At 43.1% G+C, this 72089-nt stretch overlaps 2 protein-coding genes across 6 annotated transcripts in view; both read left to right on the top strand.

The window, feature by feature from the left end:
- LOC123764954 (uncharacterized) overlaps positions 1-18831 on the top strand; it is a 196835-nt gene extending 178004 nt beyond the window's left edge. For 3 of the 4 annotated variants that reach the window (XM_069333276.1, XM_069333278.1, XM_069333275.1), the window contains exons 6-8: positions 3874-4792; positions 15379-15408; positions 16319-18831. In XM_069333276.1, the coding sequence (XP_069189377.1) occupies positions 3874-4792; positions 15379-15408; positions 16319-18184 (2815 nt within the window). In that variant the 3' untranslated portion in view covers positions 18185-18831. The remainder of the gene's footprint in view (positions 1-3873; positions 4793-15378; positions 15409-16318) is intronic. The other variant, XM_069333279.1, reaches the window with a different exon arrangement.
- A 17862-nt stretch (positions 18832-36693) lies between these two features.
- On the top strand, positions 36694-50979 carry TpnC25D (Troponin C at 25D). 2 transcript variants are annotated; one of them, XM_045753191.2, is made up of 6 exons: positions 36694-36842; positions 39610-39634; positions 47616-47759; positions 48637-48756; positions 49505-49636; positions 50431-50979. In XM_045753191.2, exons 2-6 carry the CDS (start codon positions 39613-39615, stop codon positions 50457-50459), a joined length of 447 nt encoding a protein of 148 aa, XP_045609147.1. In that variant the 5' UTR covers positions 36694-36842; positions 39610-39612; the 3' UTR covers positions 50460-50979. The 2 variants fall into 2 exon arrangements, with proteins under 2 accessions (XP_045609147.1, XP_069189375.1); XM_069333274.1 differs by lacking the exons at positions 36694-36842; positions 39610-39634 and adding an exon at positions 43088-43288.
- Positions 50980-72089: the final 21110 nt, after the last annotated feature.

Raw genomic sequence — 72089 nt, 5'->3', positions numbered from 1 at the left:
TTCCGCTTCTTGTTTGTCACTTCTGGTTTTGACTTCCAAACACACTTCCTTGATTGTCTCTTTGTCTTTTACAACTTGGGCATACGTCCCTTTTATTTCTTATTTATACTTTTCTAGTTCTTTATTAGCCTCCTCTATTTGGGTTGCCTATGAAGTTTCTCGTTGCATCTCCTTGCCTAACTCCATGTTAGCCCTCAGGCAGCCTTGGACTTGTACTCACCTATTTGTACTCACCTATTTGTGCTTGCGGGGGTTGAGCTTTGGCTCTTTGGTCCCGCGTCTCAACTGTCAATCAGCTGGCGTACAGATTCCTGAGCCTACTGGGCTCTATCATATCTACATTTGAAACTGTGAATGGAGTCAGCCTCCACCACATCACTTCCTAGTGCATTCCATCTGTTAACTACTCTGACAGTGTGTGTGTGTGTGTGTGTGTATTTATTTACTATTTATATCTGCAGAATGGAGCTATTAGCTCTTGGACCCCGCCTTTCTAATTTATTTTTCCTCTATTATGTCTACTACAAATATTTTTCTCTATCACACACACATCCCCAAGTAGCAGCCCGTAGAAGCTGTTTAACTACCAGGTACCTATTTACTGCTAAGTGAACATAGCATCAGGATGAAAGAAACTCTGCCCATTTGTTTCTGCCTCTGCTGGGGATCGAACCCGGACCCTTAGGACAACGACCCCAGAACACTGTCCACTCAGCCGCGAGGTCCCTGTGCGTGTGTGTGTGTGTGTGGGGAGGGGGAGGGGGAGGGGGGGGAGGGGGAGGGGGGATGGCACACACACGCGCCTCCACCTTTCGCCTTTAAGTTCACACTTCTTATTTTTTTTTGCATCAGCAGAATCGAACTCCAGCTCTTGTTCGCCGCCTTTTTTTTTTTTAGCATACTGTCGTTCAATGGAAAGTATGCAAAGTGGTATATATTCAGCCCGGCCTCCTAAGGTTTCCCAACGTCAAGAAACTGTCGTACTAAAATGCTCTTATCTTATACCAGAGGAAATTGAATTGAAATAAGTTTATTGAGGTAAAATACACACAAAGGGATGAGGTAGCTCAAGCTATTCTCACCCCGTTCAGTACATCGTGTTAATACATACGTAGACACACATCACAACCAATAAACATATTACCGAACATTCTGAGAGATAAACATATACATTTCCTTATACCAGAGGATGCAAAACAGAAAATGGGATATTATGTCAATTTCGATGGTATTATTGTTTTAGATTTAGCTACTCAGAACGAAATGTCCATGTAGCACGGGCTATGGTGAGCCCCGTGAGTGAGTTCGGGTTGCAGACGAGGAGTCTCAATGAGTTCGGTTATTCGCGATAATCTTGTTACTCTGATATTTGGGTCAAAGTTTCAGATGGAGGTGGGGTTTCCTCCTTTTTCTCTCTTTCTTTTTCGCTTCTGTTTTAGCGCACTGGTTTTTAGTCTTGTTTTAATAACATTATCTTGGTGGCGGGTCAATTTTCTGGGCTGTTACCATTTTCTAGTACGACGATTGTTGGCCTTAGGTAGAGTATACGTCAAAATGCGACGTGCTATTAGGAGGACGGGTTGATTTAAATGAACAAATCCACAAGGGCCGTGACGAGAATTCGAACCTGCGTCCGGGAGCATCTAAGACAATGCCTTAATCGACTGAGCTACGACAGGGTTAAAAAGAGTTGAAACCGAAGTTCTACTGAACTTACTGGATAAACTTCGGTTTCAACTCTTTTACCCTGTCGTAGCTCAGTCGGTTAAGGCAGTGTCTGGGATGCTCCCTGACGCAGGTTCGAATCCTCGTCATGGCCCTTGTGGATTTGTTCATTTGATACATCACGTTAGTGTGATCTCTGTGTGTAACGGGTTGATTTATTTGCACAGTCAACACTCTTGACAGATCTGAGATGAGGTGCTACCTTCCAATCCCCAGTCCTCCAGTCCCCAGTCCTCCAGTCCTCCAGTCCTCCTTCTGGGTCCTTCCTACCAAACATTTGCCTAAAACTTCCACATGACATCAGGCCGAGATTCGGCGCTCCGTAAAGTATCTTGCCTCCCAACCTACCCACAAGCGTACGAACCCAAACAACCCACTTACCCTAACGAGTCCGATGCATGGAAAACGTAGATATTTGTGAGCCGTTACTTTTTTACAGTTGGTTAAATTTTTAACGTTAGTTACCATAAAGTAAAAAAAAAAAAGCACGAACTATTGGTCGATAGGCCTATGGTTGTTTCTGTGGCTCTGGCTCCCGGGCGCCATGACCACGTCATAGTTATCGTGAAGGATCCTTTTTCAGATATCTTCTCGAGTTATCTTGAGAGGATTTCGTGGCTTAGCGTCCCCGCGGCCCGGTCCTTGACCAGGGCCTTATTTTTCTTACACCATCCCCCCCCCGCCCAGGAAGTAGCCCGCAGCAGCTTTTTAACTACCAGGTACCTATTTACTACTAGGTGAACAGATGCATCAGGGTGAAAGAAACTCTGCCCATTTGTTTCCGCCTCCACAGGGGGATCTAACCCGGAACCTTAGGACTACGAGGAGGAGTCACAATAACGTGGCTGAAATATGTTGACCAAACCACACACTAGAAACTGAAGGGACGACGACGACGTTTCGGTCCGTCCTGGACCATTCTCATGTCGATTCTCAAGTCGAAAAATCGACTTGAGAATGGTTCAGGACGGACCGAAACGTCGACGCCCCTTCACTTTCTAGTGTGTGGTTTGGTCAACACTTAGGACTACGAATCCCGAGCGCTGTCCACTCGGCTGTCAGGCCCCTTATTATTATTTATTATTATATATATTATGTATATATATATGTATATATATATATATATATATATATATATATATATATATATATATATATATATATATATATAAAATAATAATAATAATAATAATAATAATAATAATCTTTAAACGATATCCATTTTTAAATTTTATTTTCGTCTGACTTTGCACCACTGAGAGGGCCTCAGTGTTGCTCCTAACGGGACTCCTGTTAAAGTATATAATCAGTAGAAGGTGGCTGGGAGCTTGCAATGGCTGTCTTTGACGCGTATGTGATCAGTAATTATATATACACTTTCATTGCCTATAAATTTTGAAAATATATATTTTCGTTGTGAAAACAAAGCCAGCTATGTGGAGAAAGACTAAGCCAGTATGACTGTATAGTCATACTGGCTTTGGGATTTTATGACTTTAAGGTCTTACGCCATAAAAACTATTAAAATATGATATATTTTTTATAAAGATTTTGGCTTAGTTGTGTGGCTGAGCCGTGTAGCAGAGCCGTGTAGCAGAGCCGTGCGGCAGAGCCGTGCGGCAGAGCCGTGCGGCAGAGCCGTGCGGCAGAGCCGTGCGGCAGAGCCGTGCAGCAGAGCTTTGCGGCAGAGCCGTGTGGCAAAGCCGTGAGCCTTTTTTAATGCAATTGTTTGCTTACAGATGTCGCGATGGTTTAATGCCACAGCCAACCAGTGACATCTTTGAGTCATGCCTGTCATATACAGCCAATTATCTGTCATGTCACCGAGTAACTCAATAGTTTTAATTATAAATTACATTATCAATTTTGCACATGCTTTATTATGCTCGAGAATCAAACATTGTTAAAAAAAAAAATACAGAGGTAAGTTTTCCAGGCTAGTTTCCACAATGTCAGTATGACATGCGCCTTAAGAGACCCGGTGTATAAAACACGTGTATCCACTGAGAGGTGATGGAATATATTCCATCAAAACTGACCCATAAAGCTGTTATTTATATATTATGGAGTTAGCATAAATATTCACGTGTCTGTCGTCTACTGCAGCCGTAGTTTAAGCGTGCCATCTAATGTTTATTTACATTTCAGCGAGGAGCCTTGGCTAAACCGCTCACTGGACGTGCTGGAAGACGGCGGAGCTGGCGGGAATGAAGCCCCCAGCGGGACGGGGTCAAGGCCCACCCTCCCCTACAAGGCCTACAACTACTCCTCAGACGACGACAACATCGACGACGATGGCGACATCTCCCACTCTGATTCCTTCCCCAACTCGGCCTCGGGGATGCTGCCGCCGCCTCCGCCACCTCCGCGTTCCGCCTCCTTCGGTCTGGAGCTGCGCCAGAACCCGCCCCTGGGGTCGGCAGAACTCCGGTCTCTACACAATTCTCTGGGGGACGCACGGGGCTCGCAGGGGGATTTAGGAGGACCTAAACGTTCGTTGAGTAACGGTCGGATTTACGGTATGGTGGGAGAGTGGCAGCAGGCGTCATGGGGCGGCTCCAGGAGTTCTCTCAGACACAATGGAGATGTGACCGGTAGAGCCTCGCCTGTCATGGACGACTTGGACAACATGCTGATGAATCAGAGTATCCAGCATACCAGCGGCATCATGGACTCGAGTGATGCCGGCAGTGAGGGCAGCACTTGCCGTGCAGTCGATCAGCCTTACCAGCAGCATCAGCACCGCCGCTACCAGCAGCACCAGCGGCCGCAGCAGCAGCAGCAGCAGCAGCAACAGAAGCAGCAACAGCAGCACCTAGAACGGAAAAAGTCCCATGATCTCAGCCGATTTGCTACCGCTGTTCGCCACCTGCAGCGACACGTCGTTGAAGTCGATCGTGCCGTGTTCAACATTACAAGCGACATTGCAGACACGCGGCAGGAAGTGACAGCACTGAAGGAGGCCGTGCTGGCGTTACAGGTCGACACCGACACCATCACAACGACGCTCTCCAACCTAACACAAGAGGCAATCACAGCCCAGGAAAAAATCACCTTCGCCACTCAGGTAACGTCTCCTAATCAGTACTTGAGGTGTGGGCAAGTTCTCCTCTTGGATGCTCTGCCACCCGAACAACTAACACCTGTAGTGTCCCAACTAACACTATCATGTTACTAAATTGTGTACTAACACCTTACCAGTCATCACACTCCGAATGACCTCTTACACAAAGTCAACTAAGCAGTTTCATGCTCTAGCTTAACACGTGGACAAGATGATCTCCAGTGCTATCTTGTGCTATAAGGGTTCATCTACCATAATGGTCGATGTTGAGAAGACAATGCAACTGAACCTACATACTCACTACTGATAAAGACAAGAGCTAATCTTTCCACCCACCATTAGTCCTCTGCATCCCGAGGGGATAAAGTATTAATAACAATGTCCCCGTCACTACTCGAATGCAAGAATTACAACTACCATCAGTGGGTACAAAACAGATCAGCATTATGTAGTGTGGGGATAAGAACAGCTGTACCACAAGTTTACAGTGAGGGGTTGAAGCTAGACCAGCAACACCGTTCTCAGTGTTGAAAAGGGACATCTTTCTGCCAGTGGGAGACAGGGCGGACCAGATACCTCAGTCAGTGGTAAAGTATAGTACGAGGACCAGGCTACAAGTCTGCCGTGGAGGACATGAATGGATTAACACCATCATGGTGCGACTCAAACCCACCGGGCTAACCTCACCGTTCATTAGAGCATTAAGACCACGAAAAATTTCTTTTTTTTTTTTACAAAATAGCACATCCACGAGATCACCTGAAGACGAGAACCCTTCAACATTTTACCAAATATTTTATGCAATATACGAAGCTATCCTATATTTCACTACATTACAAGATATCAACAGACGTTTCTCGTGTAGTATCGCTGGCTAAAGACGCTCTCAAAATTCCTGGTCACTTTGTGGTAAAATCGGACGCAAAGTATTAAATCCGTATTTATGACAATTATACTGACTGTAGCGCTAGTTTAAAGGGATTTGATGATACAGCTAAATCAGATACAGCAAGTACAGTCGCAGATTTGATACTAATTTGGTAGTAAATAGAAGTTTATCAGTGTTGATTCGCTTGTAATGCAAGGAGGCCATGAGGTAATGTGAAAAATACGTTGACTCGTTATTACAAGCATTTGACATTCCGAGAAGCTGTATTGCAGTACCAACTCCAGTACACAACAACGTTGTTTATTAGCACTTGGATAAAAAATTGAGGTCGTCGCAGAAAATTTTGTGATCACTTAATTTATTCTGAAAACATTATTGTTTAGAACCTTAAAAACACATTTGGAATATTTGGTAAGATCTTCAACAGGAAAACACAGGGTGGCCACAGTGTATACAGAGCTTTGTATCACGCAAGCCGGCGACACCCATCAGCGCTGCCTGTGTTTCGCCCGTGCCAAAACCATCGCAAAGAATTTTTTTTTTAGGTAGCTTCTTGACTGAATCGCTGCTCGAATCCGTCACGCACCTCTTTCATTGTCTTCCATATTTGTGGATGTGTGTGTGTGGAAGCGGACATCTGACAGCAATCCCTTGTTCAGTTGTGTAAGTGCTTGTATCTCACACGATTCATCACGTGTGTGGGCAAACAAGACCAGGGGCCAGATTCACGAAGCAGTTATACAAGTACTTACGAACATGAACATCTTTCCTCAATCTTTGACGGCTTTATTTATAATTATTAAACAGTTAATGAGCTCCGAAGCAGCAGGAGGCTGTTTACAACAATAACAACAGTTGATTGGGAAGTTTTCATGCTTGTAAAGTGTTTAATAAATGTAACCAAAGCCGTCATAGATTGAGGAAAGATGTACACGTTCGTAAGTACTTGCGTAACTGGTACGTGAATCTGGCCCCTGGTGGCCACCCTGTTGTATCTTATGCCTCAGCTGCCGGCACGTGACTACCCCCCCTCCATCCCCAGTTCACACCTCCGACACCTGTCCTCTTACAAATTACGTCTAAGTTTGGCCGGTTGCCCGTATGGCCGACAAAGGACGTAATTTGAAAATGAAAAATAATTGAAAATTAATTTTGGATTTTTTTTTTCCAAAACAGCAAGTTAAGGGTCTGCTGGTAGGTTAAGAGGGCAGGAAGTTCTCCTATGGTTTCAAAACGTTGTGAAAAACGTTAATTGAAAGTTTCCTCTCCTAACCTTACCGAGTAAGCTAGAGGACTCAAACAGATTACGGGACAGTACGTCACTTTCGTGAGCCGATTTCATTTCAAATTACATCCATTTTTGGTCATAGCAGCGCACATACGGGCAAAAAAGCGACGTTATTTTAATAGGACGGGTTGCCCACAGAAGGTCAATGATTTGAGTAAAACAACACTCCCGAGCGCTCGGGTTCCTCTCTCATTAAATAGAACAAATCATCAATGACTCACTCAGCAACCATTCTTTCATGTACCACACACAGAGAACACCAAATTCCGTACACCGTTCTCCCGCCCACCTTACATTATCAACAAACGCTAGTTGTGATATATAAACCCTACCATCACCACCAGGTAACGCAGCATCACCACTAAATAACAACATTCTTATATGCATTACATAAGAAAAACAGCAAGGCCAGTTATATCAAGAGAAACCCAGATCAGGGCGGTAGCCTCAAACCTGACTAGTCCCACAACCGGTACTACGATTCACCTGCCTACCTACCCACTCATGCTATTATAATTCTGCAAATTCGGCAGCCACTCAAAACACGGATGAGCGAGATCAGAAGGATCAGGATCAGAAGCTTGACTGACTCATTCATCAGTCATTTATATTATATATATATATATATATATATATATATATATATATATATATATATATATATATATATATATATATATATATATATATATATACCATTCTGTATTGAACAGTATGTGTGTTTTGTAACTGCGTTTGCCTACGTAGTGTGTACTATAGTGTACAGTAGAACGGATCTCTTGTTGAACACTTTGTACATTTGAAACGTTGTTGTAGCACACTTTTCTCCCTTTCGTGAATATATTAGTAAACTCGCAAACGTAAATCAAAAGGCGCGAGAGAGAGAGAGAGAGAGAGAGAGAGAGAGAGAGAGAGAGAGAGAGAGAGAGAGAGAGAGAGAGAGAGAGAGAGAGAGAGAGAGAGAGAGAGAGAGAGAGAGTCATTCCCAATGTATTCGGAGCCTATGTTCATTCCTTCTCTACGTGGAGCCGGATGTTGTTCAGTGCTCTCAGGGTTGTTATTTTGAGCGATATAGAGCAGGTCTGAGTGAAGTGAAAAAACGAGTTTTGAATTATAAATGTTGACTGTAAATTAAAACGAAGGGAGTGGTGGCATTAGAGGCCTTGTGAACTCTAGCCTAGCGAGTTTTATTTTATTGTAGTTATCCCTCCTCGCTTATCTGGGGTCATGGTGTCGTCCTCGCTTATCCGGTGTCACCCTCACTTATTCAGCCTACACGACAATTATTCGCCTACCTTTTGGAACTGTATGAGGTTCGTGCTATTCATTTAACAAAAACATCACAATTTAGTTTCTTAGGGGGCCATCTCGCCCCGTCCTGTGTACTGTTCTTGGAAAGAGCTGCAGCTATGGATTCTCTTTAATACTTCAAAAAGTATTAAATATATGGATTAACATTCTTACTATAATCGATATATATATATATATTATATATATATTATATATATATTATATATATATTATATATATATATTTGTCATTTGATATTTGATGTATATTAAACCTGTTGACACAGTTTTAGTGTGTGTGTGTGTGTGTGTGTGTGTGTACTCACCTAGTTCTCACCTAGTTGTGTTTGCGGGGGTTGAGCTCTGGCTCTTTGGTCCCGCCTCTCAACCGTCAATCAACAGGTGTACAGATTCATGAGCCTATCGGGCTCTGTCATATCTACACTTGAAACTGTGTATGGAGTCAGCCTCCACCACATCACTTCCTAATGCATTCCATTTGTCAACCACTCTGACACTAAAAAAGTTCTTTCTAATATCTCTGTGGCTCATTTGGGCACTCAGTTTCCACCTGTGTCCCCTTGTGCGTGTTCCCCTTGTGTTAAATAGACTGTCTTTATCTACCCTATCAATCCCCTTCAGAATCTTAAATGTGGTGATCATGTCCCCCCTAACTCTTCTGTCTTCCAGCGAAGTGAGGTTTAATTCCCGTAGTCTCTCCTCGTAGCTCATACCTCTCAGCTCGGGTACTAGTCTGGTGGCAAACCTTTGAACCTTTTCCAGTTTAGTCTTATCCTTGACTAGATATGGACTCCATGCTGGGGCTGCATACTCCAGGATTGGCCTGACATATGTGGTATACAAAGTTCTGAATGATTCTTTACACAAGTTTCTGAATGCCGTTCGTATGTTGGCCAGCCTGGCATATGCCGCTGATGTTATCCGCTTGATATGTGCTGCAGGAGATAGGTCTGGTGTGTGTGTGTGTGTGTGTGTGTGTGTGTGTGTGTGTGTGTACTTACCTAGTTGTGCTTGCGGGGTTTGAACTTTGGCTCTTTGGTCCCACCTCTCAACTGTAATCAACTGGTGTACAGATTCTGTAGCCTATTGGGCTCTATCATATCTAAATTTGAAACTGTGTATGGAGTCAGCCTCCACCACATCACTGCCTAATGCATTCCATCTGTTACCTGCTCTGACACTGAAAAAATTCTTTCTAAATGTCTCTGTGGCTCATCTGGGTACTAAGCTTCCACCTGTGTACCCTTGTTCGTGTTCCACCCATGTTAAAGAGTTTGTCTTTGTCCACCCTGTTCCCCTGAGAATTTTGTCGGCGATTATCATGTCTCCCCTTACTCTTCTGTCTTCCAGGGACGTGAGGTTTAGCTCCCGTAGCTCATACCTCTCGGCTCTGGGACGAGCCTGGTGGCATACCTCTGAATCTTCTCTAACTTTGTCTTATGTTTAACTAGGTATGGACTCCAGGCTGGAGCTGCATTCTCCAGAATTGGTCTTACATATGTGATATACAAGGTCCTGAACGATGTGTGTGTGTGTGTCTTAGTCATTCAGGGACTTAACTTGGTCAGTACCTACACAGGTGACTATCTTTCGATTACCTTGCGATGGTTCCGAGGATCAACATCCCCGCGACCCGGTCTCTGACTAAGAAGCAAAATAAAACTAAAAACGAAAGGCAAACGTAAAAAAAGGAGCCTACAAAAGCATAGAATGCGATATATAAACTTTGCGAATTGGCGCGTATCGAGGCAATTTAAAATTACACTTGGAGGCTAACAACTAATGCGCACCTTAATGAGACAGTTAATGATTTTTAAAAGCCGGAAGGGGGAGTGGGGGTAGGGAGAGGCAGAGGACGGAACAAGTTGCGTCACAATAGAGGTCTTTTTGTTGAATCAAGTTATCCTAAGTCAAGCCCGACATCATTCCTTGCTTCCTCCCACATCCCAAATCATTATCCTCAGCCCTTCCGACTGACGTAATGGTTTGTCGCTCTCTCCTAATAGTTCCCTTCCCCCTCCAGGTGACTGAGAGTGAACCGCCGCCTGAGTTTTTGTTTAGGCTTTCCTGGAAAACTTGGAAGGTGCGCGCGCACGCCCTAGACAACACAGTGTTGCCAGACAAAGTTGGGCACATTGTAGCGGGTGTTGCCAGACTTTATGTCCGTTTGTGGTGTTGTTTGTCTATGCAATAACCTTTGTATTTTTATATGTTCTCTTGTTGGGTTTGGCAAAGCTGTTTACACCCACAAGTGGTTGTGTGGGTATGAGGTTCTTTGTAAACAAACACATGGGTGGGGGTAGAGAGGGTGTGTTGTGAGGTCCCTCCTGATCAGTGCGTCACGGGTGCACTCAGCAAGCACCGCTAGTAGAAGACATGATGGGACCCAAAGGACAGTGAAGGATCCCCCTGGCGAAGACAGAGACACTGCCAGGGCGAAACCCTGGCAGTGTCTCTGTCTTACACTGCCGGGTGAAGAGAGTCCAACTTAATTAACACATATCACACAACAATCATTTTCCTACCCGCTGCTTTTGAAGCTTCACCTCCAGTAATTCTACTTCTTATCCGATTTATATCAATATATTACCGATTTACAACGAAATCACAGAAAACGAGATGTATTGATGAGGGAATGTCGCCGCCAGTGATGCGAGGTCCATCTCTTTCGAAAAACCTTAATATTTTCTTTAATATATATATATATATATATATATATATATATATATATATATATATATATATATATATATATATATATATATATATATATATATATATATAAATTCAGCGGGGAGGCGAACCTGCTTGGTAGCAAGGGAAGCTGAACCACTGGGCCATCTGTGCTCGAAGTTAGATATCCAGTAGTATTTCATCTTCTCGTCTGGAGAATGTGGTACCTGACTCTCGCTCAGTGGCACAGGGTTCGATCCCTTGCACAGGATATGGAAGCATTTTTCATTTTTTTTTCTCAATCCTTTCAGGTCTGGAGTCATATGTATGCCTCTGCTAGGGTCTGGAGTCACGTGTTTGACTGCTGGAGCTGGTAAACAATGACTTGCACACACGCACTTAGGCTGTCAGTTATCGTGTAACCTTTTTTGTGTTGCTTTGATGGTCTTGTTATCTTTGGATGGATTTGTTATCTTTGGATGGCCTTGTTATCATCCCAATGTCTCCGGTCCTCTTCATTCACATGTTCTTCGTGGACTTCTTGTTGCTGAGAAACGTCCGTCTGTCGGCTGTGACGTCCGTCGGCTGTGCCCGAAGGCTGAGGTGCGAGATCACTAATCTCTGATGACATATCATTTAGTGTGAGCGTCCTTCCGAATCGCGGAGTGCCACTGGAAGCTGTATCTTGCCACCCAGTGCGGATACGCAGAGGCTGGTTGACCCACAGAATAATAGAGACAGCAGCTCATTAGCGTGTTCATCATTAGCTACCCACCTACCGATGGCCACGGCCAGGATAGTAAAGGCTGTATAACAACTCCGAATGGTCATAAATCCATTGGTAATGGAGAGGGCTAATGCTGAGGTAAGGGGTCAATAGATATGCGTTAGGTAACCACTAATAGGTTTGAGACTAGCGTTTGTAGCGGCGGTCGATGGTAGGGCCACTTAGGTGGTCAGGGATCGAGGCTCAGTGAGCCAGACGTCACCCTGGGTGCAACATCCACCAATTTCTTCCCCCTTTAATTTTTCTCGTGAAATCTTTATATACTAACTTTGTGTCCACCGGATACCCGAAGTATCCCCTTACCACCTATGTCCCCATAACCACTAGGGACATAGGGACCCCTATAACCCATAGGGCCATAGGGACCCTATATCCCATAGGGACCCTATAACCTATAGGGACATAGGGACCCTATAAACCATAGGGCCATAGGGACCCTATAACCAACACCCTAGATTTGTGTATCTCCCGAGTGAAGGTCACTATATCAATGATCTCAATAGTTATGTCTTGATATTAACTTACATGTTAAATGCTCTCATCAAATGTTTATACGTTACTCATTTCCTAATATGCATGCTACTTCTCTCTCCCTCTTGGTAAGAAAACTTAAGAAACTCTTAGCTACGTCGCCATCTTGATCACTCTGTATAACAAGGCCAAATGGGGGGTGTGGGGTTTTTCTCCTCCAGAGTTTTCTCAATCTTACCTCACAGTTTGTGTACAAAAAATATCACGGCAATGAGCGTATTTTGGTGTTGTTATAATGCTGTATGTTTGCTGTCATATTCAATACACGATTGTCTTAACAAGTGCCTCTTCTTACTCCTTTTACTCGTGAACTTTGACACAGTCGAGTTGTCACGTATGGAACAGGAATTGTAGCCACGTAAGTATAACGATAGTATAGACTTAGTAGACACTATAGTATATCATACTATATTTCAGTTATACTAGTGAGAAAAATAAATATTTTTTTTTGTGTAATTCTCACGCTTTTTTTTTATGTACCAACGTTCATCTTTTTTTACAGGTTCAATTCTTGTGTCTCTGGTTTTCCAGCAGAGTCACAGAATTGAACATTGTCACTACTACTACTTAACCTCTTCTGCAGCCTCTCTCTCTTATTTACTCTCTTGTTTCTTTCTTGCTTTCTTTCTCCATCGTTATAATTCTTATGTACCAAGATATTATCTAAGTATCTGTTTATATAAATTATAATTTTATTGCAACCAATGGTTCCACTTCTCGGCCTACTGTGCAAGGCCCGATTTGCCTAATAGGCCGAGTGATTTTCTTTATTTTCAATAAAATTTTTCCAAATAGTTTATTTCAATTATTATTATTTTATATATAAGACCATAATTTATTGACTTAGTTGTGTTAGATTAAGTTAGGTTAAGATAGGTTAGGTTAGGTGGGTTGGTTAGGTTAGGTTATATATCTACGTTAGTTTTAACTTAAATTTAAACAAATTACCTTATACATAATTTAATTGACAGATTTATCATTTCATAAGAAACAAATTTAGAAAAATATATAAATTCACGAAAACTTGGCTTATTAAGCAAATCGGGCCTTGCATAGTAGGCCAAGTACGACGTTCTGGCTACTAGGTATATATATTATATATATATATATATATATATATATATATATATATATATATATATATATATATATATATATATATATATATATATATATATATATATGTCGTACCTAGTAGCCAGAACTCACTTCTCAGCCTACTATGCAAGGCCCGATTTGCCTAATAAGCCAAGTTTTCATGATTTAGTGGTTTTTCGACTACCTAACCTACCTAACCTAACCAAACCTAACTTTTTCGGCTACCTAACCTAACCTAACCTATAAAGATAGGTTAGGTTAGGTTAGGTTAGGTTATATATCTACGTTAGTTTTAACTTAAATTTAAACAATTGACCTCATACATAATTTAATTGACAGATTTATCATTTCATAAGAAAAAAATTAGAGAAAATATATTAATTCAGGAAAACTTGACTTATTAGGCAAATTGGGCCTTGCATAGTAGGCTGAAAAGTGAGTTCTGGCTACTAGGTACGACATATATATATATATATATATATATATATATATATATATATATATATATATATATATATATGTCGTACCTAGTAGCCAGAACGCACTTCTCAGCCTACTATCCAAGGCCCGATTTGCCTAATAAGCCAAGTTTTCATGAATTAATGTTTTTTCGTCTACCTAACCTACCTAACCTAACCTAACCTAGCTTTTTTTGGCTACCTAACCTAACCTTACCTATAAATATAGGTTAGGTTAGGTTAGGTAGGGTTGGTTAGGTTCGGTCATATATCTACGTTAATTTTAACTCCAATAAAAAAAATTGACCTCATACATAGAGAAAAGGGTAGCTTTATCATTTCATAAGAAAAAAATTATAGTAAATATATTAATTCAGGAAAACTTGGCTTATTAGGCAAATCGGGCCTTGAATAGTAGCCTGAGAAGTGAGTTCTGGCTACTAGGTACGACATATATATATATATATATATATATATATATATATATATATATGTCGTACCTAGTAGCCAGAACTCACTTCTCAGCCTACTATTCAAGGCCCGATTTGCCTAATAAGCCAAGTTTTCCTGAATTAATATATTTACTATAATTTTTTTCTTATGAAATGATAAAGCAACCCTTTTCTCTATGTATGAGGTCAATTTTTTTTTATTGGAGTTAAAATTAACGTAGATATATGACCGAACCTAACCAACCCTACCTAACCTAACCTAACCTATATATATAGGTAAGGTTAGGTTAGGTAGCCAAAAAAAGCTAGGTTAGGTTAGGTTAGGTAGGTTAGGTAGACGAAAAAACATTAATTCATGAAAACTTGGCTTATTAGGCAAATCGGGCCTTGAATAGTAGGCTGAGAAGTGCGTTCTGGCTATTAGGTACGACATATATATATATATATATATATATATATATATATATATATATATATATATATATATATATATATATGTCGTACCTAGTAGCCAGAATGCACTTTTCAGCCTACTATGCAAGGCCTGATTTGCCTAATAAGCCAAGTTTTCTTGAATTAATATATTTTCTCTAATTTTTTTCTTATGAAATGATAAAGCTACCCATTTCATTATGTATGAGGTCAATTTTTTTTTATTGGAGTTAAAATTAACGTAGATATATGACCAAACCTAACCAACCCTACCTAACCTAACCTAACCTATCTTAATAGGTTAGGTTCGGTTAGGTAGCAGAAAAAGTTAGGTTAGGTTAGGTTAGGTAGGTTAGGTAGTCGAAAAAACATTAATTCATGAAAACTTGGCTTATTAGGCAAATCAGGCCATGCATAGTAGGCTGAGAAGTGCGTTCTGGCTACTAGGTACGACATATATATATATATATATATATATATATATATATATATATATATATATATATATATATATATATATATATATATATTTGCTGCTTAAAATATATCTGAGTACATTACCTTGCTTTACTCTTTTCTTCCTTTAATGACTATTGTTTCGTGAACTTTCTTCAAGATCTGTCTAAAAGATTTTCTTCAATGAAATAACATGTGCTTGTCTTCCCTTCTAGAGCAGAGCAGACTTTACACAACCAGCGAAAGTAAGATCCTTACTCAGAGCAACCTGTTGCTTGTCTCGTAGCTTCTAAACCAGTACGAAATAGTTGACAATTGTTGTCATGGGTTTTCCATCCCGTCTGACGTTTCAAATGCTTACTTGTTTGACTAATTCTAGTCATTAGTTGTAAAAGTTATTGAGCCTTGATGTATATATATGTGCTCTTTTTAATGCTTAATTTATGTACGCTATTTAATTATTCCTTGTTTTATTTATACTAATGCTCAATAAATGAGATTTTTCAACTTAAATTTTTTGAAATATTAATTGACGCTGGGCTTAAAACATTAACCTTAATTTTTTTTACACTAAAACTCCAAGTCAAAATGGAAAGGCAAACTTTACTAGTAAGCAAAATACTAAATACCGATATGTATGATCGAATCAAATATTGATTTTATCTAACAATGTTCTCCTTGTATAGTGCTGCAGTCTAACTGCCACTTCAGTGTGTCTTTGTAAAAGAAAACAAAAGTTTCTCATTTCATGAAACACATAAGGAACCCAGGTGAGTCATGGCATAGTCACCTACTGCATTTAGATATTAGTCAACTACTGTATTCAGGTCATAGTCAACTACTGTATTCAGATCATAGTCAACTACTGTATTCAGATCATAGTCAACTACTGTATTCAGATCATAGTCAACTACTGTATTCACATAACAGAAACAAATATATATATATACATATACACCAAAAAAAAATTGATGCAGAAAGTCGTAAGAAAGAAATTGTAACACTTCTAACACTAACTCAACATTGCAAGAAAGAAAAACTACAATAAATTAGAGTAAACCAAAAATCTTAAAAGTAAAAATGTTACAAAACGTGAGATTTAAAAAAAACTTCCCTGTGTATGTTTTAATGAGAGTGTTGTCTCCCGGCCTACAGGAAGCTGAGAGGGTCCAACACGCCGCTAACCTAGCCCTGAGGGATGCTGAGAGAGCGAGGCAGGAACAGCAGAAGAGTAAGAGGGAATATGAAGAGTTGGCGACAGAGGTGAAAATGGTTTTAAAGGCACTCAAAGATTCTCAGGCAACCGCCGCTGCTCAGGCTTTGGCCATCACCACTCAAGGTCAACCTCAAACAAGGAGCAGCAACAAAAGCACGAGTACCGAGTGCCGTTGTGTGGAGATCCAGGATCAGGGCCACAAGACTACAGATGACTCTGCCACGCGGTCGTCTCACGAGCACAGAGTGACAAAAGCAGCCGAGGGGAGCACAGCCAACCAGGTGCCGGGAACATCCTCTCCAACGAGCGCCAGAGCAAGCGTAGGAAGCATTTCTTCAACGTCTACGGGTAGTGCAAGAGTCTCTGTTGCAAGTTCAACTGGATCTTCCGGGGCGACAGTTGTACCGAAATCTTCAGCAAGTCCCCAGGTAACCAGCACCGGAAAGACCACGGGATACCAGTCTCTCTTCGCCAAGTCATCAAGCATCATATCAGGACTGACCAGCAGGCACTCCCTCACAAAATCTGTCTCATTTGCTGATCAAAAGGATAAAGAGAAGACAAACAGTGAAGGAGCGGACATAAAATCAGCGAGTTCAGACAAAAATAAAAAGGGCGACAGCAGAGAGAAACAGGATGACAAGCATCACAGTACTCTAGAGAGAAAAGAGAAGAAGGACGCAAAACACCAGAAGGACAAGAAGCACAGCAGTACAGACACCAGCAGCATGGAACGGAGAAGCAAAGATAAAAAAGATAATACTGGGAGAAAAGATACAAGTAGCATAGACAGAAAGGACCGAAAGGGCAGACATGAGCAAAAGGACAGGAAAGGCAGTCTACAGGAAGCGAAAGCCTCAGGAAACATTATTTCACAGATATCCCTGGATGACATTCCCATGGCGGACGAAAACAGTCAAGAGTTACTGAAGGAGCCTGAAGGACCCCAAGCCCAAGTTTCGACGGTGTGTACAAAGTGCTCTTCTGCCGAGATCTCCCTGAAGCCCGCCTTGAACTTCTCCTTGGGAAAGTCCTCTTCCTCACCGACTGTCTCCTACGGTGGCACCAACAATCGCCCTCGGGCATTACCATTAAAACGAGAGCATCATCGTGTTGAGCAATCGATCTCAAATGCCTCATCGCCAGAGTCTCCCACAGCACCCAGCCCGTTTCCTCGTCCATCCTCGGGACTTTCCCCATTAGAAGAATCGCCACCGATCTCAGAGTCATCTTCCGTCTCATCTCTGCATAGACCTGGGTCAACGCCTGGACCTTTGGCCCGTCAAGGTTCCATGACCACAGTTCCAGAAAACAGTGAAGTTGCTGGTCCACCACCAACAAAACGTCCTGGAGTTTTCGCTATTAGTCGACAAAACTCAACGCCAAATATTCCACTACAACGACAAAACTCGGGCCCAATCTTTCCTTTACAGCGACAACACTCCCTGGGAGTTGTGCCCGAGGAAGGGCGACTGCCGCGTCAGGATTCACTGATGTCAGTGCCCGAGGAAAGGCCCATAGTGGATCAGACATTGCCACTGTCTCCAGCACCGTCCATGACACAGTTCCCTCTGTCACCTACTGCTTCCTCGACAACACTGTGTGAGGCCGCTCGACGGGCGGCGCGGGAATCGATGGAGCTGGTGACTGGGCCGGTACTGGCCGGGTCGTCGATGCAGGAAGCTACAGCCACTGGGACGCTGCCTGTGCTCGACCTTACTGACGAAGACATCGAACCCTCTGCCACCTCGACGCTTAAAAAGGATCAGAAACCACCTACAGGCGTTGTCGGCATTCTAGTGTGATTCAAACAATGATTCAGGGTATTAACGAATTGTATGTCAAGGTACATGGGAGTGTCATGTATTTTGCCCCAAAAAAGAAAATGGCCTCTTGAAGCATATTGTAATTTTGATGTAAGACTTTTCGCACTCAGAGAACGAATATTATTTGTTAAGAATGGTTGAAGCATGTGTTAGATAAACAAATGTCAGGGCGCCTCTTGGATTATCTGTACTTAAACGCGAGAATCCTTCCGATAGTCCACTACGGGCTCACCATAGCCCGTGCTACTTGGCACTTTTTGTTCCAGGTAGCGAATCTTAAATAACAAACAACCACCTGATATCTGGGTGTTTGTCGCTCTAAGAAAACATGTATATTTCTAACGTTAACAAAAATTCCAGTTTGAATTTTTCTTAAATTCAGGAGATAAGATTCCTGTGTAAGTCAAGACGCTTCTTTTGTTATATTCTTACAACCAAGTTCCTATCGTAGTTCTTGTTGATAAGAGAACATAATCAAGATAACACAATTGTCAGTAACAGAAGCCAAAATGTGTTTTGTTCTTTATTTATTTGTCTTCCGTGCATGATTCAGTCTTCCATGTAAAGCAGTGTTGTGAGGTACTAGGGGTATTTAAGCGAATACTTTATAAAGATCTGCAATCATTTGTATTTTTTCATTATACCTTTATGAAGGTAGAAGGCCTTCTGGTCCATGGAAGATGTTCTTGCATACACTTCAGCCGCCCACCTTGCCTCCCAACCGCCCACACTCGCATCAAAGCCGCCCACACTCACATCAAAGCCGCCCACACTCACATCAAAGCCGCCCACACTCACATCAAAGCCGCCCACACTCACATCAAAACCACCCTAAAGGCTGCTCATGTTTAACAAGTTTCCTCTCATTCATTTCCAAAATATTTCAAACAGTTGACAGCGGAAAGAATTGCGACTTTCCACGTCTTCTTAACTTTAGCTAGTGTGTGATGCTCTACTGCACGAGGGACTCATTAAAACACCAGATACATGTTACTGGGGGGGGCTGGGGTATCCTAACTTGGGTTAGGGTAGATCATTTCACAGAACACAGTGAGTTAGCAGAGATGGAGTAGAGTGCAAGTGCGAGACGCTTATAAGTGGAGTGCCTCGGAGCTCTGCCCTGAAGCCTCTGTTGTTTATCAAATATATAAACGATTTCGACACCGGATTGAAGAACAACATTTGCAGACGATACAAAAAATTGGGTCTGAAATAAATTCAAAAGACAAAATTACTACAAGACGATTAGATTTCCTTTCAAAATGGACGAAAAGTTGGCAGATTCTGGAAGTTCTGAGCTTAGGTAATGGCAATAGTTGCCAGATATCAGTTGGTCAGTGTTGAAATACCGATGATTGAATGTTAAGAGCTCTAGGAGTACATTCACGTGTGGAATAAAGCTAATACTGGAATTTATTTCTAGAAGCTAAGATTCTAGAAATTTAATATTTAATTTAATTTATTTAATTATAATTAAATATAATTATATAAATTAATAATTATATAATTTATAAAATTTATAATTGTATAATTATATAATTAAATGTAATTATATTAAATTTATAATTTAACATTTAATTTATTTAATTTAACGCACAAGAAATTTATTATTATTCTACTGGTTAATCTTCCCCCTGTACTCACCTATTTGTGTTTGCGGGGGTTGAGCTCTGGCTTTTTGGTCTCGCTTCTCAACTGTCAGTTAACTGATGTACAGGTTCCAGAGCCTATTGGGCTCTATCATATCTACACTTGAAAGTGTGTGTGGAGTCAGCCTCCACCACATCACTTCCTAAAGTATTCCATTTATCAACTACTCTGACACTAAAAAGAATTCTTTCTAATGTCTCTATGGCTCATTTGGGCACTCAATATCCACCTGTGTCCCCTAGTGTGTGTGCCTCTTATGTTAATGAATCTGTTTTTATCTACCCTATCAATTCCTTTGAGAATCTTGTATGTGGTGATCATTTCCCCCAACCCTTCTGTCTTCCAACGACGTGAGGTTTAATTCCCGTAGTCTCTCCTCGTAGCTCATACCCATCAGTTCAGGTACTAGTCTGGTGGCAAATCTTGGAACCTTCTCCAGTTTAGTCTTGTGCTAGACAAGATATGGACTCAATACTGGAGTATGCAGCTCCAGCATGGGTTTGACATATGTGGTGTACAAAGTTCTAAATGATTCCTTACACAAGTTTCTAAAGACCGTTCTTATGGTGTCCATTCTTGCATATGCCGCCGATGTTATCCTCTTGATATGGGCTTCAGGGGACAGGTCTGGCGTGATATCAACTTCCAGGTCTTTCTCTCTCTCTGATTCTTGAATTTAATCTCCTAAATGATACCTTGTATCTGGTCTCCTGCTCCCTACACCTATCATCATTACAATACATTTGTTTGGGTTAAACTCTAACAACCATTTGTTGGACCATTCTTTCAGTTTGTCCAGGTCTTCTTGAAGCCTCAAGCTGTCCTCCCTCTGTCTTAATCCTTCTCATAATTTTGGCATCATCAGCAAATATTGAGAGGAATAAGTCTATACCCTTCGCAAGATCATTTACGTATATCAGAAACAAGATAGGACCGAGTACAGAGCCCTATGAAACTCCACTGGAGACTTCGCGCCAATTTGAGGATTCACCCCTCATCCTAACTTTCTGCTTCCTATTGCTTAAGTTCTCCCTTATCCACTGAAGCACCCTACTAGTTACTCTTGCCTGTTTCTCCAATTTATGCACCAGCATAAATGGCTTTCAAACAAAGGCTTTCCGACAGTCCAAGAAAATGCAGTCCATCCAGCCTTCTCATTCTTGCTTAAGCTTTGTCACCTGGTCGTAGAATTCTATTAAGCCACTAAGGCAAGATTTACCCTCCCTGAACCCATATTGTTGGTATCACAAAGTCCCTTCTCTCCAGATGTGTTACTAGGTTTTTTCCTCACGATCTTCTCCATCACCTTGCATGGTATACAAGTTAAAGTCACTAGCCTGTAGTTCAGTGCCTCTTGTTTGTCACCCTTTTTGTATGTTGGGACTACATTAGCCGTCTTCCATATTTCTGGTAGGTCTCCCGTCTCCAGTGACCTACTATACACTATGGAGAGTGGCAAGCAAAGTGCTTCTGCACACTCTTTCAATATCCATGGTGAGATTCCGTCTGGGACTAACAGCCAGCAGCAACAGTCCGGACCAACAGTAAAGCTTCATTTGGGCTATGCAGTTAAGTTTTGTATTTAAATTTAAATAAATCTTAAATAAATACAGTTAAATCTTTTGTATTTATGTTGTGGAGGGAGGGAATTATCAGGGGAAAGTGCCAAACCATTACGACTATATAGCACTTGGAACGGGTCAGGATTATGATTTGGGATGGGACGGGGGGAAAAGAATGGTGCTCAACCACTTTGTGACAGTCGGGGGATTGAACTCTGACCTGCATGAAGTGAGACTGTTGCTCTACCGTCCAGCCCAAGAGTGGTTGGACTTTTATATTGTGGAATGGATATAAATTTACTTACATATACATAAAGGATTATCTTGAGATGATTTCGGGGCCTAGCGTCCTCGCGGCCCGGTCCTCAACCAGGCCTCCTTTTTGTTATACACCCCCAGGAAGCAACCCGTAGCAGCTGTCTAACTCCCAGGTACCTATTTTATTGCTAGGTAACAGGAGCATCAGGGTGAAATAAACTGCTCATTTGTTTTCGCCTCCAATGGAGATCGAACCCAGAACCTCAGGACTACGAATCCGAAGCGCTGTCCACTCAGCTGTCAGACCCCCCAGGATAAAGATAATCCCGCTCTATGGCACAGAAGGCAACCCATTCTCGCACTTGCTTATAGTCAATATTCCGCTTATGAATAAGTGCATATGTGACATACTAATTTATTGTGAATATTTGAGTTTACCTTGAAAAGCTGAATAGAAAACCACAACCTAACCTAACCTTCTTAGTATGTTAAGATATTACAATTAGTACTGAACCTATACCTATATCGATATTACAGTTTTATAAAAAAAAAAATATTTAAATAAATTGTAAAGTAACTCAGGATATTGTCAAATTTTGTATAAAATCTCTATTGTTTAATAAACCTGAGAGGAAAAATTAGTGCCTTGAAAAAATATGGCTTGGAATATGTCACATATGTACTTATTTATAAGCAAAATAGTGACTATGAGCAATAAGTCATATATGTGCTGTCTTGTGCGAGAGCGGGTTGCAGAAAGATAAAATTAATCCTGCTCTATGGCACAGAAGGATACAGTTAATCCCGCTCTATGGCACAGAATAATAAAGTTAATCCCACTATGGCACAGTAGGATAAAGTTAATCCCACTATGGCACAGAAGGATAAAGTTAATCCCACTCTATGGCACAGAAGGATAAAGTTAATCCCACTCTATGTCACAAAAGGATAAAGTTAATCCCACTCTATAGCACAGTAGGATAAAGTTAATCCCGCTCTATAGCACAGAAGGATAAAGTTAATCCCACTATGGCACAGTAGGATAAAGTTAATCCCACTCTATAACACAGTAGGATAGAGTTAATCCCGCTCTATAGCACAGTAGGATAAAGTTAATCCCACTATGGCACTGTAGGATTAAGTTAATCCCACTCTACAGCACGGTAGGATAAAGTTAATCCCGCTCTATGGCACAGAAGGATAAAGTTAATCCCACTATGCCGCCCCATAAACACCAAACTCTCTACCAGCCAAACCTTCTCGTCTTCCCTACACAGTTTACTGTCAATTTGGGCAGGACCAGAAGCCACAATTACACGAGTTAGGGCTAAGAATACGCGGCATGACCTTAAAATCCACAGGACATCCCATCCCATTGGTAGATAGCGCTCGACTACGTCATGAAAAAATGATGTGACGTGGCCATCTCTCATTGGCGCACCGCACGGCTGTCATGAATACGGCAACCCTACTGGTTCTCCAGCACGTTTATCATAAAGGATTATAGCAGGTTGCTACGGAGTGGCTGCCAACCTTGTCATACCAAGTCCATTACGCCCGGAGCGCGCGCACTCTCTCCCGGCTGTAATGTATGTGATGCCTAAGCCAAGGGGAAGGTGGGGAGGGGCGGGGGGCGTCAATATGTTTGTTGTTATCGCTGTAAGTTGAGAGGCGAGGCTACTGCGCATCTCGGGCGAGTTGGTCATTTATTCAGCACACAAGGGTCGTAGGTTTTGTTCATTTATTGTGCGTCACATAACATTTCCCTGGTGCATAATGGGCTCACGAACTGAACCCCACACATTCATTTAGCTTAGTCTATAGCGCTGATAAGTTAGTTACACAGTTTGATGGATTTATGGATTTGATGGAGCTGGATCGTAAATAAACAGTCTCTTAAGGTAAGCAACTTCCATATGCGGTGAGATTGTTACATAATTTTATTGACTTATCCTGCACACCGCCACCCCCTCTCCTGCACACCGCCCCCCCTCTCCTGCACACCGCCCCCCCCCCCCCTCATCCAGTGGGCGGTGGTGGAAAGGTAACAATCACCCACAATCACAATAACAATCACCATTTCTACCTATAGTTACCAAATCTGGGATATTTGACAAAATTTCGGCAGTAGATCATTTTCAGTGAAATATTCACGTTTCTTTAATATTTGTTATAGAACTGTCTTTAAATTCACGTAATTTTTCCGACTCCATCACTCTGACGTAAAGTGTGTGAATAACTTTGCTGAAAGTTTACATTCGGTGAGGTCTGCATCAGCAGGTAATGTAAACTCTTAAGAGATATTATAACCGAGTCTAAGCCGAGCTGTAGTAACATCTAGAGGTCTGGCTGATCTGACCAGATGATCCATAGATGTGTGGCTCTTCCCGTCTGCTAGTATGGTGACAGATGGACTCGCGAGGTAGAACAGTTCGGGCTTTTCTCGTTTAAGGGAGGGGAGGGGGGGAGGGTAGAAATAGCCTAAGATACTCTATCCCTTTGAGATGTATTTCTTTCTTGTCTCAATAAACATACTTGAACTTGAACCTCACTTTGTTTCAGGTCTACAAGATTTTGTGGCAGTTTTTGGCGTATTATTGTTCTCAAGTTACTTATAGGCAATCCAAGATTATCGTCTTCTTTCAAGGCAGATTCTTTGGTTAGCTCATCAGCTGTATCGTGCATTCAGAGGCCGACATGAGATGGAATTCACATGAAATGGACTCTTGTTACCATCATTAATAATTATAGTGTATTTATGTCTAGCGTCAGACACGAGCATGTTCCAGTTATGTCTTAAAGAGTTGAACGCAATTAAAGATGATAAAGAATCACTTACTGTTAATGTACCAAGATTGGAGGCGTGCACAGTACAGTGTAGGAGGCAAAGCAAATAGTTCGGTCTGAAGGGTAGAGGCTCAGTTGTTCATAGGGACTCCCCACTCAAGATATAAATATACAGTATACCTAGGTCATAAAAGTATTTGTGTGTACGTCTGATACCATACTACTTGTGTAAAGGAGGAAATGTATATGTTTAACCCTCAGTGTAAAGGGTTTGAGAGAAAGAATGCTCTGTGGACATAGTATCAATATAGTTTAAAGTTTTGAGCTTTGCCTCAAGACGAAGCTTGGGCTGATCTCTAATTTGCTTCTTGGGTGAAATAGGAGGGATTAAAATTTGATATTCATTATTATTAACATCTTTATTGACAAAATTAATTACAATTTTGCCTAATCTGAGGATTTCAATTAAATCTTATTAAAGTGAGGATAATATTGGTATTCACTGTCACACAGGACAGAGGGTCTAAACTGTAGGCTGAAGCACATATATATATATCATGGTTACAATCAATGTTTTAATGTAAAAATAACTTTCTTTTGTGCACTGCCACATATGGGCAGGGATGGGTTCATAAGTGATGCAACTGATAATAAATAAATAAAATTGTTCTTTATTCTTTAAAATGGACAAGCAAATTTTTGATAAATTGTTAGGATGTCGTCCAGTACACCAGATTCAATGAAATAGTTACACAGTTGGTGGTACAATAGGCCAGGAGGTCTAAAATCTTTTACTGTTTCACATTCAACAATATAGTGTTCTAGTGAATGCATTAAAGGTTTATCACAGAGTTTACAATCTGAATATTCTGGTAGTGGCTCAGCCTCACTAACCTGCCAGATGTGTCTATAGCCAAGGCGAATTCGCGCAATGACTACATCACATTGTCTGGTTCGGTTACTGTGCTGACCATACAAATACCTATTTTTACAAAACTTGTCATAGCTTTTAATACTGCAGCTTTCAGGTCTCTAGGCACTTCTTAGTTCTTCTAAATCTGAATTAATTTCATTAATGTGTATGTTTCTTCTAATAATTGCATTAGATAGTCCAAAGTCATAATCAGTGAAGCACCTAAATTATTGGGATCGTCTCAAAGCCCTCCAAATGTACTCACTAGAAAGAAGACGAGAGATATCAAATAATATACACCTGGAAGATACTGGAGGGCCAAGTACCAAATCTACACAGTAAAATAACAACGTACTGGAGTAAACGATATGGAAGAAAATGTAGAATAGAACCAGTGAAGAGCAGAGGTGCCATAGGCACAATCAGAGAACACTGTATAAACATCAGAGGTCCGCGGTTGTTCAACGTCCTCCCAGCAAGCATAAGAAATATTGCCAGAACAACCGTGGACATTTTCAAGAGGAAACTAGACTTATTCCTCCAAGGAGTGCCGGACCAACCGGGCTGTGGTGGGTATGTGGGCCTGCGGGCCGCTCCAAGCAACAGCCTGGTGGACCAAACTCTCACAAGTCAAGCCTGGCCTCGGGCCGGGCTTGGGGAGTAGAAGAACTCCCAGAACCCCATCAACCAGGTATCAACCAGGTATCAACCAGGTATCAACCAGGTATCAACCAGGTATCAACCAGGTATCAACCAGTGTTTTCTCTCCTGCAGCCTCATTGGCCAATCAATCTACAAAGTCATGTTTTCCAACTCCAACATGGGATGGGATCCACATAAATTTTATACAATAGTTATTATCATTGGCAAAAATTACATTCCATTTAATATTACAAGCTACTCCAGATATACATTGTGATGGGTTATTTAAGGACTGCAGAGCACTTTAAGAGTCACAGAATATCACTCCACCACCATTGAGCTTAAGATATTCAGTGGCTAGATAAATACCCAATAGCTCGGTCTGGGTCGTGCTTGCCCTGTTGTTCAGTCTCTGTGTACTAGACATGATCATTTTATTCCCATTATACACTGCACATGCACAACCTGTTCTACCAGTGCCTAACTGCACAGAGCCATCAGTAACGGCATAGAATTCAGTTGGTTTGAGATTTTGAAGATCACTGTCAATAGCTTCTAATGTTATACATCTCATAGTTTCAGTGTTATACATTTATTTTGCACTGATGGGGGTATAATGCAAAGAGACCTGTACATCTTTTCAAAGGGAAATATAGTGAACAGTTTTATCAGGATTAAGAGACAAATTCAGTTTCAGAAGATTATAGGCACACCAACTGAGCCACACACTGTAAGGAGCTTTTTGCGGCGGAGTGAGGGAACAGTCATAATTGTTTAGAATAGATATCAATTTAATTTGAATAGAGCTGGGGGGGATAATTTGATAAGGGGTAATCTCCCACGGTGCAGGAAAGAGCCGTGGGAGATTTGTACCAAGTGTCTCTTTTGGTACAAATTGTATACCTGAAACATTACGAATTTAGTTTCAGTTTTAGAAATTAATTTTGAACAACGATGACCTTAAATATGGTCTAGAGGAATTTTTTTCAATAGTAACTATTAGCTAAACTAGGCGTTTTGATGCCAGTTAGACTATTAACTTAAGCAACACGATCAACGACGCTCGAAATATTAAGTTCCCTTTCCATATAAAATATCCTCTTGGTACGGGGCACTGAAGGATAATCCTCAAGGTTTCTTTTCCCCCATTTTTTCAACCCCTCTAAGCTTTCTATCAGTCACTCAAACACACAGAGATGTAGCATGATCCACGCAAGATCTGAGGTACGCCAGGTACATCATTTATAACAGCCCTGGCAGCTCTGAGCGTCTCTTCTCTCTATACTGACGACGGTCTGATTACAACAGGACCATACAGTGGCACCTCAAGCCCAGGGTAGTTGGACCTGTTTACGTAGCTGGGAGCCAAGACACAGGTGCCTTGTGCGAACAGCTCCTCCCTGCCTGGGTGGACCCCGATTTTTTTTTTGAGATATATACAAGAGTTGTTACATTCTTGTACAACCACTAGTACGCGTAGCGTTTCGGGCAGGTCCCTGGAATACGATCCCCGCCGCGAAGAATCGTTGTTACAACCAAGTACACATTTTACTGTTGAGTTAAACAGAGGCTACAGTTAAGGATTTGCACCCAGTAAATCCTCCCCGGCCTGGATACGAACCCATGACAAAGCGCTAGCGGAACGCCAGGCAAGTGTCTTACCACTACACCACGGAGACTGTTAAATTTAGTATCCTCGATTTCTCCGCTGAGACGACTAAACCCAGGTCCTGACACGAGGCTGTTACGGAGTGACCAGGGCCTTGCATGTCAACATACTCGGTCGTATGTAGCATTTTTCATTTATATAAACTACATGGGAGGGGGGGGGGGACATGATACAGTGGAGTATTCGTAGGGACTGATGGTACTTGATATAATGCGTTCGTTGGGTTGACTCGGCTCTGAGACTGAGAGGGTCATTGTACACGCCTTCCCCGAGGTCATACAGACCTCCCCCGAGGTCATTCACGCCTCCCCCGAGGTCATTCACGCCTCCCCCGAGGTCATTCACGCCTCCCCCGAGGTCATACACGCCTCCCCCGAGGTCACAGACGATGGTGTGTTGACCCTGGCACCTGTGACGAGACGCGTGTGAGCAGGCGCGCTCACAACTCTCAGGAGACCCGGGCCACGCCGGTGGAAACTAAGCCCCTAAATGTGCGATAGACATATTTATTAGAAATATTTAAATATCAGAATAGTTAACAAGTGAAATGCTCGTCAGAGGTAAATATGATCAGAGCCCAACAAGCTCTTTACAACCTGTTCACCAATTCACTGAATGTTGATTTACTAAATCGAAGAGCTGAAGTTTAACCTTTACAGGAACATATAATCAAATATATTTGGATTAGCGAGTGCGCGCGCACACACACACACACACACACACACACACACACACACACACACACACACACACACACACACACACACACACACACACGCGTGCCTTGCAGCGTGCACTTTACTCATCACTGTGGCCAAATGACTTCCTCGGCATTCAAGAAGCCCCTCTGGAAGCGCTGGTGGTCTCCGGAGCACTCCGCGTATTGCAGTAACCGGCTCACAGCACCATTTGGCGCCAAAAATATCAGCTGATGATATGGCGGGAAAATGGTCGCAGATAATTTGGCGGCATTTTTTGGTCAACGTTTTAAATTACAAATTTTTGTTAATATAAAGGAGAGAGAGATAATGCACCGAGAAGCATTTGAATCGAGATATTATGTATGTATGTATGTATGTATATATATATATATATATATATATATATATATATATATATATATATATATATATATATATATGTATATATATATATATATATATATATATATATATATATATATATATATATATATATATATATATATATGTATGTATGCATGTGTGTGTGTGTGTGTGTGTACATATTAATTAAGGGGGTATCAAGCTGTGTCGGGGCCTCTCTTCCCCTTTCACCATTCTACCCCTCCTTCCCTTCTCCTCTCCCATCCTCTTCACCATTTTCCTCTCACACTTCTCGCCCTTCTCTACCCTCTTCCATTCTTCCCTCCATCTCTCACCTAGCCCTCCCTCTGCACCCCTCTGCACCTGTCCTCCCCACTCTTTACTTCCCTCTCTTCAAACATCCTTGCATCTTTCTGTCACTATGTGTCTGTCTCTCTGAAGACCTATCTCTGTCTCGTTCTCATTTTGTCTCTGACCGTCTGTCTGTCTTCTCGCAGACTGTCTTTGAGAAAGCCTTTTCGCACCTGTGGGACGATTGTCTGTTTTATGTTACTACGGCCAAAGTATGAACAGCACAACATTAATATTAACGTTCCCAATATCAGTGAATAATGGTATATATTATGATGATATTTTTTTGTAAATATTTAGCTAGGTGTAGCTGGCGTGCCAAAAATCATCGGTGGTGGGGGGTCAGACTGTGACCCCTGGCACGCTGTTCCCTCTTGAATTCTTGCGACCCCTGAATAGCCTATGTCCGTCCCCTACCCTAGACAATTCCCTATGCAATGTTGGCTAAGATATGGGGGATGGGGGGGGGGGAGGTGGATGTTGTTCCACGTACCCAAGTAGCAGATGTGCCCGACATTAAATTTATGAGCAAGAACGGGCATCAGCTTCCTCCTCCCCTCTTCCCCCTCAGGCCTTCTCCTTACCCACACTTCCCCTTGCCCACTCCCCCTTCTCTTTCCCCTCCCCTCCCTTCCCCTCTGCATGTTGCCACTCTCGAGACTGTCACATGAGCGAAGGTATAAATGATGCACCCGAGCCGAGGGGGGAGTGCCAATGGGGGTGCCACAGGAGGGGTGGCAAAGGAGGACCAAAGGGGTGCCAAACGAGAGAGTCAAGAGGGTAGCCGAATGACCTCCTTTTTGGCGCTCTGGCGCTAGTTAGTTCAGGTGGCATGAGGTGATGTGCTCGGTTCTTCTTCTTGACCCCCAGTGACCCCTAATGACCCCCAGTGACCCCCACACTGACACGCCCAGCCATTAACCCATCCGCTTCCTGCCTTACATTTTCCCTTCCCCCCTTTCTCCTTTATTTTTACATCGTATCCTAAATTTTCTACTGCTCTTTCTCCCTCCTTTCTTGTGTCTCACTATTCTCATTTGTATCTTTTTCCCTTTGTCATTCGTTTTGTTACTATCTGTTCAAGCTTTTTTTCTACCTTCTCTTTCTCCTTCATCTACTTGTTCTACCTGCTTCATCTACCTGTAGACGAGGTAAGGTTAGGACAGTCTTATAGCTTAGAACCAGCTGTTTGAACTACCAGCAGCTGGTCGACGATTGGCATGGACGTGGCTCTTAACACTGACCCTCTGAATGATGACCCTCTGAATGATGACCCTCTGAACGATGACCCTCTGAACGATGACCCTCTGAACGATGACCCTCTGAACGATGACCCCTGTGACTGATGACCCCTGTGACTGATGACCCCTGTGACTGATGACCCCTGTGACTGATGACCCCTGTGACTGATGACCCCTGTGACTGATCTTGACAATATAAATATAACATTTAAGTCACAATCCTTAAAGGGGAGAGACTCCGAAAGACCGATAATCACAGTTCACTCCGTAATGCCTGTTGCATCACCAGTAAAGCTGTGACTCCCAGCATGTTGCACCACCAGTAAACCTGAGACTCCCTGCATGTTGCATCACCAGTAAACCTGAGACTCCCTGCATGTTGCATCACCAGTAAACCTGAGACTCCCTGCATGTTGCATCACCAGTAAAGCTGAGACTCCCTGCATGTTGCATCACCAGTAAAGCTGAGACTCCCTGCATGTTGCATCACCAGTAAAGCTGAGACTCCCTGCATGTTGCATCACCAGTAAAGCTGAGACTCCCTGCATGTTGCACCACCAGTAAACCTGAGACTCCCTGCATGTTGCATCACCAGTAAAGCTGAGACTCCCTGCATGTTGCACCACCAGTAAACCTGAGACTCCCTGCATGTTGCACCACCAGTAAACCTGAGACTCCCAGCATGTTGCACCACCAGTAAAGCTGAGACTCCCTGCATGTTGCATCACCAGTAAAGCTGAGACTCCCAGCATGTTGCAATAAAGGCTCAGACGTAAAGCAACCGGTTTGGCACCTTTATTATACAATACACACCCGGCCTCTGGGGGCTGCCCGTGTGTGATCTCGCTGACTTAAGTCCTCCAGATCACCAAATAGTTTAAGAACGATTAGAAATATGGTTATCTTGAGGTTATCTTGAGATGATTTCGGGGCTTTAGTGTCCCCGCGGCCCGGTCCTCGACCAGGCCTCCACTCCCAGGAAGCAGCCCGTGACAGCTGACTAACACCCAGCTACCTATTTACTGGTGTGTGCATCTGTGGTATAATGATATTATAACATTATAATGAGCCGTTATAATGATATCCACTCGAACACAAGTGGATATCATTTTAACGACGCCATTACCACTATGGACGGCGCGGGGGGGGGGGGGACAATTACGGCGCCAATTTCCTCAAGGAATGTAACGACCGGTCTCCTAATTAAGCCAATACGGCTTTAGATCAAGTGAGGCGGCCTCACCTCTTGCAGGGTCGGCGTCCGAGGGTCAGGTAAATGGGTACAGTTCTCGCTTCATGCGAGGTCGGCGTTCAATCCCCACGACCGGCCACAAGTGGTTGGGCACCGTTCCTTTCCCCCTACCCCCCCTTCCCCCCCAGTCCCCATCCCAGATCCTGACCCCCCTTCCCCAGTGTTATATAGTCGTAATGGCTTGGCGCTTTCCCTTGATAGTTGCCCCTTCCTTTAATAGCCGTTTTTCTGGACTGGCGTTCGAGGCTGTGGAGCCGGTGGTGGCGGTGAAACCCAGCGTCTCACAGCTCACCATTAGTCTCCCAGCGAACGATTCATCCACGTCTGACGAGAATAGTTTCGAGGGTGGTGGTGGGTCGTCCCTGTGGCTGTGGTGGTGGTGGTGGTAGTGGGTTGTCCCTGTGGCAATGGTGGTGGTGGTGGGTCGTCACTGTGGCAGTGGTGGTGGTGGGTCGTCGCTGTGACAGTGGTGGTGGTGGTGGGTCGTCCCTGTGGCAGTGGTGGTGGTGGATCGTCGCTGTGACAGTGGTGGTGGTGGTGGGTCGTCCCTGTGACAGTGGTGGTGGTGGGTCGTCGCTGTGACAGTGGTGGTGGTGGTGGGTCGTCCCTGTGGCAGTGGTGGTGGTGGGTCGTCCCTGTGACAGTGGTGGTGGTGGTGGGTCGTCCCTGTGGCAGTGGTGGTGGTCGTCACTGTGACAATGGTGGTGGGTCGTCACTGTGACAATGGTGGTGGGTCGTCACTGTGACAGTGGTGGTGGTCGTCACTGTGACAGTGGTGGTGGTCGTCACTGTGACAGTGGTGGTGGTCGTCACTGTGACAGTGGTGGTGGGTCGTCACTGTGACAGTGGTGGGTCGTCACTGTGACAGTGGTGGTGGTCGTCACTGTGACAGTGGTGGTGGGTCGTCACTGTGACAGTGGTGGTGGGTCGTCACTGTGACAGTGGTGGTGGGTCGTCACTGTGACAGTGGTGGTGGTCGTCACTGTGACAGTGGTGGTGGTCGTCACTGTGACAGTGGTGGTGGGTCGTCACTGTGACAGTGCTGGTGGGTCGTCACTGTGACAGTGGTGGTGGTCGTCACTGTGACAGTGCTGGTGGTCGTCACTGTGACAGTGCTGGTGGTCGTCACTGTGACAGTGCTGGTGGTCGTCACTGTGACAGTGGTGGTGGTGGGTGGTGCAGGCGGGGGTCGTGGTGCTGTAGACAATTACCCAACAGTAACCGGGAGAGTGAGGTCTAGCTCTTAACTCTTGAAACCAATTTAACTCTGTTGTCGGTTAAATTCTTTGTCGGATCGGAGCTCAAAGTTGTGAATGGAGGAGGTCAGCCACGTGTTATCCGAACCCCTCGGGACTGAGACTGAACGGTTGTGTTCGGATAAGTGAGTAGACATCTTAAAAAGCTTCTTAAAGCTTTCCCATCTTAAAAAAGGAAAAAAAAAATGACAATTTTGTTGCAAAAATTAGACAGTGTTTTGTTAGTGCTCACCAATATGAGAAGTTCTGATCCACTTGTTAACTTGAAGATTATAGTTGATGGAGCACGTATTTAGACAAAAAAGGTGGTAGATGATGATAGTGTTGGGTTGACTGGAGTAGAGATTAATGGTGACGAGGCAGACTGTTTTTCACCATGTACTCTAATGTACCTAATGCCATGACAGAGTTTAAAGCTGATTGGGCCATCCATTAGTGTATGGACACTGGTCAGTGGTGCTGTCTACGGCCACTGGTCAAACTGTCTCCATCTTTATTGTACATGCTTAGTATTTCATTATCCCAATCGGTTTACAGGCATTTTTGGATAACAGACACTCATAAAGCACTTGAAATATTTAATATATATATTTTTTAGAGCTCCTTGCCTATCAAAACATAAACTATGCCATTATTTCATTGAATCTACTATCATGAAACCGTGTTGTAACCAGCAATCAAAACTATTCGCCTCTTATTAATATTTATTAAAATTGCAATCTGTATTTCATCTAAGCATCAATGTCAAAATACACTTTTCTGGGACTCTTCAGTACTCCTTCCCTCCTTCTCTCCTTCCCTCCCTCCCTCCCTCTCTCCTTCCCTCCCTCCCTCCCTCCCTCTCTCCTTCCCTCCCTCCCTCCCCACAACAGCTTCTTCATCAGCCACAATACATCAAGATGCATGGCTGTGATCGGCCACACAAGGCGAGGTAATGATTCAGATAATGGCATATCAGCGCCGATCAGAGAGATATTACACGAGTTGTGTAACAATGGTCCTGGTTCTGTGCTTAGCTGGGCGTAGCAGGTGACGGCGGAGGTGCTGAGCCTCTCTGGCTGTGGAAGCCCAATCTCAGAGCGGCACCAGCATCACGGAGTGAGGATTTGGGTGAGAAAAGTTTAGTAAGAAGGAACTTTCCCGTTGTGATCAGAACCCAGCATCATTCCCAGTGACTACGGTGCTACGCACAACTGCACTGATCCGTCTCGCTTCAGTTATATAACTGTGAGGGAAATCAATTGCTGTCAATCGCTACAAGTCGCGATGGTGGGCCGATCGTGACTCGTAGCGAGCGATTGTGGTGGCATTTTAGGCCCTCTGTGTTGGCTTCAACATCTCACGCCCGCCGCCGCCGCTGCTGCTGCCGCTCCTCGTCTCTTGTGACTCACATGTCAGACGTTACTCTAGATGTGACTACTGTATGTACTGGAAATACCATCCTGCCCGCTAGGACACTTAAACGGCAGCGGTTCAGCGTTCCTCCTGTACGACGTGACGCCCTTGTAACTCGTGTGAGATGTGTGTTACGAGGACAAGCTAAAAGAATTAGCCCCTTGCGTTACTGAAAGATACAAGAATCATTTGAGACATTCAGCATATTCAAAGTTTTCAGGGGAAGAGTGAGAGGACAGTTTGCTGGGAGCGGTACATCACCTGGGGATACAGGTGGGAACACAACCTATGAATGAGCCACAGTGAGAACAATAATTCTTGTAAGAGTAGTGAACACATTAAATGCGCCAAGAAGCGGAGTGGACGTGGACAACACACAGCTTGGACTGTAGACATGACACGGCCTAACAGTCTTGTAAACCCGTACACCAGGTTTACACCAGGTAAACCTTGAAGCCAGGCGAGTGAGAGCTGAAAGCCAGACCAACGAACTGAGGCCCATCTTCCCGCAAGTTCAGCTTGCTGAGACTGATAGGTTGATGATGGCCATGAATAGCCCGTAAGTGGTAAAAATTTTATTCAGTAAATCTACACAGTGTCGCATTTAATCATCAGGCTGGGGAGGATACTGCTTGACAGTCTTTATGAGGATGTCCAGCTGCTGGACACCTTGTTTTTGACCAGAAGAGTGACAGTGTTGATGGCTTCAGGGTGGTTACTGCAAGATTCAGGGACTCTTAAAAGCTCTTTCAAGGTGGTTGGTTGCTTCACATTCCAGGAGATAGTGAAGTAGTGGTTTTTCTGTGACAGTTTGGCAGAAGATGCATTCTCTCTGTCGGGGTTCATCAATCACCCAGTTGCATCTGGAACCTATACGTAGTCTATATAACCGAACTGCTATTTCCCTGTGGATTCCTTTTGGGATATTTCACCTGTTTAATTTGGTGGCCTGAAGATACCATATTGCAGAGGGCGAACCTTCTGCTACTCTCTGGTGTAGATGGGCTTTGTTGAGGTGTTAGAGTTTTTTGGTGACCATGAAAAACATCTACTCTAGGCTAGGTCCAATTGTTTTATGTATCACTGATGACGAGTTGCCAATTTAGCAATTTCCTCAGCTTTCTCATTTAATGGGATTCCAACATGGGATGGGATCCAGTTTAGGGTGATGTTGAATCTTTTGCCTTTAGCGACTGCTCCAAGATACAAAATGGTGGTAATTATTTCCCCGTTGTCTTTCCACTGCCTTTGTCCTAATATTTGAAATGCAGCTTTTGAGTCTGTGTATGATTGCATTTTGAGTGTTTTGTGCAAGCACATATGAGAATGTGCCATATGTCTATTGTATGGCAAACAGCTCAGTTTGGGTTGATGATACTGGTCCTCCCAGTCGGTTGTTCACCCTCTCTATCTAGACTCATGCTCTTTAATTGTAGTCTGTTTAGGACATTTCCCCCTCTGGCAGCCCAAGCGTTTCCGTTGTTTTGACCAAGTCCAACCACCAAGGCCTGCCGTACTGGGACTGGATCAGAGGAAATAATGACCTTACTGATAATTGTAGCTGTTCTTTGTGATATTCTTACTTGAAGAGAGGGCAAATCCGTTTCTAGTCTTAGAGTTTCAAGCCTGGTCCACACGGGGGCTCCCAGTCCGGCTCTCATAGCAATGTTTTGGGCAACTTCAAGCTTTTTCCACTGTTGTTGTGATAAACTTGCGAGTGCAGATGCGGCAAAACTGTGCTAGGAAAGATATTGTTGTTATAGATTCAGCTACTCGGAACAAGTTCCGAGTAGCACGGGCTATGGTGAGCCCGTAGTGGACTTACCTGGCACAGGAGCGGTACTGTGTGCTAGGAAAGTACCTGCTTCAGCCTATATACGATCACCTCACCTGATCACCCTCATACTATTCCATGTTCTGTATCTACCTGCTAAACGCTCTCTTCTCCATCCTCCTCATATACCAATCCTCATGCTAATAACCTCATATCCCTGCCCAACCTCATGCTTGTCCAATACTCATGACACCTTAAATAACCCTGCTCCTCTCCTCACCCCTCCCTCCCCTCATTAACTAGCTGGCATGGGACACCGTCATGGGTGATCACCTGGCCCTCACTCACTGAGGGCTCTTAGTCATGTTTAACAATAGCAGATGAATATGATGAGGTAACGCACTGTAAACAGGACGCAATACACCTGTACTAAAGCCGAGCTGTGTGTGTCTCTCTCTCTCTCACCCCCTTGACCGACAGCCCCTCTCCATCCCCCTTATTGTCACCCCCTCCTCCCCCCCTTTATCTCCCCCGCCCCAACAGCAGCACCCCTCCCCTCCACCCCCGTACCTTCTCTTACAGGCGACCCCTGCCAGGTTTACAGTGGTCTCGTGGCGTTACTGTGGATTACCTGGTCCTGTGACGTATATAGGCGGGGTGCGGGTGGTCCGGTGAGTTCAGTCGCCCCGGGCACGCGTCAGGGCACAGGAAGGATCGCCGCTATCAACACCGCGACGGACCAGGACCTTCTACACCACCACCACCTTCAACACCACCAGGACCTTCTACACCACCACCTCCTTCAACACCACCACACACACACGTATGTTCTCACAAGTTAATCGCAGCTTTAATCATGTGTATTAACATGCATTCTCAAGTCAGACTCATTGGAACAGCTTTGGCCTTGGGATCATTACAACACTTAGGTAACTTTATAAGGGTGCAGGCGATGAGTCACAAAAACGTGGCTGAAGAATGTTGACCAGACCACACATTAGAAGGTGAAGGGACGACGACGACGTTTCGGTCCGTCATGGACCATTCTCAAGTCGACTGTTCATTAGGGTGAAGACACAATTAGCCCCGCCTGCTTAACCTTCGCTATTCAGCTTACACCTGGAAGGTGTAACGGAAACCAAGAATGCTTCAGTGCAGATGGTTCTTGCAGTATGAACACACTTAACGCTATTCAAGTGGTGCCCAAGACAGATAAAGTGATGATCTATCTTGAGGTTATCTTGAGATGATTTCGGGGCTTTAGTGTCCCCGCGGCCCGGTCCTCGACCAGGCCTCCACCCCCCAGGAAGCAGCCCGTGACAGCTGACTAACACCCAGGTACTTTTTACTGCTAGGCAACAGGAGCATAGGGTGAAAGAAACTGTGCCCATTGTTTCTCGCCGGCGCCCGGGATCGACCCCGGGACCACAGGATCACAAGTCCAGCGTGCTGTCCGCTCGGCCGACCGGCTCCCCTTAATGATACTTAGATGGCTGCAATAAGATTGTTACACACTGTTTGCAAGCAATTAACAACATCAACAAAGTCTTGTAAAGTCGGACAATACATCTTATCATAAATCATTTAATCGACTCAACCAAACAAATGAAGTGAAAAGCAGCAGAGTCGGTCCGACCCGACCCGACCCGTCGTGTGTGTGGGTTAGGTACTTTCTAATGTCCTGTACTGACTGCATTTGAACAACCAGACTCTTGGTGTATTTCGAAGGCTTTGGGAGGCAGTTAGTTCCTTATTTGATAGACCTTAAAGTGGACGACCAGTATGATTATTAATTTATTCATAATTATCATTATTATTAAAATATTTGAATTATTATTTAAATGAATAGTTACAATTGCTAATATAGTTATGGAAACTTCTAATAATTCATTTTATTTTGCTAATTATTATGTTAACAAGTGATGCATGATGGTAGCTCAGTGTCAGTACAACTCATGTGTTGGAGCTGGTGAATGGAAGCTTGACCGCTGACGAGTATCAGCTTGACCGCTGACCAGTGAAAGCTTGACCACTGACCAGTATCAGCTTGGCCTGTGACGGGCGTAAACTTAGCCGTAGGTCTGACCGGTGTCAATATTCCTTATTTTATACAAACACCAATAGTCTGGATGATCAGGGCAACAGGGAATCCTTCCCTGTTGAAAATAACACATTAGGACAAATGGGGGGACATTTGACAAGCCGCCGGCTTCCTGTCCTCGTTGAGGCTATTAAAGTGTTAGTGGTCTCAGGTAAATTGTGTACTAGAAGTAGGCATCCAGCAGTCTCAGGAAACTATGGAGTTGCGCTCTGGTTGTCGGTCTGGAGTGGCCTCTCCAGGGCGGAAAACCGGGATAGGTTGATATGGAGGAGAAGCTGTTACCCAAGCAGCAGGTCCCCCCCCCTCTCCACGGCGCCGAAAGTCTCCAATGGAAAGGCAAACACCAATACGATTGGTTCCAGCACCGTTGCAGAAACTGTGAGCTCCGGAGTTGACCTCGAAGTTGGTGAAATAAGGCTCAAGGACTCCAAACCCGGAGACCGCCGTGGTCGGGGCCGGAGAAGAACCACCCCAGCCTCCCGAAGCAGAGCCTGGGGGGCCGCACGAGTCCCAGAAGGTGAACGTCCCAGTCCCGCACCTACGGGTTCCAGACAGAGATCGTCACAGCCTTCTTTCACCCGAGGCCGGCCTCCTTCAAGACCCAGCAGAAGGAAAGGGAGCAATCAAGAGAAAGCACCAAGCCATTACGCTTATATAGCACTTGGAAGGGATCAGAATAAGGATTTGGGATGGGACGGGGGGAAAAAATGGTGCCCAACCACTTGGACTGTCGAGGATTGAACGCCAGCCTTCATGAAGCGAGACCCTCGGTCTACCGTCCAACCCAAGTGAGTGATAATTATTTAATACAACAATTATTATAATAATATAATTAATTAGTAATTATCACTCTTCCTTCTGCTTGGTCTTGAAGGAAGTCGGCCTCGGGTGAAAGAGGGCTGTGACGATCTCTGTCTGGAACCCGTAGGTTTGGGATCAGGACGTCCACCTTCTGGGGCTCGTGCGGCCCAGGCTCTGCTATACAATTTTGTACAGCAGAGGCTTAGTACTGTACAACATTAAATAGGGCATGGTTACAACAATTGTTTTTTACATTTTATATATATATATATACAAGTTCTTACATTCCGCCACTAGCACGCGTAGCGCTTCGAGCAGGTCCTTAATCTTAATTTTCCCGGGAATACGACCCGCCAAATTGCTTAACAACCGTTCACTGCTGGGTGAACACAGCCAGGGAAGTGAATCACATGACACGCCACAGAAAAGCCTAGTGTTCACATGAACACTAGGCTTCCCTGTGAACACAATAATTAGATCAAGCTCTAATTTTTTTGTGTTGTCACTATCTTATGTAATAAGAATGCCTTTGTTTTTTTCGTTTGTATAATACAAATTTTCTTCTTGTCTTCACATATTTATATACAAGTGTCTCTTTTTACTTGAATATTTTAATCGTCGCTGTTTATTTCTTTCGACGTCTTCCGTGCAAAAACGCAATACTTTACATTCTCTCTCTCAATTGCAGACGATGGATGAAGAACAGATCGCCAGTGAGTATGATAATGATCTTTAATGAATCAGGGTAATCTAGCTTTGGTAAAAGTCCAACCTGGCGGAGTTGTTACGAGGTGAACGCTTTCTTGGCCATGACCGCCACTCTTGCAGCCTAGTTGTTTCATCACAACATTTCTCAACAACCCCTTCCCTCCTTTTGGATATTTTGGACTAAACACATTATCACACAATGTGTCCTACGCACCTATTAACTTAATCGACCCAACTTAGGCTAATAATTTGAGTGTCCGAGTACATCGTTCAATTTCCAGCCTTCCTTGAGACTTTTTTTTTTCCCTGTCAACTGTGGTATTTAAAATGTCCCTTTTGCCATAATTTTGTTAATTCAATTTGAGTCTGGAATGCCTGGCAGAGTTGGCATTGCGTTTCAATTCCGCTTGATGGGACCGTCTGTAGTGTCATCTCTTGCTACACAGCAAGAATGTGACGAGTTCATCATTAGAGCCGTGTGGACTTAGCGTGTAAAGAATGTGATAAAATTAGCTGCCACTGGCCAGTCACTAGGCATGGTGCATGATCACGCTGCCAGTGACCGGACACTAGGCATGGTGCATGATCACGCTGCCAGTGACCGGACACTGGGCATGGTGCATGATCACGCTGCCAGTGACCGGACACTAGGCATGGTGCATGATCACGCTGCCAGTGACCGGACACTAGGCATGGTGCATGATCGCGCTGCCAGTGACCGGACACTAGGCATGGTGCATGATCACGCTGCCAGTGACCGGACACTAGGCATGGTGCATGATCACGCTGCCAGTGACCGGACACTAGGCATGGGGCATGATGACGCTGTCGAAACTTTGTGTAACAAAATAGCAATGATTTAGGTATTAATATATTTTTAGAAATAAATACAAGTAGCTTTAGTAGGTGATGTCAACAAATAATATTTTTTATGCAAGAATGTGATGATTTGGCCATTTCCAATTTATACAACTCGAATCCTTCATGCAACGTAGACTTTTTTGATGATATCAAGATGAATTTTGAGCAGAAACACTAACTTGGGTTTAAAATACCTGTCACTTGAAACCTCACGATACAAGTAACTACCGATGTGAATACAGACGTAAGATTTTATTGTTAAAATCTAAAATTCGTTAAAGTTAACTTTATGACATGTTTTAGGAGAAGAAACAATGCAGTACCTTTAGCAAACACGGCCTTCTGGCCCCCCCGTCGAGGCCACTAAATATGGTGGCTCCTCTCGGGTAAACTCAGGTTAAAATATGTTAGGCAAACACTTTAGAACTAGCATCAAGGCTGAGGAAAAGGAGAAGCATTGCCAGATTTGTGGCTTTATTGATCAAGTAATTACAGTACAGTTACATCCTGCAATAACACAAGCCATTAATATAATATACACAGTTTATTCACTATAACAATAAGCCAACTGCACATGACTAAAGCTAGAATATACAGAAATTTAACTAGAAGTTAACATTCCACCAACCTGTACACAAGAACGACACAGCTGATCTAACGATACAAACAAGTCATGCGAGCATCCAAACAAAACAGTCAAGCGAGCATCCATCCGGTACAATAATATATATATATATATATATATATATATATATATATATATATATATATATATATATATATATATATATATATATATATGCGAACAAGCCTGAATGGTCCCCAGGACATATGCAACTGAAAACTCACACCCCAGAAGTGACTCGAACCCATACTCCCAGAAGCAACGCAACTGGTATGTACAAGACGCCTTAATCCACTTGACCATCACGACCGGACATAATGAGGTGATAGCCGAGGCTATATGAACCACCCCACCGCCGGCACTCGGATAGTTATCTTGGGCATAGCATTTTACCAAATCACCTCATTCTTTGGGGCACACGTGAGGAACACAAATGCGAACAAGCCTGAATGGTCCCCAGGACATATGCAACTGAAAACTCACACCCCAGAAGTGACTCGAACCCATACTCCCAGAAGCAACGCAACTGGTATGTACAAGACGCCTTAATCCACTTGACCATCACGACCGGACATAATGAGGTGATAGCCGAGGCTATATGAACCACCCCACCGCCGGCATTTGTGTTCCTCACGTGTGCCCCAAAGAATGAGGTGATTTGGTAAAATGCTATGCCCAAGATAACTATCCGAGTGCCGGCGGTGGGGTGGTTCATATAGCCTCGGCTATCACCTCATTATGTCCGGTCGTGATGGTCAAGTGGATTAAGGCGTCTTGTACATACCAGTTGCGTTGCTTCTGGGAGTATGGGTTCGAGTCACTTCTGGGGTGTGAGTTTTCAGTTGCATATGTCCTGGGGACCATTCAGGCTTGTTCGCATTTGTGTTCCTCACGTGTGCCCCAAAGAATGAGGTGATTTGGTAAAATGCTATGCCCAAGATAACTATCCGAGTGCCGGCGGTGGGGTGGTTCATATAGCCTCGGCTATCACCTCATTATGTCCGGTCGTGATGGTCAAGTGGATTAAGGCGTCTTGTACATACCAGTTGCGTTGCTTCTGGGAGTATGGGTTCGAGTCACTTCTGGGGTGTGAGTTTTCAGTTGCATATGTCCTGGGGACCATTCAGGCTTGTTCGCATTTGTGTTCCTCACGTGTGCCCCAAAGAATGAGGTGATTTGGTAAAATGCTATGCCCAAGATAACTATCCGAGTGCCGGCGGTGGGGTGGTTCATATAGCCTCGGCTATCACCTCATTATGTCCGGTCGTGATGGTCAAGTGGATTAAGGCGTCTTGTACATACCAGTTGCGTTGCTTCTGGGAGTATGGGTTCGAGTCACTTCTGGGGTGTGAGTTTTCAGTTATATATATATATATATATATATATATATATATATATATATATATATATATATATATATATATATATATATATATATATATATATATATATATATATAAACACTTTTTACTACAAAGGCCAAACTATTACATGTTTTAACATCTGTGGATCTTGTAATTAAGATAGCAACATTGTTTCAGCCCGTGTGTGTGTTGCCTGCCTGGTAGAGTAGTGATCGACCCCTACACACTATCATTCATGGCCTCCTGTAGAGGTGCTGCTCCTTTCAGACGGGGATGCTGGGATCCTCGGGCAGGTCAAGAAGAGTGTTGCCTGGTGTCGTGGTCGACAGGGGGCTCATCATCAGAGATAAGATGTAAAAATTACTCCCAGTCATTAAGCTGCATTAATGCATCTAGCATATATAGAAAACTATTACATCGGATTTTGTTATGGATGAATACAACTGCGAGGCACAATCAACTTAATACAGTAACTCGTGCTTCTTGATATTTGGCAAGAAAATACTGGGACTGTGATACTTCAGCATATGTTTGTCCAAGTTTCTTCTAAAATAAGAATCTCTGGAAAGTCGCGATAAAATTCAAATTTTATCACGACTAAATTTCAGAGAACAACATTTAAAGAAAATAATGTCGATTGCTTCCTTCAAAACCCGGCAAGAAAACGAACCTGACATAAAGAACGGATGTTATGAAGAAATTAATAACGTTTATTGAATGTCACAATTTCCAAAGAAGTCAAAATCCTGCACAGGGAAAAAAATAAACATTTAGACCGCATGGATCAGAGGCTTCGAGGAATGAGCGAGGTAAGTACGTAATAGCATGGTTTCCCCTGCTCTTCCACATTGTAGTTTTCTGTGGAGCGTTGACACCCTTTATCATCCACACTATCGAATATGGGCGGTTACAACCCTAAGCAGCTTCTTATCTTGCACCTCACAAAGATGAGAAACAATGCGATTAGGGAACAACAGCCTGTCCAAGGGTGCGGATGAAGAAGGTTTGTCAGTGGCTCGTATAGCTATTGTTATTATTTTGCCCTGTTTGCTTGTTCATTACAATTGTATTGTTTGCCTGTTCGTTACTGTATACTGCCTTGTTTGCTTGTTCATCACTATTGTATTGTTTGCCTGTTCGTTATTGTATACTGCCTTGTTCATCATTATTGTATTGTTTGCCTGTTCGTTACTATACTGCCTTGTTCTTATCAGTTACCGCATTGGTGCTAATGTTATATTTATTTCAGGCTCTGTTTTTTCAACGTATTCGGTTACATTTTAATTTACTCATTCTCGAGTTATTTTCATTCAGTTTAGCTCCTTTATTTCCGATTATTATAAATATTAAAAGTTTTATATAAGGTGCATGCACTCGTTTAGAAATGTAATATTTTCTTTCATTTCTGCCTTATCGTTTTCTAGAAGTGTGTTGAATAATGTTTGTTATATATGGAAATCCTTGTTTATAATAAACATATAAATCATAGACTTAACAAAATCATATTGCTAAAATATTAAAATAATTACATAAACATAGTGTATTTGAACGTTAAGTTGTGATTATAAGTTAAAATATTGTCCAATATTTTCGGATAGCTTGATAATATAACGTAACTCAGGGGGTAACTGAAGAGCTGGATAGAACTCAATTAGTGGGTGGTGCTTTGGGAGATGACATGGCTCTCATTAACCTGACCGGTTACAGTACCTGGGCCGAGGCCTAAAGTACCTCCTCTAAATATCCCCCCCTTCCCTCACCCAACACACAAATCCTGAAGTACCTGGTCTCAAATATTCAATGCACAATTTTGCTAACTAAAGAAAACGTAACAGGAACAATAAATTCACGGAAAGAGTAATTGCGTGGTTACCATTTGGTTAACCTGGTTTACGAGGGTTGAGTTACAGTTCTTTGATCTCTGTACTCAGGTGTTAATCATCTGGTGTTTAATTAATCGTGTGGCATCTATTTGTAAAACGAGCATAGCAAGCAGTTGTACTTGTTCAAGTGGTCACCATATGGGTTACACTTGACTGAGGTTTAGGTATAATAATGCTCAGCCTGCCAGAATGCTTTCTTTTTATTATTTTCTCTTCCTCGCATTTATATGACCCGTAGTGCATTGCCCTCTACACTTGCTATGTATTCCCACAAACATAAAATAGTTGGTAAAAATATCCATTGAGACGCTTATAAAATCACATAACAGAAGTCTTGTTGTGAAGAACGGAGGTTATCTAATAACGGGAGGGGTTGGAAACATTTTATTTAATAAATAAGCCTTTTTTGTCCACATGACTATTTTTAAGTAGTCAAAAGTCGCACAGACGTTTACAGAATCGAGTATCGTTTAGTCAACCAAGGGGTCACATCCTATGAGTGACCGACATTGTAACATCTTCAGCACATCCCTGTGGCAAGAACCTCCGGCGAGTTAATCATCTCGTCACTTGTACCCACACGCTTGAGGAGTCCATTAACCAGCTCAAGTGAACTAATCGTCGAACGAGGGACCATTAAAGACTTTTTTGCCAACTTTTTAACTTGCGTTATCTTGCGGGATAAAAGTGTGTAGTTATTTTAAGGACAGGATCTATGCTTGGCAAATACTTAGTGTTTTCTTAACCCATTGTACAATGTTGACCAGACCATACACTAGAAGGTGAAGGGACGACGACGTTTCGGTCCGTCCTGAACCATTCTCAAGTCGATTGTGACTTGAGAATGTCACTTGAGATTGTCGACTTGAGAATGGTCCAGGACGGACCGAAACGTCGTCGTCCCTTCACCTTCTAGTGTGTGGTCTGATCAACTTACTTTAGCCACGTTATTGTGACTCATCGCCCCATTGTACAATGTATCGCCCGATACATGATTCTAATGTGTCTTGGGTGGACACAGTCTCTCAGGTAGTGACCACTTCTTCGCTTTCATTCCTAATATTCATTAGCGCTCGTCTCCAAGACAAATTGATGGCATCTCAACGGGCATAATTTCACGGGCTTGCTCAAGCAGGTGGAGTTTCCCCAGGAAACAAACTGATCGGAAATGCGGCTTTGTAATATACGTTTCCGCCTATAATGGGCTCGTGTCAATTTGTCTTGCCATGAGCCTTAACTGAATGCTTAACACCTCGGTTAAGCATTCGGCTTCACAACTTTGGGAAGACGCCTCTTTTTTTTTGTAGAGTAGACTCCATCAAAATGCTCCCCACGAACTTCAGACCCTCACTTATCACCCACCAACCCCCCCCCTCACCTCACCTCACCAGACACCGCGAGCGACGGAGTGGGGTTGGGGAGGGTTGAGGGGTTGGGGAGGGTTGAGGGGTTGGGGTGGGACTATTTACGTGGCCACGATGACAGGCATCAAGGGTATGGCTGCCAACTTTGGCTGCCACACCACAAGCCAAAAATAGCTTCAAACCAAAATAGAGCAGTTTCTTGATCCTTGGTCACCCGGTATTTTCTGCGTCTATAAACTTCAGGGTTGTGTGTCCTTAACTATCCTTGTCTGTAAGGAGTCAGATCAAGGATGTGGGATATAAGAGCTCACAGGGAAGCCCCCCGACTCGTAGCTATTAAGAAATCACATCAAAGACTGTTTATAAATAGTAGTACATTTATTTCACAGTAATTCGACCCGGGAGGGGGGGGGGAGGGAAGTTCTCGATATAAGCCAAACAAACAGCCTATATACCTATAAGCCTATACAAATTATGTATAAACTGGCTGTCTGTTCCCCGACACAATAAATGATTAATTATACATTTCTATCACGTTTTCTATGGCCTGTGTGGTGAGTGCGAGGTGACCTAGATCAGCATAACAGAACACATGGGTCCATGCGACAGCCCATGTGTTTTCTCGGAATCCTACGGGATCCTACGGGATCCTACGATCCCGTAGGAACAGCCCGAGATCCTACGGAATCTCTGCTGTTTTAACAATGGATCAAGATAGATAGCAATCAAAATTTCAGTAAAACTGGCACCCTATTTGACCACATTTTTTTACCAAGAATTTTTTTTGAGATTGCATTACTCCCTTTCACGGCTAATTTGTGTACCTGATAAATTTGTTAGTTTAGTTCATTTATTATGCACCTGATACCCATCCTGTGGGTGGTAGTGCATGGGGTTACAGCGGCACATAATGGGCTAAGGGACTGTACTCTAAAATTTAATTAGGTAAGCAAGTTACAGTCTTGACAAGCTAGTTACAAAATTTACTGTATATTGTTACATCATACATAAATATCTAGCGATAACAGGACATACTTTTCTGCTCAGTAATTCTACAATGTTTCGTGTGTTCAACCCTGATTAATTTATCGTAGTAAATTCTGTAGTTATCGTAAAATAGATGACAGTTTTCTTACAATATCCATTTTCTTTCGATGACCATTTTCTTAAAGGGGGGTAATCTCTTTCATTCAAGCCGCTGTATGCCAACAATACTCGCACCTCACCTCCGCCTCGCTCCCGAATCAACAGATGTCGTTTTATTTCTCCTTTTTCTCGAAATGAAGTATATTTACTTCTTCGTAAAGAAAAGACGCCTTCCCGTTCCAGTACTGAATGACGCCTCCTTTCCATTCCTTACCAGGTATCAAGCGTACTTTTGCTTCTAATGAAGGCGATGAGTCACAATAACGTGGCTAAAGTATGTTGACCAGACCACACACGAGAAGGTGATGGGACGACGACGTTTCAGTCCATCCTGGACCATTCTCAAGTCGATTGTGATGAGGTTTCTAATGATGAGTTATTTTTATTTTATATACAAGAGTTGTTACATTCTTGTAACAACTAACCACACGCATAGCGTTTCGGACAGGTCCTGAATCCTAATTTTACCCAGAATACGACCCGCCAAATCGTTTAACAACCAGGTACCCATTCACTGCTGGGTGAACAGAGGCTACAGTTAAGGACTGGCACCCGGTCAATTCCTCTCCCTTTCCTCTTTTAGAACTCTCCTAGTCCTTTTCCTCTTATAGCACTCTCCTAGTCCTTTTCCCTTCCTAGATCCAGACCTTTCCTAGCTGCTGCTCCTCCTCTGTCGTGTCCGGTAGATACTTAATGGTCGTCATTTCCCCCGTGGTAATCTCGTGCTTCCTCACTTCCATAAGCCATGAAGAAGGTCTTCCAGATGTTCGACCAGGGGAAGACGGGCTTCGTCGAGTGCAACAAGTTCGTCAACATCCTCAACACCCTCGGCCAGGCCTTCGACGAAGACGACCTCAAGGCCAGAATCGCCGAGAACGACCCTGAGAGTAAGTTGGGTGGTGGCTTGACACACACACACACACACACGCGCGCTCACACACACACACACACGCTCACACACACATACACGCGCGCATACACACACACACGCGCGCGCATACACACACCATTCACTTAACTCTCTTGTGTACTTGGAAAGCCATGTTATACAAACTTGATTACTGTTTAACCGAGTTCTGTAGCACAGTGGCCTACGTCCTCGCCTCACCATCGAAGGAACCGGGTTTGATCCTCCGATAGAACAGAAACGCTTGGGCACATTTCCTTTCACCTGATGCCGCTGTTCACCTAGCAGCAACGAAGTACCCGGTAGTTGGGCAACAGTTGTCGACTGCATCCTGGGTAAGGTCAGTAGTTAGGCGCTGTGGGGGTGGGGATTGGGGGGGGGGAGAGGCTCAATAAGCCCAAGTACAGACTTCCTGTACCCGACTGAGGAAATACCCCCCTCCACCCCCCCCCAGGTCAAACTGCCTACCTACCTACCCCCCTGGATGCAACTCACAACAGTTACTTAATCCCTGATGATGCTAGGTGAACAGCCGCATCAGGTGAAAAAAAATGTGCCCAGCCACCATTTGTTTTGCCTGGGGAATCTGGAATCCCTGGGGCTCGAACCCAGGATTGCAGATTTGTAAGTCGAGGACGTACAATGTAGCATGGAACGAAACTCTGTTTTTTTTTTTTTGTCTGCTGTAACGAAGTTTATTTCTGCCATAGTTTTCTGGACTTTGGAAATCTTTGTAATATACTAAAATTTAATTTGTCTAAACATAAGAGCATAAATATGCTTAGGATTCCACCACCTTAGCGAGACCCTGAGCCGCCTGTAGCTAAGTGTGTCTGTCTGTGTCTCTTTGGCGACAGAGGAAGGCAAAGTGGACTTTGATAAGTTCTGCGCCATCGTGATGCCCTTCCTGGAGGAGGACGACGACGAGGCCATGCACGAGGAGCTCAAGGAAGCCTTCAGGCTCTACGACAAGGGCGGTGAGTGTCCCTAAGACCTCTTAGACGGGCCCCCCCACCACTGCCTCCACCGTCCAAGGCGTCCAGTGGCTCTGGCTTACAACTGCGAGGCGGCCACTGTGTGTGTGGGTCGTGTTTGGTATCTAATCTAACGTCACTCGCCTTAGCTGAATGTCTTTGGTGGTTAAACTGTACAGTTTTCTCGAAGATATATTAGCCTTAATAAGTTACTTAAGACGTACTTTTGGCTGGATATATATATATATATATATATATATATATATATATATATATATATATATATATATATATATATATATATATCCTGCCAATTTCTATTTCTGGTCCTGTCCATACCCTTATCTCTGTTCCTTCTTAATTGTGCCCATCTTTGCCTCACTATGTAACACTTGTTGTAGCTCGTGCCTCCGTTTCTGCCCCTAGTTCCCGTCTAACTCCGCGACTCTGCCTATCTTTCCCCATTTCTTTTTCTGTCTCTGTCCCATCCTCGGAGTCTCTGCTCCAACCTCCGTGTCCTTCACTACCTCTGTACCTTCCTATCTTGAAGTTATCTTGAGGTTATCTTGAGATGATTTCGGGGCTTTTTAGTGTCTCCTAGGCCATCATTTTTGTTCCATCTTTCGGTTCCTTTTATTCTCTTCTTCCTTCCAACGTTTTATCCCTAGTTCACTTGATCTTTCTCTATGTATTAGGTCGTTCCTCTCGTGCTGGTCGTCCCCTCACTCGCCCCTCCTCTCTCTGTCTCCAGGCGACGGCTACATCACCACGCAGACACTGAAGGAGATCCTGAAGGAGCTCGACAACAAGCTGTCCGATGAGGACCTCGACGGTATCATTGATGAGATCGACGAGGACGGCTCCGGGACTGTCGATTTCGATGGTGAGGGAAACACGTGCTTATATACCTAACCATATATATATATATATATATATATATATATATATATATATATATATATATATATATATATTATATATATATATATATATATATATATATATTAGGCTTGTATCAAGGTCCCACCAAGGCTGAACAACCGCTGACCAGCTTGCCAGTGTTCATTTACTGATATAGTTAAGTGAACTCGGTATAAATGCACGCACGCATGCACGCAAAAACACACACACATTCGTCGGGGTCAGTACAACAAACAATCGACGGTGTGAAAGGCGGGGTCCCAGAGCTACCAACTCGATCTTGCAGGCACAGAGTAAACACACACACAAATTCTCAGACGAATTGACAGGAGTGGACAAAGAAACTATTTAACACACGAACAAGGGGACACAGGTGGAAACTTAGTACCTAAAATGATCCACAGACACACTAGAAAGAACTTTATCGGCATGAGGGTAGTTAACAAATGGAATGCATTAGGGAGTGATGTGGTGGAGGCTGACTCCATACACAGTTTGAAATGTAGATATGATAGAGCCCAGTAGGCTCAGGAATCTGTACACCAGTTGATTGATTCAATTTGTACACCAGTTGAGAGGCGGGACCAAAGAGCCGAAGCTCAATCCCCGCAAGCACAACTAAGTGAGTACACACATAATTTGTGAGTATATAAACCCCCATTTCATCAGTATGGTTAAGTATATATAAAATATTCACGATGTCTCGAATATGTGTTAATATAATAATTTAATAATTATCTCTCTCTCCTTTCACAGAGTTCATGGAAATGATGACGGGAGAGTAAGAGATAAGATCTCCTCAGCATCCCCCACGTCTTCCTCAGCCCCCCCCTCTCTCTTTCTCTCCCATGGACTTCCTCTTCCACCCATCGTCTGTCTCTTTCTCCTCTCATTCATTTGCTACAGCATTCTGAGTTCCCCTTCGGCATCACCACTTTCTCTTCGCTCTGAAGTTCTTTCAACACTTTATTCAAAGGTCTAAAAAAGTGCACTAAGATTTGCACGTTTCCTCCTCCGACTTCCTGTACACAAAATTCTCCCACTTGCCAATCTCTCCCATTAATAAGTTAGAGTATTTCTTCCACTAACATAATCTACATTCTGATTTCTATCCTCTCCCCTCTATCAGAACTCATTCTACATCCTGATCGCCTTCTCAGAACCCCGTCTACTTCCTCCCTTCCTTGTTTGAACTCCGCAACTCGCCTGACTCGCCCTGGGAGCCACAACTCACGCCTATGTACTTTCCGGTATCATAAAACGCAAATTATATAATAAATTTTATAGATACATTTAAAAAAAAAATATTTTTAATCAACCAGAGTTGGAGTTTTATTATGAGAGATAATGGGAGGACATTTGACAAGCCGCCGGCTTCCTGTCCTCGTCGAGGCCACTAGAAAGATAATTAGCCTCAGGTAAATTCAGATAAAAAAAAAAATTACAGTAGAGAGAAAATGGAAGGGAAATTAGAAAATGGAACTAAGATATGAAAGAAGGGTAAACTATTACAATCCTGTGATTTATGCCGAAACTATGGATAACAATGCCGATGTTGGGGACAAGAAGTCTGTAGATAGCTTAATCGAGGTTCCCCTTAGGTCGGTTACTGATCTTCCCCCAGGATGGAACCCACAGCACATGCTTAACTCCCTGGTACCTACTTACTGCTAGGTGAACAGAGGTATCAGGAAAGTGTAAAGGTACCAACCATTTCTGTCCCACCCGGGGAACGAATTCCGGATCCCCTGATTACGAATTGCGGTTTGATATTACATATTTCACATATGTACATCTTGACCTAGAATATTCCCTGTCTGAACTTCCTGCTGGGCGTGAGTGAGTATGACTCCCTGTCTGACCTTCCTGCTGGGCGTGAGTGAGTATGACTCCCTGTCTGACCTTCCTGCTGGGCGTGAGTGAGTATGACTCCCTGTCTGACCTTCCTGCTGGGCGTGAGTATGACTCCCTGTCTGACCTTCCTGCTGGGCGTGAGTGAGTATGACTCCCTGTCTGACCTTCCTGCTGGGCGTGAGTATGACTCCCTGTCTGACCTTCCTGCTGGGCGTGAGTGAGTATGACTCCCTGTCTGACCTTCCTGCTGGGCGTGAGTATGACTCCCTGTCTGACCTTCCTGCTGGGCGTGAGTATGACTCCCTGTCTGACCTTCCTGCTGGGCGTGAGTATGACTCGATAACAAAGATGAGTACTGTTATAATGGCCTGTAGTAAGCCCTAGAATGAAAGGTCTGTTATAATGGCCTGTAGAATAGCCCAGAATCACCTAAGCAATGGTTTCCATACAACAAGATTGTAACTTGTTTATTTGTCTGAATGTCTATCGCAAATTGTGTGTGTAACTAGTCATATTGTCCCATGGGGACCCGAGAAGCCTGCAAAAGTAGTAACGTTGATGGCGGACCTAATGTGCCTATGAGGGACCCAGAGGCGAGGGCACAGAGATACATGAATATACCTTGAAAATATATACCATTCAGTGCCAGGGGAAAGATAAAACCTGGAAGTGTGAATATCCTCGCTATATCCGGGAGGTATATATATATATATATATATATATATATATATATATATATATATATATATATATATATATATATATATATATATATATATTATATATATATATATATATATATATATATATATATATATATATATTATATATATATATATATATATATATATATATATATATATTATATATATATATATATATATATATATATATATATATATATATATATATATATATATATATATATATTTATATACACACACACACTGTATGTTGAGTTTGTAATGTAGATGATTTGACTTCATAGTCTATGCTTTTTTGTAATTACTCTCAGAAAAACAGTAAATACATAATATACTCAGCAGTACATATTACGTATTGAGTTATATACAGAAGGCATTATGTAACTATGTAGCATACTTTGTTACAGAAGTACAGGCGGGTTCCTTCTCGACTCACAATCGAGAATTTCGGGTTCGAGTCCCTGGCAGGACAACAATGGTTGTAATACGCTCTACCATTGTAAGGAGGGGGGGGGGGGGCTGTAACACCCCCCTCCCCAAAGGGTTGCATCCTCTGGGGAGGGGGGGAGGGGGGTTAGTAATTCGACCTGGGGGGAGGAACTCTATGAAAGCATAATGTATATAAATACACTGGCTGCCTGTCCCTCGACATAATGAATTATTATTCTTAATATACTTATAAATAGATCCAGCACCGTGTGTAAGATTAGCAATAAATGAGCATCCTTCAGGAACCTTGTCAGTAAGAACGTTGTGTTACACCTGAGAGACGACCTGCAATAGCCAACACGCTACCACTCACGCTAGTTACCCGAATTTACCCGAGGACCACTCTCTCTAGTGGCCTCCACTGGGAGAGGAAGCCACGGCTTGTCAAAGGTTCAACTAATTACTGAGGATTTTGTTATCTGAATTTCTAAACTAAGGTAATGAACTGTCCATAATACTGAAAATGAACAAAATCACCAAGTATCTCTGAGTGTGTGACGAGCGAACCTCGTGTCTTAGCAATTACTTGTAAAGAAGGTTTTACTTGAGTCAACGGTAATAGGGATCCTCTGAAGGGTAGAGAGAGAGAATGAATCCAATGCTCCCAAGTGACAGGGATAACTAAGTAAAACCACATTATAATTATTGCGTGTAATGCTGTTACAATAACCTCCTCCTTTAAATAATGTATTAATAAATATTCGTGTGAATACAATTAAGAGATGTACAGCTATTTACAAATACAGTTTACAATTTACTGTAAGGACAGGTTGTTGATCTGACATATTCACACAACCTCCCGTGGTTCTGATATTCTCAGCCGTTCCCGTGGCGTAGTGGTAACACACTCGCCTGCTGTTTCGCGAGCGCTTTGGCCTGGGTTCGTATCCAGGCCGGGGAGGATTGACTGGGCGTCAATTCTTAACTGTAGCCTCTGTTCACCCAGCAATAATGGGTATACCTCCCAGCAAACACAAAACATTTTTTGAAGTTTTTAATTGGTCTCAGAAAGGCGAGTGACGCTATCCATTTATATAAAGTCATCTTTTTAACATATAAAATTCGTTAATTTCAGTCACTCAAATCATAGATTGTTGTTGTAAACGAACAAAAGACGTTTTTAAACTTTTCTAACTTAAGGACAAATACTTAATGTGTGTGTACTCACCTGTGTGTGTGTAGGGAAGCCATGTTGGAGGGGAGTCATGTGTGTGTAGGGGAGCCGGTCGGCCGAGCGGACAGCACGCTGGACTTGTGATCCTGTGGTCCTGGGGTCGATCCCATGCGCCGGCGAGAAACAATGGGCAGAGTTTCTTTCACCCTATGCCCCTGTTACCTAGCAGTAAAATAGGTACCTGGGTGTTAGTCAGCTGTCACGGGCTGCTTCCTGGGGGTGGAGGCCTGGTCGAGGACCGGGCCGCGGGGACACTAAAAAAAAAAAAAAAAAAACGAAATCATCTCAAGATAATCTCAAGATAACCTATTTGTACTCACCTAATTGTACTCACCTAATTGTGCTTGTTGGGTTTGAGCTTTGGCTCCTTGGTTCCGCCTCTCAACTGTCAATAAACTGGTGTACAGATTCCTGAGCCTACTGGGCTCTATCATATCTACATTTAAAACTGTGTATGGAGTCAGCCTGCACCACATCACTTCCTAGTGCATTCCATTTATTAACTACTCTGACACTGAAAAAATTCTTCCTAACATCTCTTGATTCATCTGGGTACTAAGTTCCCACCTGTGTCCCCTTGTTCGTGTTCCACCCGTGCTAAGAGTTTGTCTTTGTCCACCCTGTCAATTCCCCTGAGAATTTTGTAGGTGGTTATCATGTCTTCCCTTACTCTTTTGTTTTCCAGGGATGTGAGGTTCAGCTCCTTTAGCCTTTCCTCGTAGCTCATTCCTCTCAGTTCCGGGACGAGCCTGGTGGCATACCGCTGAATCTTCTCTAACTTTGTCTTGTGTTTAACTAGGTATGGACTCCAGGCTGGAGCTGCATACTCCAGGATTGGCCGTACATAAGTGGTATACAGGATCCTGAACGATTCCTTACAAAAGTTTCTAAAGGCAGTTCAAATGTTGGCCAGTCTAGCATATGCCGCTGATGATATTCTTTTGATGTGGGCCTCTGGAGACAGGTTCGGTGTGATATCAACCCCCAGATCGTTCTCTCTATTTGACTATTGCAGGATTTTAACAGGGGGTTTGGGGGAAGTGGAGTGGGGGATGGAGGGCTTAGGTCTTACCCAGGCCTGCTTGGGGCAGGAAGAAGGCCAGGGGCTGGAAATACTCAGGGGATCTCTCCAGCTGTGTGTCGCCCAGGAGCCAGATTCACGAAAGCACTTACGTAAGCACTTACGAACCAGTACATCTTCTCTCAATCTTTAGCGGCTTTATTTTCAATTATTAAACAGTTAATGAGCTCCGAAGCATCAGGAGGCTGTTTATAACAATAACAACTGATGAATGGGAAGTTTTCACGCTTGTAAACTGTTTAATAAATGTAACCAAAGCCGTCAAAGATTGAGGAAAGATATACACGTTCGTAAGTGCTTGCGTAAGTGCTTTCGTGAATCTGGCCCTAGGGCGTCAAGGAGCTCCATTCTCCTATATCTGCCTCTTCTCTTTCACCATCTCTCTCTTTCTCTCCCTTTGTTTCTCTCCTTTGTCTTTGTCTCTGCATCTCTCTCCTTTTCTTCCTGTCTAAATGCAATAAAGATAATACTCCCAAATACAGGCGATGAGTCACAATAACGTGGCTTTGATGACAATCGACTTGAGAATGGTCCAGGACTGACCGAAACGTCGTCGTCCCTTCACCTTCTAGTGTGTGGTCTGGTCAAACTCATAATACCAAATAATTTCAATAATTAATAATTAGAATTACATTTTTAAAATCTTTGTTCTAAAACGTTATCTCATAACATTTAAAACACGTTTTATTAACACGGAGTATGACCTCACATTTTGTAACCATATTTACAAACTCTCAAAACACGCGTTTAAAACGTAATTAAAACAATTAAATGTGGTTTTTATCGTTTTGACAACGAGAGAAAATGTTTGCTGGCTACCTGGTTGTTTAACAATTTGGCGGATCGTATTCCGGGAAAAATTAGTATTAAGGACTTTCCGGAAACGCTATGTGTGCTAGTGACTGTACAAGAATGATTGATGAAGATTAAGCCACCCAAAAGGTGGCACGAGCATGAATAGCCCGTAAGTGGTGGCCCTTTTGAGCCATTACCAGTATCAAGAGCTGATACTGGAGATCTGTGGAGATGCGACTGCACCCTGCGTGACGGGAAATGTCTCCCCCGTGACTGTACAAGAATGAACGAAATCTTGTATAAGAAACAAAAACTCTTTCCTCCTCCTCCCCTCACCTCTTACAACCCCGTTACCGTGATTATATCAGCATAAACACACACACCACACTACACGTCATGTCTCAGCTACAGTGAAGGCCACCTGCATGGTATTCGAGTTCAAACAAATTTCTCATCTATATTCCAAACTAATGTAAACAAAAGTCTTTTCCCCTCAGTTCGGGGTATTTCCGGTGTGATCCCCTCGTTGCGCTGTGATCCCCTCGTTTGTTGCCTTCCCTCTGTTCCTTGAGCCTCGTGCAAGGAGCTCCAGCCGGAACAATGTGCTAGACTTTCCAATCACAGATACTGGGAGGAAATTTACATGTGCAGAAGGAAAGGCGACAGGGAGAGGGGGAGCAGGAGGAGGGGAGAGGATGACAGAAGGGAAAAGGAGATATAGGAGGAAGAAGAGAGATAGTGATAGGAGGAAACAGGGGAAGGAGAGACACAGAGATCACACTAACGTGATGCATCAAATGAACAAAGGTGGTGTCTGGGATGCTCCCGGACGCAGGTTCGAATCCTCGTCACGGCTCTTGTGAATTTGTTCAGAAGGAGACAAATGTAGAAGACGGGGAGTAGGAGATGGACACAAGGGAAAGAGAAATAATATAACGCAACAGAGCCAATCGTTCACTCTAACCTTCTCACAACTGTTTTCGTCTACTAATGAAAAGAGGCAAAGACACAAGTCCCAGATGAGCAGTAAGTCAAGAGCTAGAACTTGACCCCGTGCCGGCACATTCTGGCGAGCCCATTTAGACGAGTACACACATATATAGCGATACAGACGCTCGTAAAAATACAAGTCTACATAGTGACACATACTTACAAAACTTCTCATATTGAGGTGAGGAGATCCAATTCCAACTTCGGAGATTCTCTTCCACAAATCTGAGATAAGCCTTCACAGCCAGCTCCCAGTGATCACTGGAGTCACCGCTAGTGTGGTCACCCTAGTTGTGCTTGCGGGGGGTTGAGCTCTGGCTCTTTGGTCACGATGTGTGTGTGTGTGTGTGTGTGTGTGTGTGTGTGTGTGTTCACCCTAGTTGTGCTTGCGGGGGGTTGAGCTCTGGCTCTTTGGTCCCGGTGTGTGGGTGTGTGTGGGTGTGTGTGTTCACCCTAGTTGTGCTTGCGGGGGGTTGAGCTCTGGCTCTTTGGTCACGGTGTGTGTGTGTATGTGTGTGTGTATGTGTGTGTGTGTGTGTGGTGTGTGTACTCACCTATTTGCACTCACCTATTTGTGCTTGCGGGGGTTGAGCTTTGGCTCTTTGGTCCCGCCTCTCAACTGTCAATCAACTGGTGTACAGGTTCCTGAGTGTGTGTGTGTGTGTTTGTGTGTTGAGTTCACGCTAATGGTAATTCTCCGTACTGTGCAAGAGGTCACCGTGTTACTGTTTATTGACCGTGTGCTTCTCTAGTGATCTACACATTGAACAGACCCCGAATAACCCCGCTCCTGTGCCAGGAAAGACCACTACGGGCTCACCATAGCCCGTGCTACTTGCAATTTTTTTTTATTCCGAGTAGCTGAATCTAAAACAACAACAACAACAATCTCTCACAGCAATGTTATTTATGTTTCCCCTTAACCAGCCATCAAACATTTCTTCTCAAACATTATATACTATAACTTTGTGTACAGTAAAGCCTAGGTAATGGTTCTTTTTGTATGTATTTGAATCATTTAAAGCCTCGCTTCCAATATAGAAAGTGAGTGTTTCTGCCTTTCTCACATTCTCATTTTCGAAATGAGACACATTCTAACGTAATAATCACCAGTGAGGCAAGTGAGTCAGTCTGCTCCTAACAAAAGCCAGATGCTTAATTGTTAGTCCCCCCTCGCAAAACCCTCTGTTTATTAAAGGAAAACGGGTTACACACGACTCACAACTGATGACGCTCGTATTTTTCTTGTAAATATGCACAACTGTCAACAGGACCAGAACCCCTTACCTGTCCTGGGGCCTATAAACAACATTATATTGGACGTTTCTATCAATTATATGCAAAAATACGTTTTGTAGTTACCAGGAACGAATGGGGTTAACCGCGGCTTCGACGAGCAGACTCAAGAAGGGCTAACTAGCACAAATTTACCTGTCTTTCTCTAGGATATTCGACTCTATGAATGTATAAAACTCTATTCGCCCAAAACATACCTAAGCCAGTTCCCGCCTCCCCCCCCCCCACGCGCAAATAGCCTCAAGGCGTTTAAACTAAAGATGACGAAAGTTTGCATAATCTCATATTAATAACAAGGGGGTGAAAAATGCGTGCAAGCGCTGCCGGCTTAATCAGCGCGAGGCGGAGCAGGAGGCACTAGCCGGCGCGCACCCTCAGCACGCTGTGCGCCGGCTAGTGTGTTGATGGTGATGATAATTTTTGATGATTCTATGATGATAATTTCGGATGAGTCTCAGTAAGATCGTCAGGACGGAGGCTGACTCCTCACTTTATGAATAACAACTTACCTGGATCTTATTTGTTTCCTTTGGCAAGTTTGGAATTTAACTCTGTGAATCGCTTGAGTCTTTTCAGCATCGTCGTAAAAGGAAATAATAATTATATGGAAATATATAAATATACATATATATATATATATATATATATATAATGTATATATATATATATATATATATATATATATATATATATATATATATATATATATATATTTATACATATGCATATAAATATATATTGCATATATGCAAATGAGATCAAAGTTGCTTTTAGCTCTGAATGTACACCCAAGGAGCTCAAAATGTACACCCAAAGAGCTCAGAATATACAACAAAGGAGCTTGAGCGCCCAACCAAGGAGCGTGCCCAACATACAGCAAGCATTTCCTCTCTGGATTGCGACACTGAGGCGCTGGAACAGGAAACTGGGCGCGCTTAAGTCTCTAGTTTGCCTAATGAGTTCCTCACCCATCTCCTTTAGGAACTCATTAAGTGCACATGTACCCCAGGCGCCCAGGGTCTCAGAGCCTATCAGCACGAACCTGTAACAACGTTCTCGGTCCTGGTACTTGATAGTTTTCTGGGTCTCCCTGAAGGTGGCCGCCCCGCCTCCCTCCGCTGTACTGTGAGGTAGATAGGTATCAGCCAATGTAGAAGGACACGTGTAGTCCCACACGACCTGTTTACCTTCCCTCCATGGCTGTAGGGTGACTCCATCTGGGCGTTTTTGACTGTTGTCAGGCCTGCACAACTGAGGTTCTCTTTGTGCTGGACACCCAGCTGTACCCAAACTTCTCTTGATGATGTCATTGACTGCTTCATGTCTAGCTATCTTTCCCTGTGTCTTACGACAGATGAGACCATGGCTGCCGTATTGGTCTGCCCGTGCATCTTCTTGAGGTTATCTTGAGATGATTTTCGGGGCTTAGCGTCCCCGCGGCCCGGTCCTCGACCAGGCCTCATTTTTGTTACACACCCCCCCCAGGCAGCAGCCCGTAGCAGCTGTCTAACTCCCAGGTACCTATTTACTGCCATGTAACAGGGCCATCAGGGTGAAAGAGACATTTTGCCAAACTGTCTCTGCCTCCACCGGGATCGAACCCGGGACCTCAGGACTCCGAATCCGAAGCGCTGTTCACCCAGCTGTCAGGCACCCTGTAGCCGCAGATACACCCGTGCTCGGTGGAGATAGGGGCGGTGAGCCCGTAACTGACCTGGCACAGGAGCGGGGCAAGTAGCACGGGCTATGGTGAGCCCGTAACTGACCTGGCACAGGAGCGGGGCAAGTAGCACGGGCTATGGTGAGCCCGTAACTGACCTGGCACAGGAGCGGGGCAAGTAGCACGGGCTATGGTGAGCCCGTAACTGACCTGGCACAGGAGCGGGGCAAGTAGGGGCAATTTTAACAATCGGGAAATTGTGTTATCCTCTTTAGGACGTCTGAAGTGTGTATAGGTGTTTGTGTGTGCGTGTGCGTGTGTGTGTGTATGTGTGTGTGTGTGTGTGTGTGTGTGTGTGTGCGTGTGTGCAGGCTGGCGTACGTGCGGGCGGGCGTGTCTGGTGGCGTACGTGCGCGTCAAGGAGGCCAGGGCCCCCTGGATGGTGCAGCGCACCGGCGTTAAAGCCGACTTGACCATTAAAGAACAGCCAGCTACGCCATCTACGAACCCACAGAGAGCAGCAGCAGCAGCAGCGGCGGCGGCGGCGTGGCCAGCACTAACAGCAGCATCACCAGCACCAGTAGCAGCAGAACAGTAACCAGCAAGAAACTAAGAACCAGCGCAGATACTTCAGCGGCTGGTCACTGCCACACTGACGCTATGCTCCTCCAGGGAATGTCATCGATTTCCGAAACGCGCACAACGCCACGCAAAGGTAACCTCCTGGTTGTGAATGTAGATGACGTTTGGGAAAGGGATCCTGATGAATGGAGAGAGAGAGAGAGTGGGGGGGAATGGAGGGAGAGGGGGGGGGGAGAGGGAGGGAGAGAGAGAGAGAAAGGTTGAGTGGCTTTTAATCCTAAAAATCCAGCGCTCCCCAACCTGTCAAGAGGCGTAGAGCCCACACATTACACAAACGTGTAACACTACACCTTCACAAGATTAACAAACACTCACAGATGAAATTCACCTTAACATTAAACGAAGAAAATCATTTATTTCTCGCTTGTGTTCCGAGCGAAGATAAACTAAAAATTGGGGTTATTAAACAAAAATGATTCCTACAATTCCAAAAAAGTTTAATTAGGATCGGCGTTAGTTTGGTATAAATTTGCTTCTTGTACCGCGTGTAAACACATTTTTTATAAAAATAAAAGTTCCTACATTCTTGTACAGTCACTGGCACGCATAGTGTTTCAGGCAGGTCCTTAATCCAAATTTTTCCCTGGAATACGACCCGCCAAATCGTTTAACAACCAGGTACCCATTCACTGCTGAGTGAACAGAGGCTACAGTTCAGGTTTGGCGTCTAGTCAATCCTCCCCGAGGCCAGGATACGCACCCAGGCCAAAGCGCCGGGAGAGTGCTTTGGCAAAGCCCCGAGGAGTGCTTTGCCACAGCGCCACGGGCACTTAACACTACACATTGCACGATGCTCAGCAACGTGATCGTAATTAAATCACGTTGCACAGGCTAATAAAGCTTATCAGTATACTTGGAGCCTAATGAAGATAGTTGAGGAGGCTCTATTAAAGATCTCTAATACACGAGAGCCAATGGCCATCTCAAGGATTATGTGTAAATGGGGTTTCTTCATAAATCTATTTAATATATAATTTCTAATAGGTATTTTACCTGAGGGCCACTGTGGCCCCTGAAAAGGATAGGAAGTCTGTGGGTTATCAAAGGCTCGCATCTCTCCTTTGTCCCGACGAATTTGTTCCAGCTAAATTTGTAAATGATGTAATTGACATTTACGCCTTCGGCGAGTAGGCGGATCCTGTGGGTTTTATTTTCCCTTTTTTTCCAGCATTTTAAAGCTTTCTATGAGATTAGTCCTGTCATGTCTAGTGCTGGTAGCCCCAAGGTCCTCACCAGTAAAGCATATTATAAAACTAGACACTGTTTTAGGCTTTTTTTTTCTTTCCCAACGTCTCTGTTTCTTTGTGTGTGTGTGTGTGTGTGTGTGTGTGTGTGTGTGTGTGTGTGTGTGTGTGTGTGTGTGTGTGTGTGTGTGTGTGTGTGTGTGTGCGTGCGTGCGTGTGTGTGTGTGTGTGTGTTAGTTTATTTACTATTTGTGTCTGGAGGATCGAGTTGTTAGCTCTGGGACCTCGCCCTTTTTTGCAACACTGAAACAAAGTGTTTCCTCTTCGTCAAACGAATTAAAGCAGGAGTAGTTTCAAATCAGTAATAAAGCATTCTTGCTGGTTGGTCAGTAAGCTATTGTGGTGGCCTTAGTAACTCTCCAGAGGTTGATTGTCCTTAAGCCCAACACTAGACTAGTGCTGAAGACGCCATAATACTTGAATTCCAGACAACAGCTTGTCCCAGGTCTCTTGAGACATCTTAACGCTAAAGCGGTTGTCTGCTGCTTGATCTATCTTGGCCTCCAGGGCTTTGCTTTATCTATCTCAGCTTCCGGGGCTTCGCTTGATCTATTTTGGTCTCCAGGGCCTCGCTTGATCTACCTTAGCCTCCGGGGCTTGGCTTGATCTAACCCTCGGGGCCTAGCTCGGGTTATGAGCATTGATCCTCTCCTCTTTAACAAGCTTTAACAAGTTTTCCGGTGCTCCGAGTGAAACATTTGATCTTCTCACACGTGTCGGACATCTGCTGGCCGCAGAAACTAATATGTCGTTTATCTATTGGGAGCGAAAGAATGAAACAGTGCAAGGATTTCACATATTTCATCCTTAGTAATAAGATGGTTTGCCATTTCACGCAGCGTGAGTTTAGATTTATCTCTAAATGGCTCAATTTGATCACAGTCTAAGATACAGTGTTCGAGTGTGTGTCCTTGTCTTTGTCCTCACACGTTACGTCATCTAGATCCCTGTGCAAGACGAACAGCTAGAGATACCTGTAGCCAAGTCTTATACGAGCGGTGAAACTGTTAGTCTGCTGTTGTTGCTTGCCCCATTCACGTGTTTTACTTGACACATTTCATTGATATGAACAATGGACCTGCTAGTTCCAGTCTGCACTGTTCTACTTTCTTCAAATTCATCCAAGAGTTCTCGTCTAATGACACTTTTAAGGGATATATTTGATATCTCAAGATTCCGTTCAACACTGTCTTTATTTACTGCAACCTTAGCAAGGGCGTCAACTTTATCATTTTCCCGCAGGCCAATGTGAGAAGGCATCCACAACATTTTGATGACTTGAGAATGGTCCAGGACGGACCGAAACGTCGTCGTCCCTTCACCTTCTAGTGTGTGGTCTGGTCAACATACTTTAGCCACGTTATTGTGACTCATCGCCTGCACAGCATTTTGATATTTACCCTCTTATTATGTATGCTTATATGTCTATGTCTGGCTTCGGAGACAAGCATGTCTCACTTGACTGTAAACTATTTAGTGCTAGCTGCCAGGAAAGGGAGTCAGAATTAATTAAGCTGTCTACTTCAGTGTTGTCGACAATTTTGTGTGCTACCAGTATTGCTGCCAGTTCAGCTTGCATTGTGGATGCCCAGTTACTAATTCTTATAATCTTTCCAATTGTGCTGCCATCGGGCTGATGAAGAAAGAGCGGCACTCCCCGCCCTCCCTGTAGCTGGCCTGAGTGATCCCTCAGTGTATATGTCGTGTGATGATGAGGATTTTAGTTTGCAAGAAAAGTCTTAATGTCATTTTCCTCTCCCATCCCGTTATGCGTTTCTTTCACTTTTGCCTTCCTTATCTCCTCTTATCCTTCTTATATTTTCTTCCAATCTTCCGTCTCTTCTCCTCTCTTCCATTTCCTCCTCTCGTCATCTTTTTCACTTTCCTGTCTCTCCCTTTTATCCACCCCTTCTCAGTCTTCACCACTATTCTTATTTCTTGCCTATCCCATTTCCTATCCCCCTTACTAATCCGTCTCTCATTTCCATCAACAAAGCTTTCCCATCTCCCGTTACCCTTCTCTCCCTCTCCTGTTCCGCTCTCTCCCTGATCATCCCCTCAGCTTTAGTTCCCCCTCAGTCTCTCCCCCCCCACCTCCCCTCCCTTAGTCTCCCTCCTCCTCTCTTCGTCTCCTTTCCCCTCTCTTCGTCTTCTTTCACCCCCTCTCATTCTGCTCTCTTTTGAACATTATATTGTGGAATGTCCCAAACTGACTGACTTTCGCCCTCCTGGGCTGAGGTATGTTGAACTCTGTAACTACTATATGAATACTGGAACACTTTATGATCTATATTGAACTTGTGCCCAAGATTGACTATGTAACGCATCTCTTATACAATGGGATGTAGCTATAGCCTGAGCTCGTAAAAGTGTCTTAATCACCTTAAGGGGTTAAGTGCTCAATTACACACTAGTTTCTATAGCGGCTATCTTACCCTGTCAAGTGGGAGACACATAAATGTGTCTCCCACATAAATGTGTGTATATATATATGTATATATACACACACATATATATATATGTGTATATATATATGTATGTGTATATATATATATATATATATGTGTATATATATATGTATATATACACACATATAAATGTGTGTGTATATATATATATATATATATATATATATATATATATATATATATATATATATATATATATATATATATATATATATATATATATATATATATAATGTACGTGTTTACAGGATATGTGGAAGCTGGTCAGCATTGCATTTCACTCTTGTAAACGCACATTAATGACTGTGTAAAAAGATATATCGAACACTTTATGTAGGGGAGACGTAAATGTGTGTATTTATGTATGTAGGTTAGATAAGCATTTTATAAGCACTACAATCACCTGTGGTTGATTGTTCAATAAATCACTGAACTATATGTTTAACAGATCTCTAACCCCTGTCCATGGAGGACAGAAGAAAATGTATATATGCTGGTTAGCATTGTAAACGTGTGGCCACGTCTGTGGTAGAAAAATAGTTACAATTAACAAAAGCAAAAATCTTCTTTCTTACGTCGTCTTCACTCTCCCGTCACATCTTTCCCCCTCTCTACATCTCCTTTTCCCTCCTTATGTCTCCTTTCATTTCCTTACATCTCTTTCCCTCCCTCTCTTTGTCTCATTCCCCTTCCCTGTCTTCTATCCCCTCCCTACACCTGTCTTCCCTTCTCTTCGTCTCCTTCCTGCGTTTCCCTCCCTTCGTCTTAATCCCCTTCCCTACGTCTCCTTCACTTCCCATTGTCTCCTTGCCCCTCCCTACGACTCCCTCCCTCTTCCCTAGTACACTCTGAAGCTGGGAAGAGGAGGAGGAGGAGGAGGTAGGAGGGGAGTGGAGGATCTTCTATATTTTCTTCTGATTCTTTAACAGCAATGAACAGAAGATAAAACTATTCTTAGCTACGAAATACTAGGTCAAGAGAACTGAGGGCGCCATTACCAGCTGGAAGCCTCGCCCCACAAGTCCTGGATAACGCCCACGAGAACTTCCTACCAACTGACTACAGTCTCCAGTTTGAGATAATAAAGTACACATTAAAAGGCAACCCGTTCTCGCAAATTTAATAAGTCAATATTGACTTATTAGTTGCGTGCATAGGTGACATACTAAACATAATAGTTTCCCTTGAAAAGCTTCATAGAAAACACCGACCTTACCTAACCTACTATGTTAAAATAAGCATCTTATGGCTTCGTAATTACAATTGTTACTTAACCTATTATAGGTGTAGGTTAGGTAATAATTGTAATTACGAAGCAATAAGATGCTTATCTTAACATACTAAGTAGGTTAGGTAAGGTCGGTGTTTTCTATGAAGCTTTTCAAGGGAAACTATTATGTTTAGTATGTCACCTATGCACATATCTAACAAGTCAATATTGACTTATTAAATTTGCGAGAACGGGTTGTTAAAAGGATAGAGAGTAGCCGAGGTTATTTCTACCTTCCTTTACGATTTACAATATTCCTCATGAGGCGTTACCAAGGTCTGAGCGCCAAACACGGCGGCGCCCCTGGTGGTAAACTGGAAAGAGGTTCTTCCTGGCATGAAGCCGTGAAAGATCACGTCTTACTGCTTAACAAAGCGTTTTAGCCAGCTGGCAATTTGCAACATAACAGGGCAGTCAGTAATGGCTCAATTTCCACGCTCGCCAAGGGGGAGTGCGTCAGGACCAACTTGAGAGAACAGATGGCCACCATCTTGCCTCTGGTGTAATTTATACAACCTATTTATCCTCCAATGGCCTTGTTCTGTAACGTCTAATGTATTTGGGAGATTTACGGTTTTAGCACTTTATTATTTTGTGATATCATTCGTTGCTTCTACTTGTATACATGATTTTAAATTAAAAACAAAATTAGTATTAGCTATTCGTAAATGAGAGTTTTTGCTCTAAAGCAGTTAGTGTGCGTTTTCTTTAAGAATTTCCAATAATATTTGTAATATTTATAAAAAGTCGTTTGTTTAGCATCACTGGGAAGATAAATTGCCTTTTTATTATTTATAAATATGCAAATATGGACATGAATCATTTAAAATATTCTTGAATTAGAATACAATTCATTAAAAAAATATATATGTCAAAGATTGGCTGTTTGTAACCGAGATAAACTCTCTTTAGTCAGTAGCGCCTGTCAGGCTGTACGGGGCTTGAAATTGTCTTCCAAATCGGAGGGAAACTAATGGAGAAGTTTCAGTTTATACACGTGGATGATGTTTTGAAATTTAAATCTTCCCGCCAAAACTGGAACGCCAGCCATACACAAAAGATATCTTCAGATATCTATGACTTTGTATATGCTTTCCTATCACTTGACTCTAAATAAACAATGTTGTAAGGCTTTATAGTGGAGCAGAGAAACACAAATTATTTGCTCGCAACTCTTTGGTGTTGCCAATATTCTATCTTTTTCCTCTCGACCCATTCCCTCTCCCCCTCGACCCACTCCTCCTCCCTTGCGACCCACTCCCTATTCCCTCCTCAACCCACTCTTCGACGCTAATACACCCCCCCCCCCGCTCCCCCGCCAAATGAACGCGAAATACAATCCTCGCCAAATTAGCACTCAAAATACACCCTTCGCCAAATGTGGCGTAGCACAGCGCAGGTCTTCGGACTCCGACACTATTTTGCAAGCAATAAGTTTAAGCATTAAAGATCAAAGCGCGATGCCAATAACAGGCGGGTGAGAGCCCCATCCTGGCGGGGGTTAAGGCTGCCCTCCCGCCGCCGCCGCCGCCGCCACGGACCAATAGTTCGTTGACAGACAATTTGCAACGATATTGCAGAGCTGTACCTCCGCTACCGCCGAGTGCTGCGCTGCGAGATACAGGGTATAGAAACACAGTTATGAGCTGCAGTTGTGAGTTGGAGTTATAGTTGTATAGGTCGTATGGGTTGTAGATAATAGGTCACAATAAAAGGGGGACTGGAACAAATTAACCCACGTGTGTGGCGGAGGAATGAAAGTGTCGGCTCCCTAGTCCTGGACCAGGATTCTCCAAACATTTACGCAAGCACTTACGAAGCCTGTGCATCTGTCCTTAATCATGGCGGCTTTGTTAACAATTATCAAACAGGTTAGGAGGTCTGAACTGACCGCTTCGAGGTTGTTTACATTAATTAATTAGTATTTGATTTATATGTTGTGATTTGGACGGTCCTTTGTGATATCACGCGGCCTTAGGCCAGGTAGATTTTTTTTTGTCGGGAAGAGGTAGCCTGCCTATATTATATATTATATATATATATATATATATATATATATATATATATATATATATATATATATATATATATATATATATGTGTGTATATCACGAAAATAAACACGTGATTAAGAATGTGACAATGTCAGACCACGGAGGAAAATTGAAACAGGAAATTTCCTTAAGTACTTTCGTATATTAAATACATCTTCAGAAGGTGGTCTGACATTGTCATATATATATATATATATATATATATATATATATATATATATATATATATATATATATATATATATATATATATATATATATACACTTTAGGTTTGTATCTAGGTTTCCCTCTAGGTCGAACTGCTTACCTTCGCCAGGATGCAACCCAACAACAGTTGGCTAACTCACGGGTACCTATTTAACTGTTCGGTGAACAGAGGTAATAGGTGAAAGGAAACGTGATAACCATTCCTGTCCAGCCCGGAAGTCAGACTCGACCGTGAGTCGAGAATGAAATCCACTGTGCTACTAAACCCAATGGTTAAATGGACCGACAATTCGAGCGCGTTTCTGGTAACAAATTCCTGCACATTTTCCGATGGGGTCCATTAACGCTCCGCTATGGTGCGGCCATTCTCCAACAATGTGCAGCTCGTTACTCGTCTGTTGTAAGATACGGCTTCCACGTTCTCTGACATGGCCCACCGCCCCGCACCCCGACATGGTCCGCACGCGTCCCCCCCATCTCCCAAAAAGGTCCGATACCGGGGTGCAATCATTAATTAAATCTCATTAAAGTTGTATAGAATGGCCCGAGGGGCCTCTCCGAGGCGGAGAGCGCGGTCCGGGCCACTTCAATTTTTTCCACTAAACCTGTATATTACGGAATATAGAAATACCAATAAACAATTATACAATTTGTATTAAATGTTTAATTGATTTTTTTCTTCTATGCTTTTAACTCAAACTTAATTTTTTGTTAATTAAAAATGATTGCATTAAGTGTTTATTTTTTATTTTTTTTTGAGTAAGTTCACAAATTATTTATTTCAAAATCGCAGATTATGTTATGCGTAACAATGTAGTTCAAACGACCTTGTTCCATAGGTGAACTATGAGGGTCGCGGACAGTGTAACAACACAGCCCGTTCTCGCACTTGCTTTAAGTCAATATTGGCTTATTTAATAAGTGCATATGTGACATACTAATTGATTGTGAATAATTTAGTTTACCTTGAAAAGCTTCATAGAAAATACCGACCTCACCTAACCTTCTTAGGATGTTAAGATAAGCATCTTATTGCTTCTTAATTACAATTATTACTTAACCTATACCGTTGATAGGTTAAGTAATAATTGTAAATAAGAAGCAATAAGATTTTTATCTTAACATACTAAGAAGGTTAGGTGAGGTCGATATTTTCTATGAAGCTTTTCAAGGTAAACTAAAATATTCACAATCAATTAGTATGTCACATATGCACTTATTAAATAAGCCAATAATGACTGAAGCAAGTGCGAGAACGGGTTGAACAACAGGGGTCACACCCACTGTAGCAATAGGGGGTTACAAATACCGTTACAACAGAGGTCACCCCTGCAGTAACAACGGGGTTAGAGACCAAAAACAATAGAAAATGTAACAGTTAAACACCGAGACATAAGCGTTTCCATAAAAATAAAAGATAAGAAAACAAAATACACACCAAGGGTACCAATAAATACAAAACTTAAGACAAAATAAATAAAAACATTTAAAACACTAAAGAAAAAAATACATATAAAATTAAATGTTTAACTAAAATTTTATAAATTTACATAAAATATTTATAAAAACAAAAAAATCGTGTACAAAAGTAATTAGTATGTAGGTTATTATAACACATTTTAATTACAGCTTGGAGAGCATTGTTTGTTAAGGGTAATGAGGTGCCTCATTGCCCGCTAATGGTCATGTATACTTTTTGTTGCAACTGCTTGTGTGTTGCTTTGTATTGCAACGGTTTATTGTTTTGTGATGCATATACCAACTGATTAACTTACATATAATATAATCGTCAAATGATTCCATATACACATTATATAGCTTATTGAGGCAAAAAATTAGGGCTCAAATCTCTACTCGATGCTTTTGTGCAAATAACCACATATGGCAATTAACTAATTACAAAATTGACTTCCAGATGAATTAGCAATGCATTTAGTTAACTAATTTGTTAGAAGCTCCGGCAAGGTAGATCGACTGGGGCCGTGCGTCCCACGTTAGTATAAATTTGAGCACCTGGTTGTAAAACCGATTCTCGGGTGGTGTTCCATGTAAAACTTGTAGGGTAAGGTTAACACTTAACTATGGGAAGGGAGGATGCTTAACCTGCTAGCAAGGGGTTAAAGAAATGCAAATAAAGTTATACAATTTATAAATTTACATTAAATATTAATAAATTTAAAATTTATATTATAAACTTAAATTTATATTATAAATTTATATTATATTATATGTTAAAACATATTATAAAATATCACAATGCCTTGCTCTTGCATAATACGACTGGTCTTACACACAAAGGAAAATAGGAAACTTAAAAAACAAAAATATTGATAAAATACATGTTGAGGCCACGTAAGCCTTTTAAATAATTTCTTAACGACCTCATGTTTGGCTTCCTCAGGTTAACGACGCGGGACCACACACACGCGCGCGCGCGCACACACACACACACACACACACACACAGGCACGTCTCTCGGCCCAAAATTGGTTTCTGGTTGATTAAATCGTCGGCAGGACCAAGGCGGAAATTTGCGGTACATTCTTCCTAATTTTCCTCCCCTTGTCCATATATATTTTAATCCAGTTATCACTATCTTCAACTTTATTATTATTATTATAATTATTTATTACTATTTACAGAATGATATTTGCCATTGACGGATTAATTATTTTCAATTACAATTAGAGGATTGTAGAGAGTTCATGAGAAGTAGAAGATTGTAAAGAGCACATGATAGAGGATTGTAGAGAGAAAATGAGAAACAGAGGATTGTAAAGAGCACGTGAGAACTAGAGGAGTGTAGAGAGTACAATCTGACAAAGGCTAAAACCTGGAACTCTTCCACACATCCAAGATAACACGCCCCCAAGAAAACACCCGACATGATATCATCATCCAGTTAAAAACCCCACAGATAACCCCCTTCACCCCCTCCCCCCCCCACTAACAATCCTTCAGATGAAGTGTAAATCTTAACGTCTAACGAGCGACTCCCCCCCCCCCCCCCCAACAAGGCCTCATTAAGTTCTTCAGACTTATCCCAACCTTGTTTACCCAGATAAAGTTCCAAACTTCCTTAAAGTTCAAATCATGTTTAGAAAACATATTATGTGTTATATCTTGTGCCATGTTTCCCCCAGCAGGTCCAGCGGGCAACAAAATTGGAAAAATGTTTACAGAATATAGAGTCTTATGAAGATGGGAGGAGGAGGAGCGGCGCGTGTAAAGATGCGGTTAGGGGAGGAGAGAGGGGGAGAGAGAGAGAGGGAGAGAGAGAGGGGGAGAGAGAGAGGGGGAGAGAGAGAGGGGGAGAGAGAGAGGGGGAGAGAGGGGGGGAGAGAGAGAGGAGGGGGAGGTTGTATGACCAGCCAATTTCCCGTTGGTGAGAAATGATAAGTGTTGATGGCTAGGAGGCTGTGATGCATCATGGTAACTGAAGGTCGGTGAGAAGCGTTCAGAGAGAAAGAGAGAGAGAGAGAGAGAGAGAGAGAGACAGAGACAGAGACAGAGACAGAGACAGAGACAGAGAGAGAGAGAGAGAGAGAGACAGTCACAAACCAGTAAAACCTTAGATAAAGCCCAAGTTCACTCCCATATTGAGTAAGCACCACTCTCCTGGATTGCCTGTCCCTTTATCATTTATCTGAATTCTGGACAAGCAGAAGAACCTTTCGAAAAGTCTCATCTCTATACAATGCAATCACAATGAATTCACACAAAAATATGTTAAAATCTTTGAACAAGTGTGTGGGATCGAATTCAAACTCCCGGTGACCCCCCCCCCCAGACGCAAGCATTACCCACTTATCTTGAGGTTATCTTGAGATGACTTCGGGGCTTAGCGTCCCCACGGCCCGGTCCTCGACCAGGCCTCCTTTTTATTACACTCCCCCCAGGAAGCAGCCCGTAGCAGCTGTCAAACTCCCAGGTACCTATTTACTGCTAGGTAACAGGGGCATCAAGGTGAAAGAAACTTTTTGCTCATTTGTCTCCGCCTCCACCGGGGATCGAACCCGGAACCTCATGACAACGAATCCGAAGCGCTGTCTACCCAGCTGTCAGGCGCCTACTAAGCCAGAATGTGCTAAAAGATAAGCCCATCGTGGCATATCTTAGATGACCCGGAACGCCATTGTGATGCTACAAACTGCTTCAAAGATTTTATCTTATCTTAGTCTTGACCCGTCTTGCTTGGACTAGTCACAGCTGTCAACACCGGAGATGTTGGTAGACTGTCAATGTACCAGGCAAATAATCTCAAAGTCTCCCAACCTGGCAAGTCAATACCTGAGGAAAATGTGATACTTGTTGCTCAGGTATCAAGAGGCTGGTGATGGTGTTACATTTGTCATGATGTCCACTCCAGCGGGGATCATACACTCAGCACATAGACACTCAGCACGTACACTCAGCACGTACACACTCAGCACGTACACACTCAGCACGTACACACTCAGCACGTACACACTCAGCACGTACACAC

The sequence above is a fragment of the Procambarus clarkii genome, chromosome 29 (assembly GCF_040958095.1).
Source record: "Procambarus clarkii isolate CNS0578487 chromosome 29, FALCON_Pclarkii_2.0, whole genome shotgun sequence".
Taxonomy (NCBI): domain Eukaryota; kingdom Metazoa; phylum Arthropoda; class Malacostraca; order Decapoda; family Cambaridae; genus Procambarus; species Procambarus clarkii.
This window is presented reverse-complemented; position numbering and strand designations above follow the sequence as displayed.

Bases quoted from the DNA above. Each gene is read 5' to 3' on its own strand.
- TpnC25D (XM_045753191.2), top strand. From the start codon at position 39,613: ATGGATGAAGAACAGATCGCCA. The intron at 39,635-47,615 runs GTGAGTATGATA...CACTTCCATAAG, and splicing joins GGATGAAGAACAGATCGCCA to CCATGAAGAAGGTCTTCCAG. The intron at 49,637-50,430 runs GTGAGGGAAACA...CTCCTTTCACAG, and splicing joins CGGGACTGTCGATTTCGATG to AGTTCATGGAAATGATGACG.